General features: G+C 38.8%; 1 protein-coding gene across 1 annotated transcript; it reads right to left on the bottom strand.

The window, feature by feature from the left end:
- Positions 1 to 20,402: 20,402 nt before the first annotated feature.
- On the bottom strand, positions 20,403 to 55,666 carry slc5a6a (solute carrier family 5 member 6a). The gene is made up of 16 exons (XM_053484272.1): positions 55,576 to 55,666; positions 46,243 to 46,657; positions 45,278 to 45,343; positions 44,901 to 44,952; positions 44,660 to 44,727; positions 40,271 to 40,425; positions 39,978 to 40,118; positions 37,614 to 37,743; positions 35,215 to 35,303; positions 35,010 to 35,122; positions 34,022 to 34,089; positions 33,440 to 33,526; positions 32,883 to 33,061; positions 32,446 to 32,549; positions 29,126 to 29,247; positions 20,403 to 22,046 (listed from the first exon to the last, which is right to left on the bottom strand). The coding sequence occupies exons 2-16, from the start codon at positions 46,588 to 46,590 to the stop codon at positions 21,897 to 21,899; spliced, it is 1,872 nt and encodes a 623-aa protein (XP_053340247.1). The 5' UTR covers positions 46,591 to 46,657; positions 55,576 to 55,666; the 3' UTR covers positions 20,403 to 21,896.
- Positions 55,667 to 62,277: the final 6,611 nt, after the last annotated feature.

Here is a 62,277-nt window from a genome sequence, read left to right as displayed (position 1 = left end):
GGGGTGACTGTCTCTAATAATAGAGTTCAGTTCTGTTCAGTTTTTCCAGTACTAACCTCTATACTAAATTTGTCTCCTCTAATAACGCTTCTATCACTTGCCCATTAATATCCACTTTTTCACTTCCCCACAATGTATTATGTGCATTGAAGTCCCCACACCATATAACATTACTACTACCTTGTCCCTCTATTTCCTCAAGCTGATTTAATTGCAGTCTACATGAATTATAAAAGTTTATCATTACAAATTTCTTCCCCACACCCCATACCTTCACTGCTACATACTCATATTCACTCCCTAAACCCAGTACCCTGTGCTGCACTCCTTGTTTCACAAAAGTACCCCCCCCACTACCATTTACCCTATCCTGTCTGATTGATACCCATATATGACAAAATCCAAATGTGGTTTTAGCCAGGATTCCTGAATACATATAATGTCTGGTTTTTCTTTCCAATTAGCAAAAAATCTGTTTGAACTTTTGCCCGTTTGAAATCAGGCTCCTTGCATTCCATTGAAGGAGTAACATTAACACAATAATTAACCTACACATGTTATCTCTTGACTAGACTGTACACTTAGCTCATCCCTCACCTCCTCCCATTTCAAACCTGCCATATCTAGGTGATGTATTGCTGCTTTTACTATAATCTGGATTATTTCTGTTTTAAATCTGATTTCTGCTGTAGCATTTATTACTCCTGCTATAAATGTCACCATTTCCTTCTTCTCCTCCCACTGGTCTTTACGTTCTTGTTGTACTTCTCTCGTCGCTCCCTTCATATATTCCCTTTCACGACTTATTATTTTCGTTTTCTGACCTCTTACTTGCTGGATTATCACTTGCTTTTTCATCATTTCACATCCCCAGAATGCAACACTGTGATTCCCTCCACAGCTACAACACTTCGGCTTCACTTCTTCCCCACATTTCCCATAATCGAGATCTCCGCTGCACCTGGCACATCTTCTTTTTCCCTTGCAAACCTTAGCTATATGCCCAAATACTTGGCAATTATAGCATCTCATTGGCTTAGGTGTATATTCTCTCACCCTATGAATCTCATAAATTCATAATATACCTCTTTTGGCACTTCCTTTGATTCAAACTCAACCAAAACAGATTCTGTTTCTACTTTTCCTACTCCCCTTGTCAGCCTTACAGCACTTTAAACTGACTTGTTTTGTACTTTCATATCCTCAATTAGCCCTTTTATATTTACAGTAAGAGGAATTCCATATATCACCCCCTCACTACCACCCATTCTTCTTTCTCCTACTCTTACTACTTTGACTATTATAATTTTCCCCATACAACTCATCTTCATTGCCTTTTCCATCTGCTCCACACTATTACAGCCTATAAGTACATTTCCATCTCCTGAGATTCTTGCCTCCCACACCACTCCCTCATCGACTCACCCCCAACTTTCAAACGGTTATTATCCGAAATAAACGATGTTTGTCTAACAACGATGGGTATCCTGCTTCCTTCCGCCTTTACTCTCCGAGTCCCCGACCCACTGACTCCCGCTGACTCACTTCCCTTAGTGTTAAGGTGCGTTCCGATCGTCCTGAAGTACCCTGCAAAGTATACTACAAAGGGTGTTCAGCCATGTTAAGTGTGATTCCCAACCGTAGGGAGCCAAAATGTTCAGTGCGAACAGTGTAGAAAAAGAGTGAACAACAGGTCTTCACTTCACCGGAAAAGGGAATGAAAAAACTCCCATAAGTCACTGCGTCTCGCTGGAGCACGAAACAAGATGTATATATTTATTAGCATTATTATCGAGGACGACATCATATTAAAAGTACAGAATAATTAAACTAATAATTAATTTAATCAAGAAATAAATATATAACTAGTTTATTAACATTAATCAGTTATTATTGTTATTAATCATAGGCGTCGCTAGGCCATTTTTAGGGGCTTTAGCCGCCCTAACATTTGTACTCAGCCCCCCTAAAAATTCTCCATAAACTTCACACAAATTGCTGGTCCTCTTTAAATTTGACATGAAAGTGTCGGCAGACTTCGGCTCCTTCGGCTCCTCCCCGTCTTTCAGCGGGTCTTTAATTCACCATCACAGAGCGAGGATTAAGGCAAGGTGTGTGTTTATCGATAAATTGTACTGTATCTGCATCAGTGCAGTCCTTCCATCTCCGGTTCTCTGTTCAGTTCTACAGGTCAGTTCTCTGAAAGCGAATCCTCTCAGGCACATTAACACTGGGTTTCCAACATTGATTGAAGTCTAAGCATCAGAAACTATTTCTCACATATTTTATGTCTGCCAGTTTCCAACAAAAAGCAACAGTATTGTTAAAGAATTAACAGATAAATGTTTGACATTATTGGGTCCCACACAGTTTGTTCCAGTGTCCAGCCTCATAGGTGTGTTGTTTATATTGCTAATTAATGTAAGTTTAAAGTTATATGCTGTTTTCTGGTTAAATTTTTCTGATTGTACCTGTACATAGAAAAAGGTTTATACGGTAAACAGCGTGTGTGATCAAGAAACTCATTTGAGTACTGATTCTGAACAAGACAAATATGTGTTAAACATCTATGGGGCTGAGCCCCCCTTAACTAAAAATCCTAGAAACACCCCTGTTATTAATCAATAATTTATTGACAAGTTATACACGTTTCAACAGTATATTTTATAATAAATATTCACTAGGGAGTAAGTAGCAACCTGTGAATAACAATTCGTAATGGAAGGCAGCTTTAGTATATACAGTAACTCTAACTATTAAAGAAGTTATTATTACCCAGATAGCACAGGTATGTCGCGGAGACATCTGCTAAAAAGCATACCGTCTGTAAATCGCCTGTTTGAGCTGTTAAATGATACATCGTCTTTACATCTATATGACGTCTATATACTATAGTACTTCATACTATTTGGTTTCGCCTTTTCCCCCGTTTTTTGCGCTTTTTGGAGAACGCGCGAGTTTCTTCTTCTAAGAACAACAAACGGAATTCAGCCCCAAACAACTAAATTCCGACTCAGGTATGATATAATGGATAATATTCAGCTCGTTCAGTGTGTAGAGTGCAGGATGTGTAGACATTCTTCCTCCGTCATCAGTGGTAATTTTATTTGTGATAGGTGTGTGTTAGTGAGCACTCTGACGGAGAAGATATCAGCGTTAGAGGAGCGCATCCAGACCCTAGAGAGGGTTAGAGAGTGTGAGAGCAGTGTTATTCCTGTAGCGGACAGTCTGGGTGCCGCAGGCGGAGATAACCAGCCCCCGACTCCGGCATTAGAGCCCTCACAGCGGGGCGAGTGGGTCACGACTCGGCGGCATACTCGTTAGCTAATGCTAAGGCTAGCCCACCGGAGCACACCTCCTCTGCACTTCACGTGTCCAACAGGTTTGCTCTCCTCAGTGATGCACCCGCTGAGAAACCTGAAAGAGACTCTATACTGAGACACGTGAAATTAGCCAGGCCTTTAGGAGCGCCACTGGCAGTGGTTAGGTGTTATAGAGGTGTTTAAATTAGCGAAGGCGATGTCTGATGGAGTAGTATGCTCTGGTCCCATCCCAATGAGACGTGGTGACATACAGTGGTGTGAAAAACTATTTGCCCCCTTCCTGATTTCTTATTCTTTTGCATGTTTGTCACACTTAAATGTTTCTGCTCATCAAAAACCGTTAACTATTAGTCAAAGATAACATAATTGAACACAAAATGCAGTTTTTAAATGAAGATTATGTTATTAAGGGAGAAAAAAAACTCCAAATCTACATGGCCCTGTGTAAAAAAGTAATTGCCCCCCCTTGTTAAAAAATAACTTAACTGTGGTTTATCACAGTTAAAAGTTCAATTTCTGTAGTCACCCCCAGGCCTGATTACTGCCACACCTGTTTCAATCAAAAAATCACTTAAATAGGAGCTACCTGACACAGAGAAGTAGACCAAAAGCACCTCAAAAGCTAGACATTATGCCAAGATCCAAAGAAATTCAGAAAAAAAAAATGAGAACAAAAGTAATTGAGATCTATCAGTCTGGTAAAGGTTATAAAGCCATTTTCAAAGCCTTGGGACTCCAGCGAACCACAGTGAGAGCCATTATCCACAAATGGCAAAAACATGGAACAGTGGTGAACCTTCCCAGGAGTGGCCGGCCGACCAAAATTACCCCAAGAGCGCAGAGACAACTCATCCGAGAGGCCACAAAAGACCCCAGGACAACATCTAAAGAACTGCAGGCCTCACTTGCCTCAATTAAGGTCAGTGTTCACGACTCCACCATAAGAAAGAGACTGGGCAAAAACGGCCTGCATGGCAGATTTCCGAGGCGCAAACCACTTTTAAGCAAAAAGAACATTAAGGCTCGTCTTAATTTTGCTAAAAAAAATCTTAATGATTGCCAAGACTTTTGGGAAAATACCTTGTGGACCGACGAGACAAAAGTTGAACTTTTTGGAAGGTGCGTGTCCCGTTACATCTGGCGTAAAAGTAACACAGCATTTCAGAAAAAGAACATCATACCAACAGTAAAATATGGTGGTGGTAGTGTGATGGTCTGGGGTTGTTTTGCTGCTTCAGGACCTGGAAGGCTTGCTGTGATAGATGGAACCATGAATTCTACTGTCTACCAAAAAATCCTGAAGGGGAATGTCCGGCCATCTGTTCGGCAACTCAAGCTGAAGCGATCTTGGGTGCTGCAGCAGGACAATGACCCAAAACACACCAGCAAATCCACCTCTGAATGGTTCTCAAATAAAGCTGAATTACAACAATTCTGCAAAGATGAGTGGGCCAAAATTCCTCCAGAGCACTGTAAAAGACTCGTTGCAAGTTATCGCAAACGCTTGATTGCATTTATTGCTGCTAAGGGTGGCCCAACCAGTTATTAGGTTCAGGGGGCAATTACTTTTTCACACAGGGCCATGTAAGTTTGGATTTTTTTTCTCCCTAAATAATAAAAACCATCATTTAAAAACTGCATTTTGTGTTTACTTGTGTTATCTTTGACTAATAGTTAAATGTGTTTGATGATCAGAAACATTTAAGTGTGACAAACATGCAAAAGAATAAGAAATCAGGAAGGGGGCAAATAGTTTTTCACACCACTGTAACTTACAGCAGGTTATGGTCACTGAACCGCTGGATGTCCAGGTGGTGCTCCGAAAACAACGTGGGCTTCATAGATAATTGGAAGACCTTTGCGGGCAAAGCTGGCCTGTTAGGGCGGGACGGTGTCCATCCCACTCGGGAAGGTGCTGCTCTCATTTCCTGTAGTATAGCTCATAGTCTCAGAAGAGGCCTAGTTAATCGGTGACAATCCAGAGCCCAGGCCAGGGAGCAGACAGACAGGCTAAACCAACCGTCTGCTAGCTGCATAGAGTCGTCACTCAGGGTTCACTCTATTGAGACTGTGTCTGTTCCCCGAGCTAAACAAAAATTTAGAAAGACTCAGAAAGTCTGTTTTAATAATTTAATTAACATAGATATTACAAACTCAGATCACATTGAATGCGCAGCCGGCACCTCTGATCTGAAGCTAGGACTATTAAATATTAGATCTCTCGCATCTAAAGCAGTTATAGTTAATGAAATTATCACAGATCAGGAGTTTGATATACTCTGTTTAACAGAAACCTGGATTAAACAGGACGAGTATGTAGCTCTAAATGAAGCTAGTCCTCCTGGATACAGCTACATACACCAGCCTCGGTTAACTGGTAGAGGAGGAGGCGTCGCAGTTATTCACAATGATAATTTGACTATTGTACAAAAACACGGACACAAATTTAATTCATTTGAAATTCTTTATAGTAACATAAGTGTATTTAACTATAATGTAGCGTTTTTCACCGCTAAGCAGGAACTTGGAGAGACGAGTGAGCTTATTTACTACCCAATGCAATGGCTGGGAGTACTTTATTAAGTACTTATTTATTATATTTTAGTACTTTAGTTTATTATAACCCGTGGGAAACAGTGGAGCCGGTGTCCACGAGCGCCCGCAGTAAGAAGAGCCCGCTCGGCTCTTCCGCCCTGATGTGCCGCCAATATGGGCTCAGCGCGCTCGGCCTCGCGAAGCGGCAGTTCGCTTTGCCGGCTAACAGCGCACGGAGCTGTATCTTGCTCCGGCTCTTGCGCAGCGCCAGCCTCCGCCCCGAGATCCAGCGCCGGGATTTTCTGCTTCCCGCTCCGAGTTGGTTGACGTAGTGTGCTCGCGCTAGCTCCGCCAGGAAAGCGCTTCTTCTGCGCGAGTAGTTGCTCCGCTACTCGGCGGCCCGCTTGGATTTTTAGAAGGTCCTCCTTTGTGCGCTCGAACCCGTTATTCTCCATCCCACTTCTGACACCAATGTAGCGTTTTTACGCCGGGAAGAGGGGCCTAAGCCACTAACCAGAACACCTTTCCCCAACATGGTGAACACACACCGACATCCCCGCAAGGCATGCTGGTCGTCAGCCGCCGCCCCGCCCACGCCACAATATTAAGTCAGCTCAGTCGATCCCGCTAATAATCATTTACAGACGTCCAGGGCCGTACTCTGAATTTCTTAGTGAATTTCCAGATTTCCTCTCAAACCTAGTCGTTTCTGTAGACAAAGTGTTAATTGCTGGAGATTTTAATATTCATTTTAAAAATCCAGAAGACCCTCTGATAACAGCATTTATGTCCATACTGGACTCGGTAGGAGTAAATCAGTGTGTAGTAGGACCCACTCATAAAGCAGGTCACACTTTGGATTTAATAATATTATTTGGATTAAGTATAAGAAATTTATTCACAATTCCACTATCTGAAGTTATCTCAGATCACTATCTTGTCTCAATTCAAGTGTGTCACAATAATAATGTACACACAGCGCCGCGCTACCGTATGAAACGTACATTCACATCAACTACCAAACAGAGTTTTATCAGTAATCTCCCAGAGTTCCCAACTTCGATTAGATCACCGTCTGACCCCACAGAACTCGATCAGGCGACTGAATATTTAGAGTCGACATTTCGCTATACCTTAGATAATGTAGCTCCAGTCAAAAGAAAAATTATTAGAGATAAGAAACTTGCTCCCTGGTATAACGATCACACGCGCACTTTAAAACAGACCGCTCGGAAATTAGAACGTAAAAGGCATTAAAACTAAATTAGTATTTCAAATAGCATGGAAGGAGAGCATCCTGAACTATAGAAAAGCTCTTAGTAAAGCCCAGTGGTTCTCAAACATTTTCTGTCATAAATTGATTAATTATTTGTATTAATCGTCACTACGGTTATAATTAACCCACGTGCCTAGGGTTAATTATAATAGTAATAATATATTTGATAATAATAAACCTTTGAATGTCCTAATATAATATTCGATAGGGATTACGTGTGTATGTGTTGGGGGAGGGGGGGTGGGTTTGGGCAATCCGTGGCAGGGGGGCATTTTAACGCATAACACGTGTTTGTGACGGCGGTAAAGTTAGTTTGATATTCGCATCTCTGAATTCAATAGCTGCGTAAATAAACCCGTGAATAAGATACCCAGATATATTTCCTCTCTACATTGTCTTTAAGCTACATCCACCTTAAATTATACATGTTTAAAAGCGCAAACACATTATTCTCTACGGCACAACGAATGATTTAGGGATCATCACAAAAAGCCGCACACTAACAAAAAGCGTAGAACGATATTGATCTTCCCTTCTGTTCAGCGCCTGAAGCATCAAAAAGTAACTTTGTTCCCACACTGGAAACTAGAAACGCCAGACTAGTACTGTCTGAAAAAATATTAATGTTTAACAAAAATACAGAAACATCAGTTTACACATGGGAATAAATGAAATGACATATATAATACCGAATGTTTCCTTATATATTGTTCCTCTGCGATTAACATGCCGACGTTAAACCGTTATTGTTGCACTATGGTTCCACTTTGTCTCTGATGTTATTTTAATTTACTTGTATTAATGATCCATTTCTTTGCATGTGATTGTTTAGTTTCGAGTGTCCGATCTTTATTGTCAATAAAGAAAAGTATGAATTAGAATAGGTACTTTCCTATTATTTTCCACTAATTTCCTCCTGTTCATTGCGCCCCACCTGTCATGTCTGTATTCACCACTAGTGGGGCGCCACACACTTTGAGAACCACTGGTGTAACTAGATCAACATATCTCTCCACTCCTATAGAAAATAACAAAAATAATCCTAGATTCTTATTTAATGCTGTAGCCAAATTAACCAGAAATAAGACTTTTTTTAATAATAAAATTGTAAATATCAGGCATAAAATTAAGGCTTTGAAACCAGACAATGCAATTGATGCAGATGTTAATCTAGCCATGTCAGATCGGAACCTAGAATACTTTACTCCGCTTGAAGAGAATGAACTAATTTCACTCATCTCTCCTGCAAATTTATCAACCTGTATATTAGATTCTACACCGACACATTCGGTAGATTCTACACCGTACTATCTTAAACAGATAGTACCAGCAATAACAAAACCCCTGTTGAGAATAATAAATTTTTCACTCAGCATTGGTTATGTTCCAAAATCTTTTAAATTAGCAGTTATCAAACCAATAATTAAGAAACCTGACCTCGACCCCTGTCTGTATCAGTCAGGATTTAGGCTTCATCACAGCACAGAGACAGCACTCGTTAAAGTAGTAAATGACCTCCTATTGGCCTCTAAACAAGGTTGTGTAACTATACTTGACCTCAAGGCAGCTTTTGACACCATTGATCATAGTATTCTTCTTCACAGATTAGAAAATGTAGTAGGAATTAAGGGTACAGCCCTCTCCTGGCTCAGATCCTTTGACCGATCGGTATCAGTATGTAGACCTAAATATTGATTATTCTGAATGTTCTCTAGTGAAGTTTGGTGTTCCACAGGGTTCATTTTTAGGCCCACTGCTTTTTTTCCCTTTACATGCTTCCTCTGGGCAACATACTGTAATCCGTAAGCATGGTATTAGTTCTCACTGTTATGCTGACGACACACAGTTATACGTCTCAGCAAAACCTGATGAGAAAAACCAGCTTACTAATCTATAATCACACTGAAAAAAAAATCTTACTTCTAGCTGTATGCGGTCCTATGACTAGAACTTTTGTCTTATCTGGATTAAGCAGAAGGAAGTTAATTAACTAAGCAATGTGTGCGGGACATAAGAAATTGGATGCTAATTAACTTCCTTCTGCTTTTCTGCAATTACCCTTGCCCTTTCCAAGTGCTGTGTGTGAGCTCCACTAACAGGATCAAAAAACCACCTTGAATGATTCACGGTAAAATGCCTATAGCCCAAGTTGGTAAGTGCACCCCATGTGCTCTCCACTCATCACTGAAAATTAATGTCCCAGGCCGCACATGCTTCACCACCAAGGGGATGGAGATGGTGCCGGGACCTCTTCTTGACCAGCCTCAAAATAGGTCTTCGATGCTTTCCTTTTACTTCAAGCATCCCAAAAACCCACTTTTTGCGTCTCCAGGTGCTGGATATTCTGCCACAAGCATACTGTAAAAAACTAAACAAAAAACATATTTTCTTCACATCTGACACTTCACTTCAAAATTAAAATCCTATTTGTCATATAGCCTGACCCTAAGGGTCCTAGTTTCCTATCATGTATCAAGGATGTGCATCATGTACAGCCAGTCACAAGCACAGTAACTCTCTCTCTCTCTCTCTCTCTCTCTCTCTCTCTCTCACACACTATATATATCAGTTAGCTTAAGTTTTTTTCCCTTTTCTTTCTTTTGTTAATTGTTAAAAAATAAAAAGAAGTATTTTTACAGAATACCTTTCGTTTATGGCGGAAGTTGCTCTCATCGATGACGACAAACTCTGTTTCTCCTCCAAGGTGTTTTCCTGCTTTGTTTTCATATCACCTCATTGCATGTCTGCACACTCTTCTTACACAGGATGACATCTTTGAGAGTGTTGCTGAGCTTTTAGCTATGTCATCTGTCTTCATATCAACCTGCCTCATTCGCAAGCTTTGAGAAAACCTGACAAAGAAGCTAATTTACTTAAATATTAAATATTTAACAAGAATTATGGAAAGCATAGAGATGTTATAGACTATATATAAACCATGTGCACTGAACTCCACTACAGTTTTTACAGTTTTACTGATGTCCAAATAATGTTGTGTGGTTTAAAGAACGAAAGCCTTCCAAATCTATATGCATTTGTGGAGAGAGAGAGAGAGAGAGAGAGATGTGTGTGTGTGTGTGTGTGTACGTGCTAATGTCATGAGCATGCTATAGCATAACTTGAAGACTTCTACTGTAAGAGTTATCTAATAAATTAATAAGATTAGATAAGTAAATAATTACTTATTTTGTTTAATCAATTTAACCATGCACATAACTTACCACCTGTAGACGTCTGTTAAGTTGTCTTTCTTTAATATCCTTTTCTGACACAACCTGCATCTTATTCTATTTTTCAAAAGCTTTTTTTTCTGTAACCATTTAATTAATTTGGCTGTCCTCCTCTTGGTTGGCTTTCCCTGTATTAAGGACAAAATCTTATTTCCTAAACGCATACTTTTATGTTAGATCGTCTCTAAATTTTAAGTTACCAAGGCAACTCCCGCTTGCATCTGTCAGGTTGTGGTGTTGCGCGCTTGAACGTTCTGAAAAACAGATCAGCAACTGGCACGTATAGGACACAATCCTTCAGGGACTAATGACGTTACATTTGTTGTAGACAGCATGCATCCAAATAAAAGCATTATACAATTTCTTAATGACATTAAAATATATGGAACTCCCTTTACTCTGACGAAGATATCATACTTTGACAACACACGGGAAATACAGGTCCCTACAGAGTTCCTTTTTGAAATGAGGCTACGAACAAGAAAGACCTCTACTGTTTTACTTCAACCAGTAAGCAGGGAACAGGAGGAGGAAGAAGAAGAGATGCGCGCCAAAACACACACATCAAGTTAACCGCCTTATATAGCGCGCGCACGCACATGGTTATATCAGTTTATAATTAACATGGAGTCTGTGGGAATGCGAAGAGGCAAAAGAAAGGCAAAATGCATTGGCATGTGGACTGACAACCTCAAATGTGTGGATATTGATGTATGCATTGAGTTAGTTTTGTTTAAAATTTATGTCCACTACTTAATAGCTAGGCGTTGGCTAGCAAGCAAGTTACGTTACTAGCTAGTTGCTCGATGCCTAAAGTATTAATCGGCTGCAAAAGCTAATTACCTTTTCCCCCTCATGTATAACGAAATACAATAAATCTAAATAATTAACCCATGTTCACTATCCCATGGGAATGCAAAAGTTTACATTTGTAGCTGATATAACCATGTTGGAAGTAATATAAATGAATATATCAGTAATATAATTACTTTATGTATTAGACTGTAAGTGCCAGTTCATTGAGTGAAGTAAAATGGGTCTTCAAACAGCTTAGGTTCATGTTATCGTCCAACACTTTGTTTTATCTTCACCAACAAAATAAGAAGTGTTATGTGATGTTATAAAGTACTGTTTTGAGATTATGTTTGCTTTATGTGTTCTAATCTTCCACTAAGACCTGTCCTTACAGCAGTCTCTACAAGACATGCCACAGACATCAAGAGTCGAGAAGGCTGAAGAAGGTAGGATTCATTCATGCCAAGGATCAATGTATATTTAAAGGCTTTCAGTGTATTATTACAAAAATTGTGACAACAGTAATAACTCAATGCACAGGAATCTAAAATAGTGCTAATATGAAGACATTTCTTGCCAAAAAATTTACTGTGGTATGTCTTAGGCTACTCATTTACTTATCCGATGTGGAAAATGATGTTAATTAACTTTCAAGTCATAGGTGGTTTCTTAATATTAAAGTAGCCTGTTCCTTAATATTTCTAAATTCTAGTAGATCACTTTCATTACCATTCTAAATTTTACATGTGAAACGGTAAAATGCTTAGACTCAAACAGACAAATTGTCTGTAGTGGAAAAATTTACGACATAGATGATGGAGAATGACAGAAACAGAAGGAATATCACTTCCTTTGAGGTAATTCTAATGAGGCTATGAAACTCTTAAAAGATGAGCTAACTACTTATCTTCTCGCATGTCAACATGCTATTTAGGATCTGTCACAGGTAACTAATTGTAGACAAGAAAAGAGTGAGACTACATTCAAGTTTCTCGAGAGGTTTCGAGAGACCTAGACCTTTTGGGTGGTATGCCCATGTCTGAAAAAAACCCTAACCCACTTTTCTTTACCACCTTCTTAAATAATTGTCGAGCAGAAATCATGAAAATTTTAAAGTTTAAATTCTCAGATCGTTCTACAATGTCTATTAAAAAATTAGGCGAGCGTGTGACAACACTGGAAGGAGAAGGTATTTTAGACATGTTTGTTTTTGGAGAGTAAAGGATAAAGAGGTAGAGGAGGTCTGCAGGGTCAGAGCACACCCTGTAGGTCTGGTAATTGTCATGAATAAGGTCATTGCGCTTGTGAATGTCGCACAAAGGCCCAAGATGAGAAAGTAGTGGACAAAATGTGTATACTCAATTAAATGATGGTCAGTGGCATCATGCTAATGAGGTGTTTTCTCCTAATCCTTCAGGGATGCAGGTAGGAGCATATGATGCATAGGGATGCCCGCAGAGTTCCAGCCCCGCAATTTGTACTTTCGAGTCATCTCAGGTTAATGAGTTGCCCTTTATAGAATTATGTATAGATGGTTCCGTATTCTCTTTCTTGGTGGATACTGGAGCTACAGTGTCGTTTTTGGGTCCTGATTATGAGGGGCCGCTCTTGAATAAAAGTATAAGCTCTGTGGGAATTGAAGGGGTTGCTCAACAAAATTATTTCACTCCTCAGGTAACTGTAACATGTCCTTTAGATAAGGGAATTCATCTCTCTCACCGGTTTGTTTGTATGCCTGAATGTCTTTTTAATCTGCTAGGTTGTGATTTAATGAGCAGACTACACATGTCCATGACTTTTTCTGGTGCGAAACTCACTGTTGAAGTGCCTGATTCAGTTCCTGAGACCATGTGCTTTCTTATCTAAAACTCTAGATGCTGTGGCACAAAGTTTGCCTGTCTGTCTCAGGGCTGTGGCCGTCTGTGCGGTGATGGAACAAGATGCTGAGAAGATGTTCTCTCTCATCTTTAATTTTGTATTCTCTATATCAGGTTAAACAAGTGCTACAGAACCTTCAGACACAACATATGAAGGCTTAGGTCTGGGTATGAGATTATTCTTTGTTCTATAGGTATCTTATCCACCATAAAATCCACCTCTTTTGACACCCTCAGATATGCTCTGGCACGCTTGATCAATGCACAGGACGACCCGCTAGTAGAAACAGATTATGACTGCTGCTCAAAGATTGTTCACTCCTCTAGTATCTACGTCCTGATATGTCTTCTACATCAATAACAACTCTATGGAAGTGCGGGGTAATTTGCTAGCTGATTGTTGCTAAAGAAGCAGCCCGAAAACAGTTTTTCCTGACTCTGATTATGATCTGATCAATACATCTTTTCTTGCTAGTTCTTTGATTCCTGATGTAGATTTATTGTCTTTACAAGCTTCAGCCACACTGAATGATTCCTCTTTTTGGCAAGCTCAAGGTGCCTACGTTGCTTCTGATGGTTTATGGTATTGTGCTGATGGTTGTTTGTGCCTGCCGTCTCATTGTCTTCCTTCCGGGTTAAAGAAGATATAACAAAACTCTTTTGCATAGCCAACATGCTTGGAACAATTGATTCATTAATATCTAGATGCTTAGTGTGTGCACAGAATAGGTTCAAATATCTTCTGGTTTTGGTCGACAAGTTTTCTAGGTGATGTAGAACACCTTTTACATCTCAGGTAACACAGAGTAAGTGTAATATCTTTTACTGTCCTGGTATTTTCACATTCCTTATCATCCACAGTCACCAGGTATAGCAGAAGGAACAAATAGGACACAAAGAAAAATTGACCAAAGCAATGCAAACTATGGGAGTAAAAACTGGGTTGATCTGTTACCTGCTGTTCTAGCTGAAATGAGAATGACACCAAGAAAAGAATAATCGCAATTACTCGTACTGCTGTCCTAACTGATCTTTTTCCACAGTGGATCCATGCTACTAGGCTGAAGAGATGTCCTGTCGGCGTTAGACCAAAGGGTGAATAAATGCGTGTGTATTATTATCTTTCTGTCTCTGTGATTTTTGTTTCCTAGACTAAAGACGTGCTGCAGTGATGTCCAACCCGTGATGTGACACAGAGAGAGTGACGTGACAGAGAGGGATCGCCTTGGATTGGACGATTTCACTTCTGCTATTAGTCCGCCATTCCTGGTGGTTTCTTAGCGCCCCGAGAGGTGGGACGAGTGCAGATTGGGCGTGCCCGCACTCTGAGCACTGTAGCGTCAAGAAAGGCAATAGTTCACCACTAGTAGTTATTTATGATTCCAACATTGCAAACGACATTTTTCACAAACACAAGTTTGCACTTAACTTGTCATATTTCTGTGTATTCTTCGTTGTGTGCAAATCTTTTGTATAAGAATTCTTTTAGGTTATGTTCCTGCGCCGCATCTAGTGACCTATTATCCCACGATGACTTCTGGAAAGCTCTGAGTTTAATTTAACAATGTTTCTTATGAATAAAAGGGGGGAATTGTAGGAAATATTTTATTTTAAGTGTGTTTCATGATATTCTGTGTGCGTGAGAACAGTGTTTTTCTTCCTTTTCTCACGACACAAGGTGCACTTTCGATAAACACATTCTATAGTAGTTTATGTTAAAGATCGTAAAACTGTTAAACGCTCGTAAATGCAGAGCTAGTCCTTAATTTATCTTCTTCTTCACCTTATCTTTTAAAAAACATTCCAGACTGGATGTTAACACTCCTGCATCCACCTTTTCTTTGGTTCTTTGTGTGTGTGTGTGTGTGTATATATACTCCTGTCTCCCACAATAAACTTTGAACGTCTCACCGAACACTGACTCGTGTGCTTCATTGAGGGGTTCCCTCGATCCAGGCGGGACAGCAGAATACAGGCTGAGCACTGAGTAGACCAAAGGGGGTCTACCAAAATTCAAGAAATCCTTACACGTGTTTGTGCTATTTATTTATTTGTTTACTGTGTTTTATGTTTGTTCAGCATTAAATATTGCATGAGGAGTATACATCAGTAGCTTAAGGGTGGCTCCTTCCCTTAAAAATTCCAAGCTCTAGTGTTCTGTTGGTGCCTTTTTTCCATCTTTTTTTCTCTCTAAAAGTTCATAGTAGACGTTCTGAATTTCTTCTCAGCTCTTTCCAGGCATTGATGTTAATTTTACTGAGACAAGAACTGGGTTACTGTTTAAGAATAAATCAGAAGAAAGTTAAGATCAAATTCGCTTTTGTGTCTTCAGTGTACTGTGTGGAAAAGCGTAAACTTTCATGTTCATATTCATGTCATTTCACAATTATACCTACATCAATAATACACTATTTATCTGTTTATAAAAGGACCAAGTCACCACTTTAGTTGAGGGGCCACACACATGATGAACTCATGAGAAGTTAATGCTTACTTAATGATGACTACTGTATTTGGATGTCAACAGAATATACAAGCTATGTTCTGTGATTGACAGTGTTGGGGTCTGACCACTGCAGGCTACTATGAAGACATGAACGTGCTTGACAATTAATAATTAATATAAAACATTAGTTACATACTGTTTAATTGACATATACTGTTCTAACCTGTATGCATGCATGAGATAAGTAGTCTTACATGTATGAAATAATCCTATTTTATGCATGAATTCATGATGATTCATGTACCAAAAGTATAGATTTATCGACAGTAAATAGGAAAGATGTTTTGTGAACAAAAGAAAACATCATGATCATGTGTAATAAACCATAAATCATGGTGATGTACCCACCTTAGTTAATGTCGTAATTAAAGGGTTAATCATTCCTGAAGTCATGATAGAAAGACTTAGAACTCATGTTAGTTCCTAATAATTCATGAGACATTAATGCATGAAGTAACACATAATTTATGCATGAATTCATGATAATTCGTTACCGTAAAGTCTTACCCTTTAACCTATAAAGATAAAAAGCGAATGAAGGCAATTTGTGAAAGCATTAATGCCATCTGTCAGTTTGCCACACTTACCCCTGAAGAGTGTGAAAAACAGGGATATGTCATGTAAATGAAGTGATAAAGTGCTGCTTATAAAAGAATAGTTTAAATAGTTGTGTTCAAATTCAAATTATTTAATGTAAGTATGAAAATTTTTAAGTTTTATTTATTATTTCCGCTATAATAACTGCATCTTCACAGTTATTAAATGATTGTGTAGTATGAGTCACCTGCGTACACAGCATAAGACATGTTAATTAATGGACCAGTTACATACCGCACGTGGTAATAAAAATATATATACAAACTAAATTTTTGTTGTAATGGGTTGAACCCTAATGCCCTGTGAATCTGAATGCCATTTCCTCGCTACTCCTAACCATAAGTTTTGGTGGAGATCGGAGTGATTTTGTATTTTAAGAATCTTGATAAATAGCTCTTACTATTAGCTCGAATGGCGTCATTCTAAAAATTTCTGGCCACTTAGAAGCGACTTTCTATTCTGAGATGCTTCGTAAAAATACAGGACCGAATCTGACTCTGGTAGTCCAAATCCGGCACATTGCCGACAATTGCTGGCATTGGTGGTAACAACGCTGGAGGATCGCATATTATTTCCTCATTTATCACCCAGTTTCCTCTAGCTTTGTATTTACTGATGCTCTCCCAAAGTGCTAGGCTATCACACCATGATCATGAGGTTCAAATACTTTATAAAATTTCTAGTTAGTGATTTTCTTTGAAATAATAAAAAAAACATTTTTTACATTTTTTGAGTTTAATACTTTTTCAAGCCACTGTAACTACATTTAGATGGTATTATAGGATACATAATAGAAATTTAGGATATGGATATATAATTTTGCTCTACTTTTTTTTCAGAAGTGTAAAGGGTCAGCATATCAACTTCAAACTAGCTAAGCCCGACCGTTATATTATCTATAATTTTGGGCCGCTACGTTCCAAGGATCTTTGGCTTTACTCTTTATGATGTTAAGCGAATTTATCCCACTGTACAAAATTTTGTTGTTAATGCAGTGAAGGAAACAGAATAGATGCACATACCAAGCCATCAAGCCTGATATTGCTGGTAAAAGATCACCTACTTGTGGGACTGAATGACTCTCCAGTTGGCCTGGAAACAGTGTTTGCAGTCTCCTTAAAGCCCATGGAGAGCGTGCTTTTCACCCAAACATTCAAAGCAAAAAGTGTGGAGATTGCCCTCCGAAAGGAAATTTTCGCAAGGAGGGGCATCTCACCTTAAACTCTGCAATTCTATCGGTGAGTTAACACCTTTTCTTTGCTTTTAATTTGCTTTAGACTTGCTTGTTTACACACGGGCACATTGCAGTCTAAAGACAAAAGATCTGAGGAATGTTTTCGGTTTACTCCTATTTATAACCTGCAGGTGCGTCTTATCAGATGACGTCACCTGACCGAGGTTATACAGAATAAGCCAAAATTTGGCGTGTTTGACACACACATGCTTCACAACCGGCAACACGAAAAGATGTTCCCATAGCGTTTTCACGCAGCATCGAGTGTAGCCTTTGAAAGGGAACTACAGTATATAAAAGCAGCAGGAATATTACATCCCAACTATCCTATATGCATGCCTCTCATGGAAAAAACAACAACTTTTGTACTCAAACTACATTCATATTCAGGTTTATTTCCAAATTTTAAAAAACTAAAATAATTTCAGGTCATAAAGTAATGAATCTTAATGGAAACAACAAACAGTACAAATCACAATTAGACATTTCATAAAAAAAAAGTCCATTATAGTCTTCAAATAGTTTTCATTCATCGCTAATAATTTCATCGCTATCATCCCTCAAGTAAATGTAAAAAGTTCATCGCCATCATTGCTCAAGTAAATGTGAAAAGTTCATCGCCATCATTGCTCAAGTAAGTGTGAAATAAGTTGATTGCTATCATCTCTAATAATCAGTCTAACAAAGAAAGTGAAGGCACACTCAAAGCAATGAATCAGGTCCGACTACATTGCATATAGTTAAATACATTTTTGGAATGCACAAATATATATGGCAATAAAATGGGAAACATCCATAAACATAAAAAATAAATAAAAAATTACAAATAATTTCATAATATTTATTATATAGATATTATGCTCTATATTGTAATTACTTGAGTGCTGCTTTCTTACTGCATAAAATGAAAAATTTAAAAACTCCTAAAAATAAAGTCTTGAGGCAGCAATGTCCATCACAGTGCTTTCTGGACTTTAGAGGTGATAGAAACAATAACTTCTGCTAAGAAAGTGTAATATTTAATCTTTAAAAACTATTACTGTAGTACTGGCTGAGTAAGGGTTTATTTAACCTCATGATACAACAGCGTTTATTTGATGCAGGGGAAAATATAACTGATAATGTGACGGTAATTGTAAGATGCTGAAAGAAGCATTAGTGCACATTATTCAAGTAATTTCATGTATGAGAAGATAGTGGACATGCAGATGACAGATGATGGCATGCAGCTTCTACAGCCAGAAAGGTTATAAGTAATTTAGAAGACACCAGGATGGATTACTGCATGTCAGAATTACATGATTGAAGCTGGAAAGATGGCTGTCAGGAAGTGACATTTCATTTTAAACTACGTTAATGCAGCTAGTTTAAGCATGCATTTAGTCATAAAAAATTGTAATATTAATTGTACAGACTGTAGTATTAATTGTATCAGCTGTTTTAACTGTATTATCGATTGTACAGACTGAATTACCATACAGTATCATAATGCAGATACAGAAAATCATTAATAATGCCCTCAAACCATGATTGAGACTGTTAATTATTCCAGAAGAACACTGATATTTACTAGGTCCTTGAATGTCATTAGGGATTTGGTAATGACCAAACTGTTTCTATTTAAAAATTTAGTCATTCTATACAGTATATCTTTGGAGATAAATATTAATTTCAGGTCCATTTTATAACCACTACACAGCATACTGAAAAAAAAATGGGCGAGAGGAACAGATACAACATAAAGGCTGTTAACTAAAACACAATATATAGGAAACAAATATCATGCACTAAGCCTTCACAGAATCACAAGGAAACCAGCACAAAATATTACATTTCATGTCTTTCAGGATTTCTAAGTTTTTTTTAAACCTACAGTATGTGCAATATATTAAGAGTTTTTTTTTTTTTTAAACTAAGTCAATAATGACAAAGTGCAGGGGGTAAAAACAACTAGGTCAATAACTGGTTTCAATATTCAGCATGTTATCATTTAGACTTTTAAACACAGAGCCTAAGGAAAAAAAATCCTCTCATTGAAGGAATCTTCCATTCCTTCAGTTTCTCTTTGAGGAGGATATACCTCAAGTGGACCTCAAGTTGTAAAAACTTTTGACAAGGAATTTGCAAACTAGACATAAATTCTACCACAGATCACAATATTTAACACAGATAAAGCCAGATAAAATATAGTTAGAGCCTGTGTTTTTCATCTCAAAGGCAACATATGGCATCTGGTGACATTTTGGCCAACTTGATGGCAGCACTACAATATCCTTCTCATGAGTGATCCCATAATTCTGTTCAACAAATGACATCTCAATAAAAACATTAATAGAACTTACATTATTAGTGATCAATCCGCATAGATTTTAGTAATTAACATTTAGTATTCTTATACAGTATCATAAACCACTTGACGAAAAAAACAAACAAACTATAGCACACTGCAAACATGATACATTTCTATGAAGGGCGTTGAAGTCAAACCAGGACTGTTGATTTGTGCAGAATAACAGAATTAAGTTCAGTTTATTCGTCACATAGACACAGTGAAATTCTTTATTCTTTGCGTATCCTGGAGGAGACAGGGTCAAAGGCCTTGCACAAGGGCCGAACAGCACAAACATGGAGGAGCTGTGGCTCGAATAGTCAACCTTCTGATCACTAAGTCCTAAAGCCATAAAACACTGAGACATCACTGCCCCGATTACATTACATAATAATTCTAAGAGAATCCTAAGCTACACTTATGCACTTATCCCAGTGTTTCACAAACGCTTAATGCCAGGTAGAACGTTTTTACACTACGCCAGAGCAATGATGAGACTGCCTGAAACACTGGCCACCCAGGAACACCTTTTAATGACACAAACGTGGAAATGGCTTAAAGTGAGGTCAGGGGTGTATGAGGATATGGCAATAACTCCCAGCCGAATTCCTGTAATCTGCAAGTGAAATGAGTAAACTGAATCTCTTACGCAAGTTGGAAATGAGTTATCCAATGATTTTTAAGGATCAGGAGCAATAGGCTTTAAGCCTCCTGGGCCGGGATTGGCGTTCACAGACGTATGGTCTTCTTTAAAACTTTTGCACCATTAAAATGTTTTACTGCGGCTAAGAGTCCTCTCACCATATTGTGTTTTGAAGTTTTCTGTAAATGCCCCTTTACCCTTTATTTACCACAAATTTTATCACTAGTCCTGATTTGAACTTCGAATTCCCCTCATATGAGGATGTGTTATGTTCGCTAATGTGTGGAGATAAACAATAAATCAATTAATTGTTGCAGTGACATTAAATAAATGCAATTAATAGTGAATTCCTTTAGCAGCAGCATCTTTCAGCTCAAAACGTCTTTTCTGGATTTGCCAGCATTTCAAAGATTATCAAGCCTAAAGTTTCTCAAGTAATTTAGACACTAAGATGCTCTGTAGCGACGTATAAAATTAATGATAACTAAAATCAGCAGTACAGACAATTTTATGTTCCCCAGACAAAAAAAATATCACACTTACATTTATCATGTCTTAATGTACAAATTCCATATGCTGCACACCTGAACAAAGGGAACTTTGCATAAAACTGGGTTTGTGTGTCACTGGGGAAATTCAGAAGTTGCCTTTTGTGCTTTATGTTTAAACAGTATATAGTTTTGAGACATAAGGGAATAGGACAAATTTAGGGGATAGTTCAGATTTTTTTCTCATTAAACATAATGTAAGTAATCAAGGCCAAATTTAACAATCCTGTGCAAAAAATACATTTTAAAGTTTAGCTTAGACTCATAGAAAGATACAGTATGAGTCCTAGCATATGAGACCCAATGAGCTAAATCAAGTTGCTATCTTTCAAAGTTGTAGAGTATGTCGTACAAATTTAACTCTTCTTTACCTGGAAACTCTTTTAGTTAACCATGGGCCAATTTCTGGAGAAAGAAAAGAGTTACAGTTACAGGGTTGTAACCCAGATTCCTTACAGCCAGGCTCTGTATGACAAACTGCACAATCTGCACAAACAGTGTGCATAGCAGGAAAATTTATAATGATCAAGAACTACTTTAATGTACTAAAGGCACTTAAAAAAAATCCAAACTATCCTTTTAAATGAAAAAAAGCTTACGGATTTTTTGTTGTTGTTATTAAGGTTTTTATAGTAAGGTAATAAAGTAAAACAAGCTACAATTTTGTCTGGGGAGAAATGTTTTTAGTACAGTATGTACTTTATTATATTAACACACTTTTGCTTTTACTCACTTGGATATACATCTTCAGTTTCTACAAAAATTGCAAATACTGAGGGTGTTGCGATTGGTCAGTTGTCATATCACATCTATTTATAAAGGAAACTGACTATATTATACAGTACACACATCTCCAGTTGTGAATTTGGTGTTAAACAGTACAACAGTACAACAGTATCTAAACACTAAACATCTATACCCCTTCCTTGACATCATAACTTTTTTTATGGCCAAAAGCATATGTTGTACAATTATTATTATTATTACTATTATTATTTTTAAATCACAATGCTGTCTCCTGCTCAATGTTCACCAGCTTGCAAGAAACTTGTGAGGTTTTGGAATCCTGTTCATTCTTGTCTTCATCCTGAAATTGGACAAGTCCATTGTCTTTTTTTCCATTTTGATATGTCTGCCTATCCAGAGTCTTTGACTGAATATGAAAGATGAATGAGAACTTGGTCAGTAAATAGTAATTTTAAGCACCTCCTGAATATAAGCACTTGTATGTACAGTGGTGTGAAAAACTATTTGCCCCCTTCCTGATTTCTTATTCTTTTGCATGTTTGTCACACTTAAATGTTTCTGATCATCAAAAACTGTTAACTATTAGTCAAAGATAACATAATTGAACACAAAATGCAGTTTTTAAATGAAGGTTTACGTTATTAAGGGAGAAAAAAAAAAACTCTACATGACCCTGTGTGAAAAAGTGATTGCCCTCCTTGTTAAAAAATAACTTAACTGTGGTTTATTCAATTCAATTCAATTTTATTTGTATAGCGCTTTTAATGATTTACATCATCACAAAGCAGATTTACACAATCAAAAGAATTAAGTTTGTATGAAATGTGAATGTGTATGAATCAAAATTATATGATTGTCCCTGATGAGCAAGCCGAGGACGACGGCGACAGTGGCAAGGAAAAACTCCCTGAGATGGTAATAGGAAGAAACCTTGAGAGGAACCAGACTCAACAGGGAACCCATCCTCATCTGGAGGAAAACAGATAGCAGGGATTGATGTGCATAATAATATGCGAGACTGAAAGTTCAGTATAAGAGGAGATGTGTAAGATTAAAGTCCAGTTTATTCCTGGAGGCTCAGGTAGACTGTGAAAAATTCCAGTCCTGAACTATTGAGCGACTGAAGTCACAGGTCCTCAGAGAACAGCTGTCTGCATCAGTCGAGGACAGGACCACCTTCATGGAAAAGTGGAACCAACCCCAGTCACCACACGCATTCCAGGCAGACCACACGGGGGCATCCATGTGATGAGATCTCCAACCAGAAGCAGGACTGTTTATCACACCTGAGTTCAATTTCTGTAGTCACCCCCAGGCCTGATTACTGCCACACCTGTTTCAATCAAAAAATCACTTAAATAGGAGCTACCTGACACAGAGAAGTAGACCAAAAGCACCTCAAAAGCTAGACATCATGCCAAGATCCAAAGAAATTCAGGAACAAATGAGAACAAAAGTAATTGAGATCTATCAGTCTGGTAAAGGTTATAAAGCCATTTCTAAAGCTTTGGGACTCCAGCAAACCACAGTGAGAGCCATCATCCACAAATGGCAAAAACATGGAACAGTGGTGAACCTTCCCAGGAGTGGCCGGCCGACCAAAATTACCCCAAGAGCGCAGAGACAACTCATCCGAGAGGCCACAAAAGACCCCAGGACAACATCTAAAGAACTGCAGGCCTCACTTGCCTCAATTAAGGTCAGTGTTCACGACTCCACCATAAGAAAGAGACTGGGCAAAAACGGCCTGCATGGCAGATTTCCAAGGCGCAAACCACTTTTAAGCAAAAAGAACATTAAGGCTCGTCTCAATTTTGCTAAAAAACATCTCAATGATTGCCAAGACTTTTGTAAAAATACCTTGTGGACCGACGAGACAAAAGTTGAACTTTTTGGAAGGTGCGTTTTTCAACTCAAGCTGAAGCGATCTTGGGTGCTGCAGCAGGACAATGACCCAAAACACGCCAGCAAATCCACCTCTGACTAGGCCACTCCAAAGTCTTCATTTTGTTTTTCTTCAGCCATTCAAAGTCCTGACCTGAATCCTATTGAGATGTTGTGGCATGACCTTAAAAAGGCGGTTCATGCTAGAAAACCCTCAAATAAAGCTGAATTACAACAATTCTGCAAAGATGAGTGGGCCAAAATTCCTCCAGAACGCTGTAAAAGACTCGTTGCAAGTTATCGCAAACGCTTGATTGCAGTTATTGCTGCTAAGGGTGGCCCAACCAGTTATTAGGTTCAGGGGGCAATTACTTTTTCACACAGGGCCATGTAGGTTTGGATTTTTTTTCTCCCTAAAAAATAAAAACCATCATTTAAAAACTGCATTTTGTGTTTACTTGTGTTATCTTTGACTAATAGTTAAATGTGTTTGATGATCAGAAACATTTTGTGTGACAAACATGCAAAAGAATAAGAAATCAGGAAGGGGGCAAATAGTTTTTCACACCACTGTATTCTCTTATCTTTCTTCTATACATCTAATCATTAATTTAATTAGGTTGAAATCATGATGATTTCTAAGGCAGAAATTGAAGGAACATTTAAAGCAATGAATCAGGTTTGAATCCATTGCATATAGTTACAGTAAAAAAAAATGGAATGCATAAATATACATGGCGATAAAATGGGAAACATCCATAAACATAAAAAAATAATCTAAAAATATAAATAAGTTCATTAATATTTATTATATAAATATTATGCTCTATATTGTATAACTTGAGTGCTGCTTTCTTACTACATAAAATGAAAAATTTTAAATTTAAAAATAAAGTCTTGAGGCAGCAATGTCCATTACAGTGCTTTCTGGACTTTAGAGGTGATAGAAACAATACGTTCTGCTAAGAAAGTGTAATATTTAATCTTTTAAAAACAATTACTGTAGTACTGGCTGAGTAAGGGTTTATTTAATCTCATAATACAACAGGTTCATTAGCGCACACTATTCACGTAATTTCAGGTATGAGAAATTATGGTGGACATGCAGATGACAGATGATGGCTTGCAGCTTCTACAGCCAGGAAGGTTATACCGTCAGGATTTTAGAAGACACCAGAAAGGATTACTGCATGTTAGAATTACATGATTGAAGCTGAAAAGATGGCTGTCAGGGAGTGGCATTTCATTTTAAACTTGGTTAACGCAGCTAATTTAAGCATGAATTTAGTCATTAAAAATTGTAGTATCAATTGTACAGACTGAATTACTATACAGTATCATTATGCAGATACTGTAGATCATCAATAATGTCCTCAAACCATGATTGAGACTGTTAATTACTCCTGAATATATTAATATTTAAAATTACCTTGAATGTCATCAGGGATTTGGTAATGACCAAACTGTGTTTACTTAAAAATTTAGCCATTCTATATATTTTTGAAGATAAATATTAATTTAACAGAATGAACAAGTCAGAAATGTCTTTTAGGGACATATAGGGTGCGCAGGACCCTCTTGTTTAATAAAGGATAATTTTTTCCCACCCTTTTGGGCTTTTTCGAGGTCTTAACACGCTCAAATAACACACAGCGCAAAGTGCTTGGGTCCGTCATCGTTGCTTGCAACTATATTAGGGCCCAAGCACTATATAATGTGCAGGACCCTCTTGTTTTTCTAAGGTTTCCAAATCTTTTGAACTTTTTAGGGGTCTTAACATGCTCAAAAACTTATTAAAATTGGCAGACAGGTTGCTTTGTGCTGCCATTAGGATGCAACTCAACAGGAGGCCAGTTATTTTGAGTCATTCGCAAAAAAGCACCCATTGGATTTTGAAATACTCCTCCTAGGGAATTTATACGATTGCCACCAAACCGGGCCTGTGTGATCTAAAGACAACAGAGACGCAAAATTGCAGAGTAATTTTTGATATTTTAAATGGGTCAGCCATGATAATGTCTTAAACTTACACCGAAAAGTGGTTAATAACCTTGTGTGGCATTATATTAAATAACATCATATTCAGTGACATCACATTGAGTAACATCATAGTGTGATGCTTTTCATCCAGCATCTGCGGCCTATTCTATATCACAAAAACACACACACGCACGCATACATGTATCACACACATCTCTTTCTCTCTCTCTCTCTCTGTCTTACACACAAACACACTTATACATCACAAACGTTAACATTCACACACAGACATCTCTCACTCTCACACATGTACACACACACGTTCGCGCGCACACACACGTTCGCGCGCACACATACATAGACACACACAGTTGACATGACACATATTTAGGGCCCAGGCTGACATCAGCCCCATTACTTCATATTGTGTGATGTTTGCAAGTTGTGGTGGTGCATCTGGGCAGCAATGGCGCAGAGTGCTTGGGCCCATCATCGTTGCTTGCAACTATATTTTTATAATTTTTTTTTGTCCCACCCTTTTGGGCTTTTTGGGTGTCTTAACATGCTCAAAAACTCATGAAAATTGGCAGACAGGTTGGAATCTGCTGCCATTAGGATGTCTACAAGTCTCGTGACACAAGGCCCTCAAGGGCCCGCAAACGAGATTTTGCTGCATAGCGCATACACACTTGCACACACGAAACCCGGTACACATTTAGAACTTATTGAGCTGAACAGCTCTCGCACTGCATGTCCTGGGCTCAACTCAACAGGAGAACGGTTATTTTGGGTCATTTGCAAAAACGCACCCGATAGATTTTGATATACTCCTCGTAGGGAATTTCTATGATCGTCACCAAACCGGGCCGATGGGATTTAAAGACATTGAGGATGCAAAACTGCGGAGGGATTTTTGATATCTCCAATGGGTCAGCAATGATAATGTCTTAAACTTACACTGAAAAATTAGTAATAACTTTCTGTGTGGCATTATATTGAGTGAACTTATATTCAGTGACACCACGTTCATTGAGTAACATCGTAATGTGAGGCTTTTCTTCCAGCATCTGCGGCCTATTCTACACACATACACATTATAAATGTTTACAACACAGACTCACACACAAACATGCACTAAGACTGGTTCATGTTAATAAATTCTTTACTGTAACATATTTAAAAGTTGCATATTTGAAGGTTTGTTGGCGGTGAAGTGATTGGTCGCTTTACATCTCGTACCTCTCTCCTCATGTTTCCTTCTGTCTCTCCCTTTTAGTTATGCTGTTATAGTTAGTCCTGCCGGAGTGTCTGCTTACACTCTGCAATTTTGCTAAAAACTAAATATACATTCACTTTATACATTGTGTAACAGTGACCATATCTAACTGCCAGCCCTCCTTCTCTTCTACTCTCTCCTCTTCTCTTTCTTCTACTCTTTCTCTTTCACTCTCCCTGTCTCTCTGTCGAGCTATAGATGTCACACCTGAGCTGCCAGTGATCCAGACTCCCTCTGCCCTCTGGACCTGTCTGACCCATCTTGGTGCCCCGCTTCTGGTTGGTGATCTTGTCACATGGATGCCCTGTGTGTCTCTTTGGGACACGTTTAGTGTCTGGGGACGGTTTCACTCTACCATGAAGACGGTTCTGGCCTCGACTGATGTTCACAGCTGTTTCTCTGAGGACTTGGCTGCAGTTGCTCAATAGTTCAGGACTGGAATTTCCTGCGAGTCTACCTGAGTCTCCAATAACTACCTGGACTCCATATTAACATCAATTACCATCAACTGTTAATTGAATAGCTGAACTGCCTGCCACCTACAGTAACACACAGTATGAATGCAGATCAATTCCTGCTTTCCTGGAGGGAATTCCTGCAGGGAGTTTTTCCTTGTCACTGTGGGCCTCGGCTTGTTCATCAGGGACTATCTGACCATTTTGATTTATACACACTCACATTCCATACAAACTTAAATAATTCTTCTGATTGTGTAAAGCTGCTTTGGGACAATGACAATTGTTAAAAGCACTATACAAATAAAATTGAATTGAATTCATGATGTGAATGTGTGTATGTGATGGATGTGTGGTGTGTGTCTGTTTGTACAATTAAGTGTGTAGGTTTGTGTGTGTGTTTGTAGGATATTTAGTGTTTGTCCATGTTTGTGTGTGTGCGCATGTGTGTAGGGTGTGTAGTCTGTGTGTGTGTTTGGTGTGTATATCGCACTGTGAACCAGACTAAATGTTGCACAGTGGGAAATTTAAATGTTTTATATTGTTACATATATTATTTCTGTATATGTTTAAATTGTAAACATGAATGAAGCCATATTAAAAGAACAAGGGGAAATACCTTTATCTAGTGGACACTGTTTAGTACTGCAGGAGTCGGGCCAAAACCATGTCTAGTCAATTGGCTCATAAATGTAAAATATTGTTTTGACCCATTTGAGCATCTGAAAATTATGAAACTAAGCAAATTTACTCACAACTAGTTGTTCTTTCTACGTTAAATGTTTTGAAACATTAGGATGTTCCACTTGTAAGAAATAAGAACATTAGTTCTCCTTAAATTAATACCCTGCCATAGCAACACAATTAAACACATAAAAATCCGCCATGTCTTCAAATTATTGTACCTGATTTTGTATCAAATTAGCTGCAAATTAGTCCCAAAATGTTAGAGCTTTTAAAGGTAAACACTTCCTGCTGCCAGTTGGTGGCGCTATGACTATGTGATCAGCTTTCTACTCTTAACATAATTCTAAGGTTCCATGTACATAACTTAATGTACACAGAAGTTATCAGCCACTTTCTGTTACTTTTTATTCACCATAATTTTAAAGCATCACCACAGCTGAACCATTTGAGATATTAAAAATCCCTTCGCAGTTTTGCACCGTGAATGTGTTGAGATCATATTGGCTTGGATGGTTGGTAATTGTATTAATTCCCTAGGAGAAGTATTTTAAATTCCATTAGGTGCATTTTGCAAACAACTTAAAATAACTGACTTCCTGTGGATTTGACCTAATGACATGCAGCGCAAAACGTTCAGCCAAAAGAGATCTAAATGTATACCGGATTTTGTAAGGATATGTGCAAGTTTGTACGAGGCATGATTTGTACGAGGGCCACGCAACTCTCAGGCATCCTCATGGCGGCAGATTCCAACCTGTCTATCAATTTTCATGAGTTTTTGTGCATTTTAAGACCCCCAAAAGGTGGGAAAAAATATTAATCCTTAGGAAAACAAGAGGGTCCAGCGCACACTATAGTGTTAGGGTCCTAATAATAATAATAAAAAGGGAGAACATGATTGCCACAGAAAAGAAAAAGATTATGGGGCACTTTGCATTGGGACAAATCATTTTTGAGTTACAGGAGTAATGTTAGTAAATTATTTGTCAGAACCTTTTGGACATCGATAAATGTATATATAATTAAATGACAAACATGAAAATTTTACATTTTTAAAATATATTTTCAGTTGAGTTTTTATTCATCATTTTGAAACCAAGAAACCCTCAACTGCAAAAGTCGACAATGTGCAAATCCACAAAAATTTTATTGAATCAGCTCAACATTCTACCTCTTATTAGTGTGCTAGAATGGAAACATTACCTTCTGCTCCAGAGGAGTAACACAGCACAGCTTCTCTTTGTAGCGCTCAGGCAGAAAAAAGAGCAGCACTCCCATTACAGGGTAAACAGTACCGGGAGTCACCTCCTTCTCCTTCCAGGGTCCTGATCATAAGCACAGATTAAATATGAATAACAGCTCTAGTACATTTTACTGTGTGTCCCACTCCATTTTTTACTCCACTTTGTTGTTTATATAACTGGTTGAGCCACCCAGAACTTTAACTGATTAAGCACCTTGGACTTGCTGATTAGTCTGACTTTCACTGTAAATTATGGAACTTTTACAAACAAGTGTGTACCTTTAAAACTTATGTCCAATCGATTGAGTTTGTGCTTTAGCTAAGGTTATGAATAATTAACTAAATAAGAGATTGAAGTTTTAGATTTTTAATACATTTAAAAAACAAATTCTTAAATACATACATACATACATACAGACATACACACACACACACAGACATACACACACACACACAGACATACACACCTACACACACACACACACATACATTAAATTGGCCTTAATGTCACATTAAAGTCATCACAACCCATAATATCAGAGTGAAAAACTTATGTTTCTTTTTAAGTATTAGAATACATAAATACACTGTGTACACTTTTAATACCCATCACGGGTATAACACAACATTATAAAATGAGTATAGCAAAGTAATAACCAAGTCCAAAAGAATACACTCCTCCATGGAGCTCTGTCATCACCCTCTGCCATGCCTGGCCGTTTGCTACATAGTCTCTCCTAGAATGAAGTAAACCCCCATGCATGCTCTAAAATCTTATCTGCAGTGTCTTTTAATCTAAGAAAAGCATGACTAACACTTCTAAAACACTCTGCCAATTCTTCATTTTAAAAAATCCCCTTAGCGGCTGGTCCCTAAAACAAAATGGCCAAACCAGCCTAACCTGTTCCTGATAAAAATCATTTATTATTTTCAGGTTTCAGATCAATACAACATTTCATTGTTAGTAATGACTTGGTCCCATGTGGTTTTAGACCTAAACAGAATGGATTATTATGCAAACCTTTATGAGATTAAGCAAAAAGGTTTTGAGAATAATCAGCTACAGTATTTACTAACACCATTTGTTTATAAGTTTACCTTTCTCAGAGAGCGGTGATGTCTCCTGGGAGTTACTTGTCTTTGAGGAGACTCTGAATATGTCTTGGTATCTGAACCAGCTTAAACTCCTACTCTTTTTCTCGCCGAAGAGATTTTTAACAATTGCCTTTCATTGTTTTTCACATGTACTGGAATTACATGGCCATGTTTTTTGGAGATGGCAAAGTAATCATGTCTACACTGGTCCAGAAGTTGGTCTAGAAACTCAGTGCACATATACAGTGCTGTGATAAAGTATTTGCCCCTTTCTTTTAAGGGCCCAAGCGCTATAGGACTCTCTTGTTTTCCTAGGGTTTTTTTTTTTCCCCTACTTCCAGGCTTTTTAGGCGTCTTAACATGCTCAAAAACTCATGAAAATTGGCAGACAGATTGAAATCTGCTGCCATTAAGATGCCTGAGAGTCAGGGGCCCCCCACAAGAGATTTTAAAAGGATTTTTGATTTTACCAAACAGGTCAGGTGCGACTTAAACTTGCGCTGAAAAGTAATTAATAACTTTGTGTGGCATTATATTAGGTGACACATTCAGTGACATCATGTTCAGTGACATCATATTGAGTAACATCAATAATTTATTTATTTATTTTGTACATTTGTCATCCTGATTAAGATCATCCAAATTGGATTTAAGTCCAGAGTTAGGCTAGGCCACTGCAAAACCTTCCACTTTGCATTCACGGTGCAGCACTGCTGGGAAATAATGTTAATTTTATAAAATGCTGTATTAGTTCTACGCCAGATGTAACCGCACGCACACCTTCCACAAAGTTCAACTTTTGTCTCAGCCGTCCACAAAATATTTGCCCAAATGTCTTGGGGATGATGTTCGTGGCAAATGTGAGACGAGCCTTATGTCCATCTCCCATGGATGCCATTTTGCTCAGTCGCTCTCTTATTGTTGATTGATGATCAATGAGTCAAGTGTGGCCTGCAGTTCTTTAAATGTTGTTCTGGGTTCTTTTATGAGCTTCTGGATGAGTTGTCATTGTGCTCTTCATTCGCAGGAGTCTCAAAGACATTGAAATGGTTTTGTAATCCTTACCAGACTAATACATGTCAATTACTTTGTTTCACATCTCTTTCTTTAAATCGGGGAATAAAGTGAGTTGGTCTTAACTTTGTCTGGCAGGTTCTATTCAAGTGATTTTTTGATACTACCAGGTCTGGCAGTACTGAGGCCTGGATGCGGCAAGTGAAATTTAAGTCAGCTTTACATTAAACAAAAATGTGATTAATCACAGTTTATTCCTGATTTAGAAGGGGTTGGGGTAAAAGAGAAGTTTGGACAGCTTTTTTCCTTTAATAAATGAAATCATTAAAAAAATGCATATTGTTTTTACCTAGGTTATCTTTGAGAAATATAAAAATTTGTGCAAAAAAATAAAAAATAATAATAAAAATAAAAATCAGGAAGAGGCAAATACTTTTTCACGGCACTGTACCTATGCCTTTAATGTCAAGTTCTGTTCAGATGTGTCCTCGCTTGTTCTGATCTGATGGGCATATCGCTGTCCTTAGTAGTTTGGACATTCCATGCCACTATGTTCAAACGTTGTTTTTTCCCTTTTAAGAGTGATGATGATAATTTATCATTTCTGTTGGATTTCCTGGATTCAGTAGCATTGTGGCTAGAAGTGGTGTTTAAAGAGTGCTGATGTTTGGCATAACAGCTCTAGTACATTTTACTGTGTGTCCCACTCCATTTTTTACTCCACTTTGTTGTTTATATAACTGGTTGAGCCACCCAGAACTTTAACTGATTAAGCACCTTGGACTTGCTGATTAGTCTGACTTTCACTGTAAATTATGGAACTTTTACAAACAAGTGTGTACCTTTAAAACTTATGTCCAATCGATTGAGTTTGTGCTTTAGCTAAGGTTATGAATAATTAACTAAATGAGAGATTGAAGTTTTAGATTTTTAATACATTTAAAAAACAAATTCTCAAATGCTTATTGTAAAACATAACACTTGGATTATTGCGTGTAGATTAAGGGCAAAACTGAATTAAACTATTTACTTTATTAAACCATAAATTAAATTTATAATGTATTAAAATAATATATTATAGAATATGTTTTTATCTGGGTTTCCAAATAGATTAGTTGTAAACATAAAATCCTAGTCTGTGTTGTTGAATAGTGTAAACAGCTTCACATACCAGTGAGCAGGCTGACCAACAGTCCTACCACTACAACTGTGGCCGAGTTGTGAGCACTGTACCACATGTAGGACAACGAATAGAGGGCCTGCAATCCAGTGGGCCTACAGAGACACAGGGGTATTTTATTATTCACCTCATAACATTTTTTTTTGATCAGTTTAATTCAAGTGACACTTTAAAAAAACTCTGAACAAAAATGCCTGTGTTTACCTGATAAATCATGATCTAGATAAATTTATTCATTTAATAAACCATCCATACTTAGCTGTGATGTATATAAAAAGATGACAACACAAAACCACACAAAATGATTTTATATATTTTTTTAAAGTTTGTAAAATGTATCGCATAATTGAATGATTATACACCTCTGCTTAAGATTTCACAAAAAAGGTTTAAGAAAACACTACACCAGTAAGCTTCTTCACATTTACCTTGGTTTTGTTGTAGTAGATGTAATGAGCGTAGTCAAGAAAGCAGTTGTGTTGCCGGTATCATGAATGATTGTGGTGTTTAATAAGGGTGGACTTGCTGCTTGCATGCGGGAGACAAAACTACCAATGCCTATCCAGAAAGCCATTATCAGTCCTGCTACCAAACCAGATACTGCTCCCTGGAAGTATAGACAAATATACATGCCTCAATTCTCATCATAAAACAAATGTTGATGGTGGCTGGAAATGGTGTTTAAAGATTGCTGACTTTTGGCACAGCTCTGGTACATTGCACTGTGTGCACCACTTCACTTGTTACTCCACTTTGTTGTTTATATAACTGTTGTATAACAATAATGTTGCAGAATCACACTCGTAATAACACTGTTGTACTGATTATTATGACTGCAATTATGTGACCTTGTGTCTACAGCCGAATCACAGCCATGTTAATATAAAGAAACAATGGCTCTCTAGTGGGTAATGTTGTTTAATTATACTAATGCTGCAAGATAAATGTTTCTACTGTTAAGGGAAAAGAGAAACAACGCACTTACGATAGAATTGGCCCAGGGAAAGAACATGCCTAGACAGAAGACGCCAAGAAGAGGCCCACCGACCATGCCAAAAATACTAAGTGCAGCCTAAAAGAACACAGGATGATAAAAGTAAAATAAAAACATAAAGACAAAGTTTAATGTCGCAAACTTGAAAAATTTTATAATTGTCACTTTTAAACCTTTGTTATAATGTACATTATTGCAAGACAATATTCACAATACTATACATTTTGTGATAAACTCGTTAAGGACTAAATTCATAGCAGCACATTAGAGTTAAAATTAATAAAATAATATGGACAAAATACAGAAAACCAGTAAATAATGTACATTTAAATGACAAGCAATCAGATTTCCCTGTTAAAGTGTATTTTTATTCAAATACAATTTTTTTAAATTATTAAAAAAAATATATATATTTTTTACACCTCTCATATGACTCATCTGGGTGTACAGAGCTATGACTAAAAAAACGGTCCCAAAATGACCATCTAAACAGAGATTATAAAATAATCATGATTACTACATTATTATAGTATTTGCATTCTTTATATTGCAAACAAACAGACTAGTCCATACCTGTAACACAGAGCCCATTAGAGACGCGATGTAAGCCATCGCTAAACACACCAGTCCATAGCCAAGAGCTGGGACAAACAAAGCAAAGATTCTTCAAAACCTTGATGTTTGGTGTACTAGCTTCAATTTTATGAAAGCAAATAACAATACGTAAAATGCTATATTTCTGCTGCTACAATGCACATGATTAAAAAATTTTATCACTTACTGTACTATTCACACTCAGGGATATGGAACGGCTGTAAACTGTGCAATTTATCAATGGGGTTTATTTTATTTGTAATTCAATCATGTCCATGATGTGGTTTTTAAAGACAAACTGAGAAATCTAATAAACATTGCAGTGTCCCTTTTTTAGACAGTGTCTTGGTAATGAAACTGAATTAAGAGTAATCTCAGGAGATGATGGTTAGAAAACCAACATGACATTCATTTTCATATACAAAGGCCTGTCAGACATTTCTCAACAAATCAACTGGTTAAAGTCACAGACAGGCATTGCTTTTTGAACAGAACAAGTATAAACAACTACTACTGTGGCCCAGTACAGTATGTAGAAGAGAAAGCCACTGCATATTAAAACACAAGAATAGACTACCCAATGTTTATAATTAATAAATTATACAGACATTTACAAATTAATAATGTAACCAACAAGCATTAGCAACTGTATATTCACCATCATTGCATAGAAGTTTGTGTGGTTAAACTAGTATTGACATGATAAACACATGTCTAGAGTCTTATATCATGGGTAGTGTCCTAATTAAATTTTTTAATTATGATTATTTATGAGGTATCAGAGTTTAAAGCATTTCTGCATCTCAATAAAAGGGTTCTTATGTATCTCATGAATGTCAAAATAGCTTTCTCAGACAGTTACAGCTGCAGTGAACAAACCAGAAACCCAGGAGCTGTGGTGTAGATATAAGGAAGAAATGTGCAAGTAGTCTGCTCCCCTGGGTGGGAGAGTTAAATCATGGCTCACCGAGGACTTTGGATAGCAGCGTAGCTCGAGCTTCTGTCATGGTGGGATAAAAGGGCTTAATCAGATCTTCCATGGTAACTGTCGCCAGCGAGTTGAAGGCAGATGAAATAGTGCTTTGGAAAAAAAAAAAAAAAAAAAAAGAAAGATGATGATGGCCAAACACCAAATATTAGCTTTTTGATTAATTTATTTATAAGCCTTTTACCTGAGAGCACCACTGAAAAGACAAGCAACAAACAGTCCAGGCAAACCAGGAAGGTCTCTGAGCACATCCATCACAAAATACAACACCATCTAAAGAAAGAGTATTTTTTTTTTGCATTTTACTTTTTTAGCATCTTATGGTGAACAATATCTAACTAGCAGGCAAAGACAGCTGAGGTCAAAAGTCTGCATAGTCATCATAAACATGAAAATCATATTAATAATGGGCTGTTAATGATTTCCTTAAACTGGTCATTTCTGGAGAAAGTTTGCAATTGTACATCATGTATCTCTAAAAAAAAAAAAGAGAACCCCAAGAATTTGGTGTACAATTTATTTTGTGTTTTCTGAAATCAACTCAGGGTCAAAGATATACATACACCCATTAAGATAATAAAGTCAGTGCTCCTGAGAGTCCATAAATTACTTTAAATTTTGCCAAGCTTGAGGTCTTTCATCTTTCTATTAGTGATGAGGGACTCCAGCTGGTAGCTTCTCTGCAAGATTGTGTACTCGCTCAATTGAACAACAGCCAGTATATGAATGGAAAGTCCAAGGAGCTCAGCGCAGATCTGAGAAAGAGGATGGTAGACATCAGAAACATCTCTTAGAGGTATTTCTAAACAACTGCGGATTCCTAGATTGGGCGGTAAAGTCACTTAGCCTAGGTTTGGATGACAATCCAAACTGTTACCCGCAGTTGAGAAGAAATTGTCTCTAATGGTCAGGAACAACCTAAGAAACCAAGGCACAGACCTGCCATGAACTGGAAGCTACCAGAACACCATCATTGTCTACAGTCAAGCCAGTTTTACATTACTATGGACTAAAAGGCTGCTGTCCAAAAAAGAAGCTCCTGCTGCTCTGCTAAAAGTTGCAGCTGACCGCATGAACAAAGAAAAGCCATCTAGAGGAGGCTTTTGACCAGGGGTTGTGGTTGGAGGTTTAAAGGTGAGGCATGATGGTGGTAACATCATGCTCTGGGGCTGCACACACCAGTTCCACTGGCATCAACACAGCCCCAGAGCATGATGTTACCACCATTTGTCTTTATGATCAGTACACTTACTGTGCAAAGTGGATACAATCATAAAGACGGACGAGAACCTCAAAATTATTTAGAAGAATCTCACAGGTCAGTTCCAGCACCTTTGCTAAGCAACACAAGGGACCTTCAAACAACCCAAAATAAATTGAGTATTGTGCTCCTAATTTTTGAGGATTTTCTTCTATTAAAGAAGTCGTACGATGATTTTGCCCTTTATAAAGTTCAGTACTGGTATCAGCGATATCAGGTATAAGTATCAGCGAGAATGAAAGGAAAGGTGTACAGGACAGTGGTGAGACCAGCGATGCTCTACGGCTTAGAGACAGTGGCACTGAAGAATAGACAGGAGGCAGAGTTGGAGGTAGCAGAGCTGAAGATGTTGAGGTTCTCCTTGGGAGTGACAAGGATGGATAGGATCAAGAATGAGTTTATCAGAGGGACAACCCATGTTAGATGTTTTGGAGATAAAGTCAGAGAGGCCAGATTGAGGTGGTTTGGACATGTTCAAAGGAGAGATTGTGAATATATTGGTAGAAGGATGCTGAGGTTGGAACTGCCAGGCAGGAGGTCTAGAGGAAGACCAAAGAGGAGATTTATGGATGCAGTGAGGGAGGACATGAAGTTAGTTGGTGTGAGAGAAGAGGATGCAGAGGATAGGGTTAGATGGAGGCAAATGATTCGCTGTGGCGACCCCTGTTAGGGAACAGCCGAAAGACAAAGAAGAAAAGACTGGATTTTATTAACCACTTAAAGATGGTTAATAAAAGGTCTTATATGAGATCAAAAAGTTCTAAAATTAGATCTGCTTACAAGCTCTATATACTCCCTCAGACGCCTTAAAAGCTGGGAGTAAATTTTTTTTATTGACAGTCTTGTCTCTGGGGACAAATTCTTGATGCACAATGCCGCCAATGCAAACTAACTGCTTCCAAAAAAAGACGAGTTTGCACTTGGTCAAGCTGTGGACTGTACCGTATGACACAACGACAATGGCAGCAATGTTGTGGATTGTACTCCGACGGACATCATGCACAAGTTGCCGAATGGTTTTCGGGAGTTAAGCTTGTCTTCCTAATCTCTCACCATCTTCCCACCATCTATTTAGTCTAACTTTCTGTCCATGATGAAATAACAGACGTAGTAATGCACATGGTCCGAGTTGCACAGCTCACAATGTACACAGGAAGATGTCTTTTGGCACACTGACTTATAGAGGTACTCCCTGCGACTGTGCGTGCAGTCTTGTGCTGCCATCTGTTGGCGTGTTACAAAAGTAGACTTGAAACTTTTTAATACTGCCTCGTAAGGAGACATTGAAAATAAAGAAAAAACTTTCTGAAAAGATATGTTACCTGGTCATTGGTCTGGACAAAGCCTTTGTCCAAAGGACTGTCTTCGCCATAGCGGGCAAACATGACCAGCCCCATGAGACAACCCAGTGCTAGGACTATCTGCTGGCATGGAAAGACCACATAGCAGGACCTGTGAGAGGATGAACACAAGAGTATTTTTTTTTTTTTTGCAAAAGGCTTTAATAAAACAAATTGTTACATACACACACATATATATATATATATATATATATATATATATATATATATATATATACATACATACATACACACACTTTATTGCATAAATACCATAAATTACCAAAATGGATCTCACACAAATACACACAAGATTGTGTGCTTATTAATTTTTATACCGTCAGCCTAAAATAAGTTGGCTATTACCTCAGTGCAGCTTTTGACACCATTGATCACAGTATTCTCCTTCACAGGTTGGAAAATGTAGTAAAAATTAAGGTAATGGCCCTCTCCTCACTCAGATCCTATTGAACTGATCGTTATCAGTTCATAGATCTAAATGGTGACTATTCTGCATGTTCTCAAGTGGAGTTTGGTGTTCCACAGGGTTCACTTGTAGGCCCACTGCTTTTTTCTCTTTACATGCTACATCTGGACAACATAATTCATAAGCATGGTATTAGTTTTCATTGTTATGCTAATGATAACCAGTTATATGTCTTAGCAAAACCAGATAAGAAATCCTGATAAGACAGGAAGTTCTAGTCACAGGACCACAAGCAGTTGGAAGCAAGCTTTTTAACCACACTGTAACTTTAAATGGCCTTTCTGTTTCATCAAGTGCAACAGTGTGAAAAGACCTTGGTGTGATTATAGATTCCAGCCTTTCATTTAAAGCTCATGTAGATAATATAACCAGGATAGCATTCCTTCACCTCAGAAATATTGCCAAGATAAGGAATATATCATCACTAAATAGTGCAGAAAAACTAGTTCATGCTTTTATCACCTCTAGGTTGGACTATTGTAATGCCTTACTGTCTGGTTGTTCAACTAGGTGCATAAACAAGTTTCAGTTAGTCCAGAATGCAGGAGCGAGAGTCCTCACTAGAACCAGAAGATATGAGCATATCACCCCTATCTTATCCCCACTGCATTGGCTCCCTGTGAAATTTTGCACGATTTTAAAATCATGTTATTGATGTATAAAGCATTAAATGGTCTCGCGCCAGAGTATCTATCTGAGTAAACTGCTATTGTCTTACGATCCGCCACGCCTACTTCGATCAAAGGGTGCAGGCTGCTTGTCAGTACTGTGTATTATGAAAACTACAGAAGGGGGCAGAGCTTTTTCTTACAAAATCCCAAAGTTATGGAATAGTCTTGCCAATTAATGTTCGGGACTCAGACACAGTCTCAGTGTTTAAGTCTAGGCTAAAAACCTATTTATTTAGCCAAGCATTTTTGTGAACAGATTTGCCCTAGGTAAAGGAGCAGATCTGGGGGACTCAACTATCGAGTATTATGGTGAACTAGTATGTTAAGATGTTATGGGCTGTCTTTCCCACTCTCATTGGTCACTAAGGTTTGTTGACAGTGAAGTGATTGGTCGCTTTACATCTTAGGAAACCTCATGCCTGACTTTCCTTCTGGCTCTCCCTTTTAGTTATGCTGTCATAGTTAGGCCTGCCGGAGTCCCTGCTTACACTCTGCAATTTTGCTAAAAACTAAATTTACCCTTACTTTATACATTGTGTAACAGTGACCATATCTAACTGCCATCTCTCCTTCTCTTCTCCTCTCTCTCTTTCACTCTCCCTGTCTCTCTTTCGAGCTACACATGTCACTCCTGATCCAGACCCCCTCTGCCCACCATCTTGGTGTCCCTCTCCTGGCTGTAGATCTCGGTGCATGGATGCCCAGGGTGGTCATCCTGGGATGCGTGTGGTGATTGTGGATGGTTCCACTTTTCCACTAAGGCAGTCCTGGCCTCGGCTGATGCTGACAGCTGTTCTCTGAGGGGTCTGCAGTTACTCGATAGTTCAAGACTAGAGTTTCCTATGGTCTACCTGAGCCTCCAATAATGAAATAGAATCCAAATTAACTTAAACACATCTCCTGTTATACTGAACTTCCAGTCTCACACAGTATGATGCAGATCAATCGCTTTTCACCCAAACCTGTTAAGTCTGGTTCCTCTCAAGGTTTCTTCCTACTGCCACCTCAGAGGGGTTTTTCCTTGCCACTCGTCCTCGGCTCGCTCATCAGGGACAATCTTATCATTTTGATTTATACACATTCATGTTTCATACAAACTTTTTTCGATTGTGTAAAGCTGCTTTGCGACAATGTAAATTGTTAAAAGCACTATACAAATAAAATTGAATTGAACTGAATATTACTGACATGATGGCCTCTCTTTCAGAACGTGAGCTGAGGTATCTCTGGACTTGAGCCTGGTTTACACCATAGAGTGCCAGCATGAGGAAGATGCCCCCAACAGCCAACGTCCAAAATGTGTGTCTCTCCAGGGGATCAGGATTCAGTCTGAAGGGTCAGACACAGGAGTGACAGAGAAAGGACACCACACAATGTAGAGTAGGTAGTATGGCACCAGACATACTTTCAAGCTTTCAGACAATAAAACTGGCTCTAGTGTTTTAAATACTGTGCATGCCAACAATTAAAATCAAACTCACTCGATGCCTGAGATGCGGCTGCCATTCTGGGCTTTCATCCACACCTCACGAATACCACCTGCCTGGTGGGCACCCACCACAATCACAGCCAGCTGCCCAGCAAACATCACAATTGTCTGGAATACATCTGTCCAAATGACAGCTTTCAGGCCACCCTTGAAGTATTAACAAAATTGGATTATTATTTTAAAATAAACTGGTGGAGCTCTGTCTGAGTACAGAGATTCATACATTTACTTATGAGCTGATTGAAGCGGCATTGCTGGGATGAGGCTTTGCAAGACACTCAATACTTAATGATGTGTTCAGCTCATTTATCACTAAATGTTTTATTGTTAAATGCTTTTATTATATATTGTTAAAATTCTCAAAAGGTAATAGAGTTAATGGACTTAAATAAAAAAACATCTCAATGCTTCCAAAAGGTGTACTTGGTCATGTGATTAGACCATATTATAGTATCTGAGTAAGAAACATGTTGACACAGCTGAAAAGAAAGAGACATGAACAGTCATATCCTGCAAAGTAGAGACGTAAAGCATTACTAAATACTTTTAAATCAGTGTTGATTACATGATTTTTTTGCAATTCACATAAATTTGCTAAAAATTGTTTTTGTCAGTATTTCCAGTTTCATGCATTACCACAAATTTTACGTTTTTATAAACAAAAACTTTTATACACTAGCTGGCCAAAAAATATTTCATTTCAATCACCTTTAGTTTGATTACAGCACATGATGTGGTTTCCAGTTCATGTGTGACAATAATTCCTCATGCTCCCAGAACCACTCATAACTGGGTCATGGAATTAGGCCATGCCATCAAAACTCTATAGATGTGATAACCTAGTCATTCAGTACATTCAGGTCGTCAGCTGACTTTGTTTTATCGCCAGATAACTTTGCTGAGTCTAGACCTAAGCAACTAAAGCAACCCCAGATCATAAAACTTCCTCCAGAGACCTGTACAGTGGCCACTATGCATGATTGGTGCATCACTTTATGAGCTTCACCAAACTTAAAGCCATCGAATAAATTTTTTTTGCCGATTTTCTCCCCCCGAATTTAGTTGTGTCCTATTTTTTCCGTCCCACATTAAGCTACTACTACCGACTATGATGCATTTCCTCCGAACCACGTGACGTCAGCCAACCACATCTTTTCGAACTGCTCGCTCACACACTGTTGGGGGCGGCATAACAATATATTGTTGTATATATGGGACAGCGCTATATATTGCGGGAAAAACATGCAAACTCCATGCACACAGACTCAAAGCAGGAATCAAACCTACGACCCTGGAGGTGCAAGTCTACAGTAAAGATTAAGTAAACAAAACTTTTTTATATTAAAATGGCTATGCCTCTGTACTAGGGGTGTAAGTGTACACAAAAGTAGCATTCCATAGATTTTTACAAACCGGATTCCAAAAAAGTTGGGACACTACAAATCGTGAATAAAAACTGAATGCAATGATGTGGAGGTGCCAACTTCTAATATTTTATTTAGAATAGAACATAAATCACGGAACAAAAGTTTAAACTGAGAAAATGTATCATTTTAAGGGAAAAATATGTTGATTCAAAATTTCATGGTGTCAACAAATCCCAAAAAAGTTGGGACAAGGCCATTTTCACCACTGTGGGGCATCTCCCCTTCTTCTTACAACACTCAACAGACGTCTGGGGACCGAGGAGACCAGTTTCTCAAGTTTAGAAATAGGAATGCTCTCCCATTCTTATCTAATACAGGCCTCTAACTGTTTAATCGTCTTGGGCCTTTTTTGTCGCACCTTCCTCTTTATGATGCGCCAAATGTTCTCTATAGGTGAAAGATCTGGACTGCAGACTGGCCATTTCAGTACCCGGATCCTTCTCCTACGCAGCCATGATGTTGTGATTGATGCAGAATGTGGTCTGGCATTATCTTGTTGAAAAATGCAGGGTCTTCCCTGAAAAAGATGATGTCTGGATGGAAGCATATGTTGTTCTAGAACCTGAATATATTTTTCTGCATTTATGGTGCCTTTCCAGACATGCAAGCTGCCCATGCCACACGCACTCATGCAACCCCATACCATCAGAGATGCAGGCTTCTGAACTGAGCGTTGATAACTTGTCCTTGTCCTCTTTGGTCCGGATGATATGGCGTCCCAGGTTTCCACAAAGAACTTCAAATCGTGACTCATCTGACCACAGAACAGTCTTCAATTTGCCACACTCCATTTTAAATGATCCCTGGCCCAGTAAAAAATGCTGAGCTTGTGGATCTTGCTGAGAAATGGCTAATTCTTTACACTGTAGAGTTTCAGCTGGCAACGGCGGATGGCACGGTGGATTGTGTTTACTGACAATGGTTTCTGGAAGTATTCCTGAGCCCATTCTGTGATTGTCCTTTACAATAGCATTCCTGTTTATGGTGCAGTGTCGTTTAAGGGCCCGGAGATCACGGGCATCCAATATGGTTTTACTGCCCTTGACCCTTACGCACAGAGATTGTTCCAGATTCTCTGAATCTTCGGATGATGTTATGCACAGTTGATGATGATAACTGCAAAGTCTTTGCAATTTTTCGCTGAGTAACACCTTTCTGATATTGCTCCACTATCTTTCTGCGCAACATTGTGGGAATTGGTGATCCTCTACCCATCTTGGCTTCTGAGAGACACTGCCACTCTGAGAAGCTCTTTTTATACCCAATCATGTTGCCAATTGACCTAATTAGTGTTAATTGGTCTTCCAGCTCCTCGTTATGCTCAAATTTACTTTTTCCAGCCTCTTATTGCTACTTGTCCCAACTTATTTTTCCCTTAAAATGATACATTTTCTCAGTTTAAACTTTTGTTCCATGATTTATGTTCTATTCTGAATAAAATATTAGAACTTGGCACCTCCACATCATTGCATTCAGTTTTTATTCATGATTTGTATAGTGTCCCAACTTTTTTGGAATTTGGTTTGTAGTACATAAAGCAAAAAAAAGGACATGATTTGTTTCTGATTAATTATGAATTTAGCTTGTAAACATACAAACAAACATTTTAACTAGTGTCAAACTGGCCATAATTTATTAAACACGTTAAGGAATCCACAGACACATATCTCTCTTTCTTGAAAATTTTTATATATATATATATATATATATATATATGGAGAAGATTGCATACCGCACAGGTCTAGTAACTTAACCTACGTATAGACAGAGAGAATAGCACAGAAGCCCAGTCTGGGGTTCCCATAGAGCCAAGTGCAGCAAAGCCTTCTGCATCCAAGATCAGTAATGGCTCGAGTTTGAACATCTCTGAGCAACGCCAAAAACAATCAAACAGACAGCCAGCTCAAGCTCATGATCATCTGACTTCCTGCTGTAATTCAAGGGGTTTACCAAAGTATTGAATCAACAATTTAGAAATTACAACCATTTTATTACATCCCTCTGTTTAAACTGTTTTAACAGAGGGATGTACAAAATAATAATATAAATAGTACTTATTTTGTTGCAAACCTAACAGATAGTGATGCCTGAAGTCTGGAAACCATGGACTTCACCAAACACTTCACAACAATATCCTGCCTGAGCTGCTTTGCCTGTGCTTTACTGCAAATGCCTTCATTTGCTGCTTGTTTGTGAATCTTCAGTTGTGCTTCAGTAAGTAAAAAGCAGCTCAGTCAAATGGCTTCTGACACTTCAGAATTTATCCTGCGACTCGGTCATCATTCGCATCAGTGAGCTAGTTCCATTAGCAGACACACCTGCCCATGCCATTATACTGAGCCCACCATGTCTGATGACAATGTGGTGTGCTTTGGAACAAGAGACGATCCCTTTCTTTTTCATAGTACAGTATCCTCTGACACCATTGGCACAAATTAATTCTCAGACAGACAGAAAGATTTTTTTCTGAGACTGGTTTTGAGTCCTCCAAAGTATGAAACAAAGATATTATCGAAAGAGAGAGTTCTGACCAATGTACAGACCAAACCTTTCGTTTATTTAACAAGTTAGCAAATTGAGGAAAAACTTTTTTTTTTAATTTAACTTGATAAACAAGCAAGGTTTTGCAATAAGTTAAGTTCAGCTTTTATTCGTCACACATACATTACTGCACAGTGAAATTCTTTATTCTTTACATATTCCTGGTTCTTGTTAGTAGATCCGTAACTTAGAGCCTTAACACACTGAGCCACAACCGCCCCCTAATACGAGTAGTATGTATATATGCGTGTGTGTAAAAAAAAAAACTCATCCTACACAATAACCCCCCCCCCCCAACATCAGACAATTCTTTTTCAAGGTACAGCGCATGTTTAATTTTTACTTTAGAATTTTGTAATAATCATTTTCAAGTTGACACACACAACAGTCTTAAGACAAATAGTTAAGCTTACCAGTGTTGTGTAGAGTGTACACACAAGCCCCATTGCAAGAACTGCCCCCCAGAGATCAAAACCAGTTACTGAAACACACAAAGAAATAAATTATTACTGAATTCACTGGTAAATGGCTCATTCTCTTTATTTTTATGCTTTTTTTTTTTTAACAAATTCTTAGTAATGAAGTTACAAACATAACATCGTAACTAAATATAATCTTTGTTCATTCCTTCCATACACAGGCTCAGACCTGTACCTGCATTCAATGCAAGTGCAGGAGCATACAGCACCACTCCCATGTAGATAACCTACAGGAACACAAAATGGAGAAAGAGCTGAGGTGTCTTTTGTTTAATTCTACTGAAAAGTGCCCAGATTTAAATAATTAGGTAATATCAGTTAGGGCCTCATATCACTGAAATCAAATCCATTCAATGTAAATCCATACAGTAAATCCATTTAATAATACTTTAATAATTTTTGAACATATGATTTGTTAATCCTGTATAAGGTTTCCAAAACCCATACTGAATCAAAAAATTTAAAAAGTGCTTCAGAACATAAGCATGCAAAATAATCATTAGTTAAGCTCAATATCCTGACCGAGCTGCACACAGATCAAACCACTCTCACCATCTGAAAAATGAAGGTCACAGTGCCACATATCCGTACAGTTTTATTGAAGCGAAGCTCCAGATACTAAAAGAGCAATAAAGAAAATAAGATAAACAAGAAGTAAGATTAGGCATTGCTTACACACTAACAAACAACACATTAGTTATTTATTCAGAAGGAACATATAAATTTAGGAGATTATGACTTATGAGGTAAGGGTGTGTATCTCTCACAAAGAAACTGAAAGAGATACATGTGTAAAAAGTCTCTAATTAGCTACTGAATTTGTTCATTTTCCAATTCTAATTGATCAATAAAAACCGTTATTTTTTAATCTATGCAATTTCATTGGACAATTAATTAAAAGAAATAATACAAACAGTGCTTAATTGGTGCATTTATAGATGCAGTAGCGCATTAGCAAATGTAGATCAGATGCAGATTGCAGATGCAGATCAGTAGCGCATTTAAAATTTTTAAGAATCGATTCCATCCACCTAGGAACCTTTGTCTAGCCTAATCTGCACATCTTTGGATAAGACTTGAGGGAGAAGTCAGGCGAGTTAGTTATAGTGAATGTAAATAACATAAACGAAGGTTAAAAACAGCATTTGTGACAGTTATACTAAATGGACAAAATAAACAGTAACATTTTTTATGTATGGAGCTAATTTATAAATAAAGGACAACTACTGATAATCGTTTGAAATCAAAGGCAATTTGAGAAGGTCAATAGCTTAATCTGCATGTATTTGGATTGTGGGAGGAAACCCAGAGGAAACCCACCATGCACAGGGAGAACTTGCAACATGCAAAATCCATGCACACGAGGCAAAAATCGAACCTGACTGTAAATTGAACCGGGACTGGACAGTGCTAACCAATAAGAAAGCGTTTTGCCAAGCACAGATCATTAAAATATTATTTAAATAATGCAGGGAAACATAATGAAAAAACAGATAATATTTTAGAATAAAGGCTACCTGGTAGGCGCTGGAAAGATGGAGACGGTAGAAAACGGGAATAAAGACGTGTGCTGGGATGAGCAGGCCCAGAAAGTAGGAGCAGCCTAGGAACCAATACTGCGTGCCATATGCATAGATTTCAGCTGGCGCTCCCAAGATGGCTACAGCTGACTGGAAAGTAGCAAGGAGAGACAGTGACACAGGCAGGCAGCTCATGCTGCGGTCAGCCAGCAGAAACTCGCGTGTGGTGCTCTGTCGGCCCCCTGAAAACGCATGGTACAGGCCGATGCCTGCTGAAGCTACAAGGAGCAGCACGAAAATAGCATAGTCCACTGAAGTGAAGTGCATCTGTTCTATATCACTCATGATGGAATCGCCACAATGAGTTGACTAGTACAGTGTGTGGTTGGCCATAGAGTCTTCAATAGTGCCTCTGTGGAGAAGTAAGCAGCACAGCAAAATAAATGATTCACCTTAAAATATCCTACAATAACATCAAGATTATTCCATAAACAAATGTAATAATACAACAAGTTAAAATACAACAGCAGATTCAGACAGACAAACAAGAATCGAATTTTTGGGGGGATTTGGGAATTTACTTTGGGATTGTGGTACGTGGTGCTTTTAATAACAACAAAATGACCACCAATAGGGTTTGAACATCAAGGTTTAACTAGGAAGTGAGCGGATAAATTACATACAAGTAGCAAAAACCATGACGACCTTTATACAGTATACAAGTATTCGAGTTTAGAAATGTTTTGATACAAGAAAAGGTTGCATCAAAAATATTTGTAAGTGAAACTAGTCAGACTTTAACAGACTTATGGTAACAGGAACAATAATAATAATAATAATAATAATAATAATACACCTTCTAATACACAGAATGGAGAGGGGAGAGGAAAGCACCACAACCACAGTGTTACCAAAGCTAAACATCTAAACTGTGAGAAAATAATAATAGTATAATAGTAATATAAGTATTATATAATAATAGTAACAGTAGCTTTAGAGCTATGACTAGCATATATTTAAATAATCAAATATTTAACTATTTTCTGCAATTAATAATTTAATTATCAATATCATATGGCATCTTGTAACCTACTTGTAGAAACACCTAATAAACAATATTTAAAATTTATTTATAAAATGTTTTCCATACAGTTTCCATACATAGTGGTTAGCACCGAGGTCTCATGCCTCCAGGGTCGAGGGTTCAACTCCCGTCTCGGGTCTGTGTGTGGAGCTTGCATGTTCTCCCTATGCTTGGTTAGTTTCCTGCCACAGTTCAGAGACATGCAGATTTAATTACATCTGCTAGCATCTGGCATTTTTTCCATGAGTCTATTTCAATCCAGAATAAGAAATTTACTTCCAAAACAGCATGATGCAACAGAGCAGTCCATGTTTGTCTTAATCACAAAGAAAAGCCAATTGAGAATAGAGAGTAATTATTTACACTGGTTTTGTACAGCATAATGCAACTCACTAAATAGGCCTGCGTCCATCAGATGAGTGCATCCCATCATAAAAGTGTTTCTGACTGCAAAACATATTTTATTTTGTGTCTGTAAGCGTGTGTGTACAGCGCGCCTGTACTGTTTCTTATAACGCACGTGTAAAGCAAAAGAAAATCTCATTAGAGGTTAAAAATCCATTTTCTTCCTCAGCCTCTCTTATGTGTGTGCACACACAAGTTAACACCGAGCCGGTTCATACACTCTCTCTCGGGACAGGAGGGGCTTCTCTCTCACACACACACACACACACGCACACACACACACGCACACGCACGCACACACACACACGCACACGCACGCACGCACGCACACGCACGCACACGCACGCACACGCACGCACACGCACGCACGCACACAGCGTGAAACACTTGAACGGAAACACTTATCTGTCGGGATTTCTTTGTTACTTTTTTTTAAAAGGTAAAATGCAGGTTAATTTGTTTTATTTTTACTTTATATTTTGTGGTAATTATTTTTATGTATTTATTTTTGGGGGCTGTGGAACGAATAATTTGAGTTTTCATTATTTCTTATGGGAAAATGCTTGCCAATATGCCAGATATATATCAAAACATTAAATGATTATTAAAATATAATACATTCTACCATATAAGGTTCTGGGCCTTATTAATTAAACAAGTTTTTTTTTTGTCATTCTATTTTTTTGTTTTTGCGCTACCCAGAACTTAGCTTTTTTAAGTTAAGTGTAAGGACACTTAAAAAGTAATTAGTTGGTGTGGCTGCAAAAGAGCACCGAAACAGTAAGGTCAGATTAAACATCTTGTAATACGAACCACTCATGAGCTTAAGTACAATATTGTACATGATACACAGCAAAAATAAACACACAAATACTATTAAAGACCTGTAAAAATATCCACAATATATGCATAATAAGAATTTTGTTCTTTAATTTGTCATTACATATGTTCTCTTTATTTATTTTTATGAGAGTCAGGTCAACATTTTCCTTATTTGATTTTTATGACAATAAGAAACGTGAATTAAACAAACAATCAGTAAACAAATACATTAAAATTCCTGCCTTCACGTTTCCTATAAAAAAAAACTGTTTTACCATATGAAACATCTTATATTAATCGTTTTAGTTAAAAAAATATCTGCTTTACAGTTTTACTTTATTTTGCCCCTTAAGCAAGCCTCAACACTATCTAGACACAAACCCCTAACTACAATATTGTTTTATTCGGTTATAAGAAATATGATAGAAGTAATGAGATACTTTGCATGCAGCGTTCCAGAACAACACAGGTTACCTGAAGCTGCTACAAGCTGTGAAATAACAGCAGTGTTGAAATGTTTATAAAGGTTTTGAGTTTAGATGTTATGTTACTATCATAACAACTAGCTGTTCAAAGGGGTTGAAAAAAAGAAGCCCTACAGAGTTAACACATACATTATAAAGAAAAAAAAACCTTTTTGCAGTGTTTTGGTTTGAACTCTGCTGAAAACCTGTGGCCTTAATCAAAGATGGAGGAATTCTCTCTCAAAAACACACACACATGCTAATAATATAAGGATGCTTAGAGTGTTTAGTGCGTTACTTTAAACCCATCTGTTATTGTACACTTTCTTGTAATTGTTTAACATGTTATGATGTAAAGATCATAATTCTGTTCTATTAACATTTAGTTTTAATGTATAATAAAAACAAACATTATATTTAATAATTATATAATAATAATTTAATTATTTTCATGGGGACAATAATTAATTACAAAATTAGCCATGTATACCTGAAGTCAAGTTATTAAGTGCTGCATCCAAAATTGGAAGACATCAAGAAAAGATCATGTTATAAACCAAACTAACCTCATGGGTGAGTCTAGATTTTAAGCTAGACATTAAAGAATTAAAAAAATCTTAGAAAGAAAATGATCCACAGCAATTTCTCCTTCTCTCGTCCAAACAAATAACGCCAGCGCTGGTCCACCATTACTATTCCTCTCCCCTCTCCGTATAAGCTACGGCAAGCCACAAGGGTAAAAATGCATCGACACACGCGAAGTGCCACTTCGCGAGTGTTAAGTTCAGTTTTGGTGAATGGTGTAGAATAAACAGTTAAAAAGAATTTCATTTCGTGTTTAAGCAAACCCGGCATGAATGCTCGGTCACATTAACAAGAGTGTGGTAACGTTACTTGTAAGATGGCAAGTGGTTCGCGACGTAGAACGTAGGCGGACATTATGCTACGGAGTGACGTGGATCCGTAACAGAGTAAAAATAGATTTGCTAACGACTCTGAGCCGACTCTGAGCGAATTTGAGCCGACTCTTTTTTTTAATAGACAAAAACTTCATTTATCGTGCACTGTCAGCGTCACAGATAGTGCAGATAGTTTATGTTCACATACAGCCACATGACACACTGCACGAAAGATCATATTTGAAGAAGCATAATAGGAAATCTTTAATGTGAACAAAATGCCCAATGCATTCTCCACCATTAATATATAGTATTTTAACTCTGGGTCAGAGGTAAATCGAATCTTTAACGATTCGAGTTAATTTGATTAACTGATTTACAATTTAAATGTGAATCTGTCCACCAGATAACTCGGGGTGAAGTAGTAAAACTGTCCACTTTGTTTACCGGTTTGCCGATTTACACCATTGTTTTTGGGTTTACTTCGAGGAATCTGGTCCTAGCGTGGCTCCAGGCACAGCAACTTCCTGTCCCATGCCTTGTGAAGTTTCCCGCGGCTTCATTTTACAGACGCTCCTTTATGTTTGCAAACCAGGTACGATTATCGGGATGGCGCTATTCAGGCTGGGAGAGGGGTTCTGGAATGTAATCGATTGATTGCTCTCTTTGGAAGCCCTGTTCATCCCTACACTCGTATAGTCAATATCTGTGCGCGTACGTGTGTAGTATTTACTACAACATTGTGACCACTTGTGTGCACGCACATAAAGCATGTGTAGTATATTCAAGTGTAGTGATTGTTCTTAAGTAAAAACTGCAACAACATCCCTTATGAAGAAAAAGGTTAAAAAGGCTGTAGCAGTGCGTGAGATGAATCTTTTTAACAACAACGCAACATCAAATTTCCGCTGAAATTCTTAAAAGGAGGCAAAAGCAAGGGTCATTAGGGAGGTTCCTTGTAAAAGAAGTTTGCGGACAGAGCAGTGTTTCCGTTAGTGTTTGTGTATTTTTCCTTCATGAAAAAAAAAAAGTTACCCTTACCAGCAATTGTAATATTGGATTTACCCAGAATATATTGTATATAAAGGTATGATCCTAGATTCGCTCCTAAAGCTCTTCATATGTTTTTAATTTTTTTTCTTTAAAATGTTTTATAAAATTTAGAAACAAATGTATATTTGAAATCATATCAATAAGCATTAAATAAGAAATCATTTTAATTTCTTCATTTTAAGAGCTTCCTGTAATGTAGCTTTCTGTTTTTGCATTGTTACCGGGAAAGTTCTTCGTTTGTATCAGCGTTCAAATTATACTGCTTCTTCCATTTATAAAATTATTATAAAATATTTATAATTTATAATTATTATAAAATAATTATATATATTTTTTTCACATTTTAATACTACTGGACTTTTGCCTTTTTTTCCGTTTTTTCGCTTCAGAGAATCTCTTTGTCCAAAAACAACAAGCGGAATCCATCTCCAAACAATTAAAATTCTGAATCAGGTAAGTTATCATGTCTAATATTTAGCTTGTTCAGCATGAAGTGTGCAGGATGTTTAGACATTCTTCCTCCGTCATTAGCAATAACTTAATTTGTGATAGATGTGTATTAGTTAGCACTCTGACAAAGAAGGTATTAGCGTTAGAGGAGCGCATCCAGACTTTAAAGAGGGTTATTCACATAGCAGAAAGTCTGGGTGCCGCAGGCGGAGATAACTAGTCCCCGGCTCAGCATTAGAGCCCTCACAGCGGTGATGCATCCTCTGGTTATAGGAGACTCTATACTGAGGAACATAAAATTAGCTAGGCCTTCAGGAGTGCCAGCGGCATTGGTTAGGTGTATCCAGGGAGCCAGAGCACCAGACACAGCAGGTAATCTTACAGCTTTAAGGTTCTCAAGTGATGCATGCTGGAGCTAACAATATACGCCAGAGGTTAGCAGGGATAACTTTACAGGGGTGTTGAAATTAGCTAAGGCAAAGTCTGATCAATGTCAATGTCTGATGAGGTAGTATGCTCTAGCCCCATCCCAATGCGATGATGTAGCAACATAGCTTAGGTTATGGTCGCTGAACCACTGGTTGTCCATGTGGTGCTCTGAAAATAATGTGCGCTTTATAGATAATCAAAGTATCACTGAGGGCCTGTTAGGGCAGAACAGTGTCCATCCCACTCGGTAAGGTGCTGCTCATTTCTTGTAGTATAGCTCAGTCTCAGAAGAGGCCTAGTAAATCAGTGACTACCCAGAGCCCAGGCCAGGGAGCAGACAAACAGGCTAAACCAACCGTCTGCTAGCTATGTATGTCCATACTGGATTCAGTAGGAGTAAATCGGTGTGTAGTATTCAATTCAATTTAATTTGTACAGCACTTTGAACAATTGTCATTGTCGCAAAGCAGCTTTACACAATCAAAAAGAATTATTTAAGTTTGTATGGAATGTGAACATATGTAAATCAAAATGATCAGATAGTCCCTGGTGAGCAAGCCAAGGCCGACAGTGACAAGGAAAAACTCCCTGAGATGGCAATAGGAAAAAACCTGACTCAGCAGGGAACCCATCCACATTTGGGTGAAACAGAAAGCAGGAATTGATCTGCATTTCTACTGTGTGTTAGGTAGCAGGTTCAGCATAAAAGTTTATGTTAATTGATGTTGATATGGAGTTCAGGTAGTTTTTGGAGCTCAGGTAGACTTTCAAATTCCAGTCTGAACTATAGAGCGACTGCAGCCTAGTCAAGTCCTTAGAGAAACAGCTGTCAACATCAGCCGAGGCCAGAACTGTCTTTATAGTAAAGTGAAACCGTGCCCAGACACCAGACGCTTAATAAAAAAGACACACAGGGCGTCCATGTGATGAGATCTCCAACCAGAAGCGGGGCACCAGGATGAGTCAGACAGGTCCAGGGGGCAGAGGGGGTCTGGATCACTGGCAGCTCAGGCATGTGTATCTTAACAGAGAAAGGAAAAGAGAGAGAGGGGGAAGAAAGAGAACTATGGAGTAATATCCCGGACATTTTTTAAAAGAAATTGCAAATTGCATTTGCAAGCATTACATGCTTCCCAGCATTACATGGAAACCTGTCAATCAGCAGGTTTGTGGCTGCGTGAATGTGTGGGGAGTAACGTCACTCGCCGTCTGTGACCAAGAGGGGGAAATCTGAGCTATGGAGGTGAACTGAGATTATCTCATCTGTTTGTCAAGAAATAAACACACAAAAATGAATGTGTGGGAATGTGTTTTACCCAGTTACATGGGCGACGCAGAGAAAGTGAAAAAGCAGACGTGGTAATTGATTTTGCTATTTAAATATGACAGGCTATTCTATAACTTTGGGGCTTTGTAAGAAAAGTAGTTTTTATAATACGCGGTACTGACAAGCAGCCTGCATCCTTTAATCGCTAGAAACACTAGAAGTTCACTCAGATACTGAGGAGCGAGACCATTTAAAATACTACTTTTGCTTTATACTTTTTAACTCTATACTTTTAAAAAAACTCTAAAGTAGTATTTTAAAATCAACGTGAAATTTTACAGATAGCCAATAAAGTGGAAATAAGATAGGTGTGATGTGCTCGTATCTTCTGGTTCTAGTGAGGACTCTCGCTGCTGCATTCTGAACTAACTAAAGCTTGTTTATGCACCTAGGCTGTTATAGTTAGTCCTGCCGAAGTCCCTGTTTGCACTCTGCATTAAATGTAAATTCACCTTATACATTGTGTGCCTGTGACTATACCCAACTTATGTCTACTTCTCTTCTCATATCTCTCTTCAACTCTCTCTGTCGAGCTAAACATGTTGCTCCTGAGCTGCCAGTGATCCAGACCCCCTTTGCCCTCTGGAAATGTCTGACTTGTCCTAGTGTCCCGCTTCTAGTTGGAGATCTCATCGCATGGATGCCCTGTGTGTTTTGTCTGGAATGCGTGTGGTGATGTGGGGATGTATCCACAAATACGGTCCTGGCCTTGGCTGATGCCAACAGCTGTTTTTGGAGGACTTGACACTGCAGTTGCCTGATATTTCAGGACTGGAATTTCCTGTAGTCTACCTGAGCCTCCAATAATGAACTGGACTTCATATTAACTTAAACACATTGTCTGTTATACTGAACTCCTAGAGTCCGAACACACAGTATGAGTGCAGATCAATCCCTGCTATCCATTATCACCCAAATGAGGATGGGTTCCTCTCCATGTTTCTTCCTATTACCATCTCAGGGAGTTTTTCCTTGCCACTGTCGCCATCGCCCTTGGCTTGCTCATCAGGGAAAATCTTATCATTTTGATTCATACACATGCATATTACATACAAACTTCTATAATTCTCATGATCGTGTAAAGCTGCTTTGCGACAATGACAATTGTTAAAAGTGCTTTACTGAATTGAATTAAATTAATTTACAAGAATATTTTGGCCTTTCTGTGTAACGACACAAGTTAAATTACTTTTGTACATTTGAAGCCCTTTACCCTTTCCTTATAATCAGCTTTCTGTACAGCAATCAGTAACTTCACAATGTCCCTGGTGTTAGACTGTTATTTCGGTGTTATTGCTCCATGAAGCAAAAAGCGCGAACAGTGTCCCCCACGCCCACTCACACACGGCCTACTGTAAACTTTAAATGATACGCATTCTGAAGCGTGGATGATGTAAACTTTCAGTGCATGCACTGAAGACACCATAGTTTTATACACACTCAGGTGTAGCGAGCTGCTTGTGCGCTGTGTAGAGATGATTTGAACGCGTCTTTAACATGACTCAGAAGAATAAGTAGTCTCGGAGAGTGATTCGTTTATTTTCTACTGGGTGTGCATGTGCAAAGCATCGCAAAACCTCTGTATGTTATATACAAGAAACAGAAATGAGTAGTTACCGAATCGTTCGTTCTTTTGTCACGTGACTCCCACAGACGATATGCAGTGCAATAGATTTAAAAGAACGAACGACTCGGACTAGTTATGAGAGGTGAGCTGCTCATTCTGTTTATTATTAAAAAGCTGCAGTGTAATATTTCATTACTGGAACTATAGACAAATTATATTTGTGTATGTAGACGTAGTGGGGATCTGTTTACTGAAAATGTAACGTTCTATTTTATTTCTGATCAAAAGAACAAAATTAACTAAACGACTCACAAAAAGATTAGTTGATCTTGATTCAATGATCGAGATTCAAAGAACCGAGTCACTAAAATGATTCAAACTTACCATCACTACTGGGTAGCTGCCGCAGGGTCACGTGACTCAGGTGCGCGCTGAAGTCACGTTTTATCGTTTATAAGTCGGGCTGAACACTGTAACACGTGTTTGTCTATAACCCAGTTTAGATATCAGCCAGATGGGTCAAATGTTAATATGAACTGACTGAGAACTCTGAGCAGAAGCAGCCAAGTAGCTGATTAATGCGTTATTGAGGTAAACGTTACCGTGCAGCTAAGGCTCGCGCGTGCGCAGCGGGGGTTAAAATGTCAGAGACTCTTGTACATTACAGCTAGAGTTACAGATTACCAGGTAAAACAGCTGCATCAGATTTTACCACTACGAGTTCACACAAAGCGATCGGGTGCTGACGGTTATCCTTTATGTAGCTACTATAAACGAGCAACACAAGCGAATTTAACCGACTATATCCGTTAAAAACGAACCATTCTCACCTTATTGCGGGGAGACGCGTGTAGCGCGCGCAGCGTGTAGCTCTGACCGGAGTCTCACGAGTCTCAGGCGCTGCGGAGAGACACAGAGAGACAGAGAGAGACCGCCTACTCTCCTTCATACGAAAACTGGTTCTAATAAACGCATTTTGTTTCCCACTCATATTCGACAAATCCCGCCTCCCATGCTGTGATTGGCCAATTGAACACTCCCTCCTGCGTCACAGCATGTAAGACTCTGAATACCCCACACACTCGGCTAGTGATGGGAAGTTTGAATCATTTTAGTGACTCGGTTCTTTGAATCTCGTTCATCAAAATAAACGAGTCGTTTATTTTTTTTTTTTATTTGGGCACCTGTTCTGCCACGGAGGTAAAACTTATACCCTGTTTCAGGGGTATGTTCTGACACACCCTGCAAGCCTCTTCAAATGGTAAATTTGAGATTTCTATCAAATTCTTGCATTGCACAAAAAATCATCAAACTTGGTATCGGTGTTAAGTCTATAGTTTTTTTTTTTTTTTGGGGGGGGGGGGGGGGGGGGGGGTTGCGCCCTGTAAAAAAGTCTTAGTACCCCAATCCAGAATAAGCCACACAATTTGACACCTTTTTTATAGTGACACCACTAGTTACGTGCCAAAGTCCGCATTACATGTCAGTGGGGCAAATTTACCAATCACTTAGCAACTTACTATTTACATTTAGGCATTTGGCAGACGCTCTTATCCAGAGCGACTTACATTTTTATCTCATTATACATCTGAGCAGTTGAGGGTTAAGGGCCTTGCTCAAGGGCCCAACAGTGGCAACTTGGTGGTTGTGCGGTTTGAACCTGGGATCTTCTGAACCGTAGTCCAATGCCTTAACCACTAAGCTACCCCTGGCCCCACTATTTACTACTATTATAGGAGACTCTATAATGAGACATGTGACATTAGCCAGGCCTTTAGGGGCGCCAGCGGCAGTGGTTAGGTGTATCCCGGGAGCCAGAGCACCGGACATAGCAGGTAATCTTAGGGCTCTAGGACAGCACAGGTTCACCAAGATAGTGGTACATGCTGGAGCTAATGATATACGCCTTTGTTAGTCAGAGGTTAGTAAGAATAACTTTACAGAGGTGTTTAAATTAGAGAAGGCGATGAAGTAGTATGCTCTGGTCCCATCCCAATGAGACATGGTGACATAACTTACAGCAGGTTATGGTCGCTGAACCGCTGGATGTCCAGGTGGTGCTCCGAAAACAGCGTGGGCTTCATAAATAATTGGAAGACCTTTGAGGGAAAAACTGGCCTGTTAGGGCGGGACGGTGTCCATCCCACTCGGGAAGGTGCTGCTCTCATTTCTTGCAGTATAGCTCATAGTCTCAGAAGAGGCCTAGTTAATCGGTGACAATCCAGAGCCCAGGCCAGGGAGCAGACAGACAGGCTAAACCTACCGTCTGCTAGCTGCATAGAGTCGTCACTCAGGGTTCACTGTATTGAGACTGTGTCTGTTCCCCGAGCTAAGCAAAAATGTAGAAAGACCCAGAAAGTCTGTTTTAGTAATTTAATTAACATAGATACCACAATCTCAGATTACACTTAATGCGCAGCCGGCACCCTGATCTGAAGCTAGGACTGTTAAATATTAGATCTTTCGCATCTAAAGCAGTTATAGTTAATGAAATTATCACAGATCAGGAGTTTGATATACTCTGTTTAACGGAAACCTGGATTAAACAGGACGAGTATGTAGCTCTAAATGAAGCTAGTCCTCCTGGATACAGCTACATACACCAGCCTCGGTTAACTGGTAGAGGAGGAGGCGTCGCAGTTATTCACAATGATAATTTGACTATTGTACAAAAACACAGACACAAATTTACTTAATTTGATATAGTAACATAACAAGTGTAGCTACAAATATTAAGTCAGCTCAGTCGATTCCACTAATTATCATTTACAGACCTCCAGGGCCGTACTCTGAATTTCTTAGTGAATTTGCAGATTTCCTCTCAAACCTAGTCGTTTCTGTAGACAAAGTGTTAATTGCTGGAGATTTTAATATTCATTTTGAGAATCCAGAAGACCCTCTGAGAACTGCATTTATGTCTATACTGGACTCGGTAGGAGTAAATCAGTGTGTAGTAGGACCCACTCATAAAGCAGGTCACACTTTGGATTTAATAATATTCTTCAGATTAAGTGTAAGAAATTTATTTACAAGTCCAGATCACTATCTTGTCTCAATTTAAGTGTGTCATAGTAATAAAGTACGTACAGCGCCACGCTACTGTACTAAACGTACATTCACATCAACTACCAAACAGAGTTTTATCAGTAATCTCCCAGAGTTCCCAACTTCGATTAGATCACCGTCTGACCCCACAGAACTCGATCAGACTGAATATTTAGAGTCGACGTACCGTTATACGTTATACCTAGATAATGTAGCTCCAGTTAAAAGAAAAAAAATATTAGAGATAAGAAACTCGCTCCCTGGTATAACGATCACACGCGCACTTTAAAACAGACCGCTCGGAAATTAAAACGTAAATGGCGTCAAACTAAATTGTTAGTATTTCAAATAGCATGGAAGGAGAGCATCCTGAACTATAGAAAAGCTCTTAGTGTAGCTAGATCAACATATCTCTCCACTCTTATAGAAAATAACAAAAATAATCCTAGATTTTTATTTAATGCTGTAGCCAAATTAACCAGAAATAAGACCACTGCAGAAATCTCCACAACAACATCGTCCAATAGTGAGGACTTCATGAACTTTTTTAATAATAAAATTGTAAATATTAGGCATAAAATTGAGGCTTTAACACCAAACAATGTAATTGATGCAGATGTTAATCTAGCCATGTCAGATCAGAACCTAGAATACTTTACTCCCCTTGAAGAGAATGAACTAATTTCACTCATCTCTTCTTCAAATTCATCAACCTGTATATTAGATCCTGTACCGACACATTTTCTTAAACAGATAGTACCAGCAATAATAGAACCCCTGTTGAGAATAATTAATTCTTCACTTAGCATTGGGTATGTTCCAAAATCTTGGAACAACAAAGTAGGTATGGATTTATGTCATTTCTGTGTGGAATGAAGTTATAAAGAGAAAATGGTAAAAAGAAAATGGTAATGTCCAGGGTTGTGCAATTCACATATTTAAAGTGTCCTGTGCAGTGCAAATATGCTTAAAGTGATTTATTTAAAGTTGCTTGTGATGAAGTGATTTAACTAATGACCACGAAGTGTAGTTGTGCAGTGGTTATTAGTGTAAACGAATGCCCAGAATGTCCAGAGTGAGTGAAAAAAACATATGTGAGTGAGTCAGTACTGTGTGGTGTACTGATTAAGAGACCGTATCGCCTCCGGGAAGAAGCTCCTCCTCAGTCTCTCTGTGTTGGCTTTAGGGAGCTGAATCGTTTTCCTGACCTCAACAGAGAGAACAGTCCATTGTTGGGATGGCTGAGGTCCTTTACGGTCCCGCTGTAGATGCAGGTCAGGGAGCTCGGTGCGGATGATGTGCTCTGCTGATTGCACCACCCTCTGTAGAGCTCGACTGTCCTGCATGGTGCTCTTCCCGAAAAAGAGGACATAAATTTTACAAATGCAAGCAGTGCTGGTGTAATATATTACAAAGTATTACATAACTGTAATTAGTTTTATAAATTTATTTTGGAATTAAGTAATGTAATGCATTATTAGTCCTGAATTCAGTATTTACATTACAGTTAATAATCAAGAAAATTACATATCCTTGGGAATAATCAAGGAGATGACATATCTTTAATTTTTTTGCATGATGATCTCTGTGTACTGTGACTACTGAGTACTACTGATTCTCCTCACCACAATAGACTGTAGGATGTTGGCAGCACTTCAGCAGCAAGAATGACACCTCCTCTCAAATTTGACACCGAGGTGACTAAATATTAAAAGCCAGATGGAAATCATGGTCCATTTCCCTACAGTAAGTTTATATCCATGGAAATCAGCAGTAAGACCTGTGGAGACCCATGCCTGGGCAGTGAAGTGCTAAATCCAAGGATGAACAGTTTGTCTGACAGTAGAGTAACTTCTCCTCATGAGATATACCCACTGCTTATTAAAAAACCTGGACTAATCTAGTATAAATCCATACTTTGGTGATTAGGCAAGTTTATTGTGCTTTTGGCCTATAAAATAAAGTGGGACACTATCTAATGGTGTTATTTTTTATAAATAATTCAATTCAATTCAATTTTATTTCTATAGCGCTTTTAGCAATTTTCATTGCCGCAAAGCAGCTTTACACAGTCAAAAGAATTATTTAAGTTTGTATGAAATGTGAATTTGTATGAATCAAAATGGTCAGTTTGTCCCTGGTGAGCAAGCTGAGGGCGACAGTGGCAAGGAAAAACTCCCTGAGATGGTAATAGGAAGAAACCTTGAGAGGAACCAGACTCAACAGGGAACCCATCCTCATTTGGGTGAAACAGAAAGCAGTAAATGATCTGCATTTATACAGTGTGTAGGGTGGGAGGCAGTTCAGCTATAATAGCTGATGTTAATTGATGTTAATATGGAGTCCAGGTAGTTATTGAAGACCCAGGTAGACTTGTAAGAAGTTCCAGTCATGAACTATCGAACTGTCAAGTCCCCAGAGAAACAGTTGCCAACACCAGTCAAGGCCAGAATCATTTTCTAGGTAGAGAGAATCATTCCCAGACACCAGACGCATCCCAGAGAGACACACGGGGCATCCATGTGACAAGATCTTCAGCCAGAAGCGGGGCACCAGGATGGGTCAGACAGGTCCGGAGGGCAGAGGGAGTCTGGATCACTGGCAGCTCAGGAACGACATGTGTAGCTCGACAGAGAGAGAGAGAAAGAGTGAAAGGGGGGACAGGAGGAGAGAGGAAAAAGAAAGAGGGGGGGAAAGAGAAGAAGAGGAGAGATGGCAGTTAGGTATGGTCACAGTCACACAATGTATAATGTAAATGTATATTAACTGTAGAGTGCAAGCAGAGACTCCGGCAGGACTAACTATGACAGCATAACTAAAAGGGAGAGCCAGAAGGAAACACAAACATGAGGGCTTCCTGACATGTAAAGCAAACAATCACCTCACCGTTAGCAAACCTGAGTGATCAATGAGAGTGAGGAAGACAGCATCCAAACATACCAGTTCACCATAATACTCTACGTCCATGAGTCCCCCAGATCTGCTCCTTTACCTAAGGCAAATCTATTTATGAAAAATGCTTGACTAAATAAATAGGTTTTTAGCCTGGACTTAAACACTGAGACTGTGTCTGAGTCCCGAACACTATTTGGAAGACTATTCCATAATTTTGGGGCTTTGTAAGAAAAAGCTGCTGGCCATAAAGTGGGCCTTGGAGGAATGGCGTCACTGGCTTCAGGGCGCCAGTGAGCCGTTCATGGTCTGGACGGATCATCAGAACCTCATCACCATCCGGAATTTAAAACAACTCAACCCACGACAGGCACAGTGGGCATTGTTTTTTGAACACTTCAATTTCCATCTGTCATACCGCCCGGGCTCCAAGAACACCAAGGCCGACGCCCTCTCCCGCCAACAAGAAGAGGAGATGCCCCGGGCGGACCCCGTGCCTGTCATCCCCACCTCACGGATCATCGCACCCCTCCACTGGGACATAGAGACAAGGGTTCGCCAGGCTCAGGCTGCGGAGACTGGGCCGGCAGGTGCGCCGCCTGGACGACTCTTTGTTCCTCAGCGTTTGGTTCCTGAAGTTCTCCAGTGGGGCCACTCCTCGCCCGTCGCAGGACACCCCGGGACTCGGCGCACACCACAGTTTGTAAGACGGGCGTTCTGGTGGCCCACCATGAGGAGCGACGTTGAAGAGTTTGTTCAGGCGTGCCCGGTGTGCGCCAGGGCCAAGGACTCCAACCAGCCTACCTCCGGAGAGCTCCAGCCTCTGCCCGTTCCCCGACGGCCCTGGACGCACATCGCCTTAGATTTCATCACAGGCCTGCCGGTTTCCGAAGGAAAGAACACCATCCTAACCATCATCGACCGGTTCTCCAAAGCCGTACACCTGGTGGCCCTCACCGGACTCCCATCAGCCAAAAACACCGCCGAGCTGATATTGGAACACGTAGTCCGCCTGCATGGGTTCCCCAAGGACATCGTCTCGGACAGGGGGCCCCAGTTCACCGCCCGGTTCTGGAAGGCCTTCTGCCGTCTGATCAATTCCACCTGCAGTCTGTCCTCCGGTTATCACCCCCAGACTAATGGTCAGATGGAACGGGCCAACCCGCTACCTCAAATGGGCCGAGCTGTCCCACAACCTCCACGTCTCTTCAGCCACCAACCTAAGTCCATTTGAGGTATGTTATGGTTTCCAACCTCCGATGTTCGACCATCAAGAACCGGAGGTTGACGTACCATCGGCCCAACAGTTGGTCCGTAGGTGTCGGCGGTTATGGAACCAAGCCAACCTCGCCATCCAACGTGCCAATACCACCTACGTCGCCCAGCATCGCCGCCGACACCCTCCGGGACGATTGTACCACGTAGGTGCCAAGGTACGGCTCTCCACAAGGAATCTGCACCTGCATACAGAATCCCGCAAACTAGCTCCCAGGTTCATCGGTCCATACCGCATCACCCACCGGATAAAACCTGTCACCTACCGGCTCCAGCTGCCTGCGGCACTCCGGATCCACCCAGTTTTCCACACCTCCCAA

This window comes from Clarias gariepinus, chromosome 23, assembly GCF_024256425.1.
Source record: "Clarias gariepinus isolate MV-2021 ecotype Netherlands chromosome 23, CGAR_prim_01v2, whole genome shotgun sequence".
Lineage (NCBI taxonomy): Eukaryota > Metazoa > Chordata > Actinopteri > Siluriformes > Clariidae > Clarias > Clarias gariepinus.
This window is presented reverse-complemented; position numbering and strand designations above follow the sequence as displayed.

Coding starts and splice junctions, on each gene's coding strand:
- slc5a6a (XM_053484272.1), bottom strand. CDS start 46,590: ATGAGTGATATAGAACAGATGCACTTCACTTCAGTGGACTATGCTATT. Junction 34,090..35,009: donor GCTGCTATCCAAAGTCCTCG/GTGAGCCATGAT, acceptor TGTTTGTCCCAG/CTCTTGGCTATGGACTGGTG. Junction 33,527..34,021: donor TAATGGGCTCTGTGTTACAG/GTATGGACTAGT, acceptor GTGTTCTTTTAG/GCTGCACTTAGTATTTTTGG.